This window comes from Halichoeres trimaculatus, unplaced genomic scaffold (assembly GCF_033239565.1).
Source record: "Halichoeres trimaculatus isolate MK-OKI-2021-1 unplaced genomic scaffold, fHalTri1.1 fHalTri1_scaffold_19, whole genome shotgun sequence".
Taxonomy (NCBI): Eukaryota; Metazoa; Chordata; class Actinopteri; order Labriformes; family Labridae; genus Halichoeres; species Halichoeres trimaculatus.
The window spans coordinates 24,468,844-24,540,932 of record NW_027437197.1 but is presented as its reverse complement, the minus strand read 5'-3'; the positions used below and the strand labels follow the sequence as shown (position 1 = coordinate 24,540,932).

The window sequence follows — 72,089 nt, the reverse complement described above, 5'->3', positions numbered from 1 at the left end:
GTTTTACAACATTTTACAAAAATAGTCTCCCAACTCTTATTTTTTTTTTTTAGCTATTGACATTTGACTAGCTGTAGTACTCCTTATTGTAAGTTGACACTCTACTACTATGAATTAATCTGTCAGTTGATCTCAACATATCTCCGAGGTTTTTCACTCATCAAATGATTGAGTCTGTTGATGCTCTGTTGGTTGTCAACTACTGATTAGATTAATAGACTATCAATAGATTATGTATCAATTAGCAGTTGACTATCTGTTGATTGTCAACATACATACAGACAACAATCAGCATAATATCACTTGGCATTCTGGTTAGGGATGAGTACTGAATTAGGTACTTTTATAGGTACCGACTGAATTCTGTCAAAAGTACTGGGTACAGATTCTCGTAAAATCAAAAGGTGCCATGTTTAGGTACCTAAATGCATCCTTGTGACTATGAGGGAGTGGAAGAGAAGGTGATTTTCCCTGCCAGACATGAACACAGCATTACAAGGACATATATTGAAGAATAGATATGTTAAATTGAAAATAATTAATTTTTCATTATTAAATAAATTGATATTTTATACTAAATAAACACACAAAAGTACCAAAAATTGGTACCGTTGAGTACCGGCACTAATTGCCAAGCACAAGGAATCTGTACCGCATTGTTTCAAATGTGAAAGGTACCCATCCCTAATTATGGACTAAGCATTTGAAGACCTGGGTTAAGACTATCCAATTGATGTAAAAAAAAAAAAAAACAGTTGACAACAGTTCAAACTCTATAAACTATCAACAGAGCCAAACACAGACAAGTTTTCATAATTACATAGCAGAGAAGGAAAGCTCATTCATTTGAATTACAAAACATACTCAGTAAGTACACAAAATTATGGTTACCTTTCAATATACTTTTACTTTTTTTTTTTTTTTTGTTGTTGTTTTTTGCCACAGTGTCAACAGGTTGATGAGATGTGATGGGATTCCTTGCTGACCAATGTTTTGTTTTACTGAAATCTGAAGTTACTTATCAATAGAGAATCACTTGCTGTTTTTGTTGTTGTTGTTGTTGCTGTTATTACTAATCACATATAAGAGATTAGAGGTAGGGTCTGCAGGAATTTCTGTTACATTCAAACTGGGCTCCTCCTTCTTAGATCAGTGCCAGCGGCAGCCCACACCCGCTGCCTTCGACCAAAGCTACGTGAAAAATACTCAAGAGCTGTGCATCAGACTTGGCATGTTAGCGCAAGCTGATCACAGGTATTTGACTCGTTTGGCATGTTTGACTTTGGTCTTATAATTCATCTTCCGTATTAGCTTTCACTCGGGATCATCAACACGCAAAGTCACTTGCGCACTGGGTGCTCTGTGACTGGCTGATGCAGCCATGCTTACACTCTGCCCAGAAAGGTCCTGATACAACCAAAACATCAACATACAGGCAAGGGAGGGGGTTGAGGCGGACACAGACACTGACACATGTACAGAGGCCTGGAAGTGGCGATTGAGCAGGATTATACCTGTAGTGTGTGCTGTTTTCTGCTTTTATGTAATTTTTCTTTTCACAGTCTAGCTCACTGTTACCATTATGACAAACTACATTTTCTTTCAGAAAAAGACCAGATCTACCTTCTCACTAGATCAGCTCACTTCTTACTGCTACTGTCACCAAAGGGACTCCCAGCTGATCCACTATAAGTAGATCGGTGTTCTTTGGAAGAATATGACCAGACCACATATAGGGAGAAATGGCATTTAAAAATAACAAGATATAATGCTGATAGACTCATTCTGATGGACTGAAAAATATAAAAGTGAGACTACTTCAAAGTCCTCACTGTGCTGTTAACACAGCTGGACAATATTTACTCTAACTACCTGAACTGGCTCTCTAATTGAACTGACTGATCTTCATCAACACAGATTCAATTTTCATACATGAGCACTAATGTTTGATTCTGTCATGCATGATAATTATAATCTCCTCTTGTTTTATTTACATGGGGTTTGCTCTAACAACATGAGTAATTAAAGCTGTGTAAATATACTGCTCTTGACACTTGCTAACACTGTTTACAGAGTGTTAGAAACACACATAAACACACTCTGTACATGAAGTGCTGCTAAGCTACTTCTGAGCATGCAGTTGGTTTGTTCACAGCATGTGTCATAATGTTTTGTCTGCAGCAGCCTTCTGTGGCACAAAGGGTCATGACTTTGCCTTCTCACAGACAATCTCACTTATAAATGCAAATACAGCAAACACACACTCACACACATAAAGACATGTACAAAGGTGTTTGCAAATTAATTAAACCTGGGGGTTAAATCCTCTTGGAGGTGGGAAACTAATTTTCAATCAGCTTTTTTTTTTTTTTTTAACCGAGACACACGACACAGTCCACCTGGTACACTGTATGTATGGATGTGATACCTGTGAGAATGTGTCACCTTGCTCTGTTCCCACTGGATCACTGAATGGATCAGTGGTCTTTAGTGTGTGTGTGTGTGTCTGTGTCTGTGCCTCTGTCTCAGCAGATAGTGTGTGTGCATGAATGTGCTGCAGCGAAAGACAAATCTTTATCTTCTTTTTTCATGTGTGCAATGTGTTTTTAGTTGTTAGTTTGAAAATTGAGTCTATTTTTCAACACTGGAACACTGTGGCTAGATGCATGTGTGTTCATGTCTGTGTGTGTGTGTGTGTTTGTGTGTGGGTCTTTGTGTGTGAAAGGAAGGGAAGATGAGGAGGGTGATCTAGGACAGGTGCTTTCAGAGAACCCTTTGACTCATGGTCTCTTCACTAATTTTGTTAAAGCTCTTTATGTGCATATGTAAGTGTGTGCCTGTGTGTGCCTGTGTGTGCCTGTGTGTGTGTGCGTGTGTGCATGTGTGTCTATCCATGGGAAAGTGTTGGCTTTTACAGCCCCTCACTCCTTGAAAAACCATATCAGACTTATTATAGGAAAAACCATACGGTACACAAGATGAATCCCGTTTGTCTGAAACAATAAATTGTTGCTCCTCTTAAATAATTAGAACCCAATACGCTAAAAAAGCTGCTCATTACCAATCTGTGCTGGTCGAGCACACTGAGCTCTGAAAGGAAATGTATTTGTCCACAGCAAAGTGCTGTTTAACAGATCAAATATACTAACAAATAAGGATGGAGATCAAAATCCTGTTCTGGTAAAAATCAGGAACGTAGACATGATGTTGTGTCCTACTGTTTTAAAGATTCCTGTGATAACAGCTTGATTTTCATGTTGTAACATGAAACTACAACATGCAAAAGTATACAGTAGTATAAACAGTATATCATTCATCAAGGTGCAAAGGAGGCAAAATGCAACAAAAGTTGTTCAGGATAATCTATTTCTAACTTCAGCTGTGGCTGCAAGACACACACACTTTGACCAGTTTAAGGTATTAATTACAGTCTGAGTTCAAACTGGCAGGATGAAAGGTCAGCAGCTACATAGTTACAGTGAGGTAAAATAGTGATGTGTTTATGGGTGAATCAGTAAAATAACTATTAGGTGCAGTTAACTAGAACACCTTGAATAATAGCCATGCCGTTTATTTTACAGAGGTGTTATTGTTTTGTTTTTCCAACAAATAGCAGAAAAGGTATTTGTGGTGGAATCAATAAAGACTCACTGTCATAACTCTGGAGGAAGAAACAAGAGAGGTGGACCAAAAGCAGATTGAACTGAAATGATTGTATTAACCAACTCAAGAGTCCAAAAGTTCCAAAGCTCTAGAGCAAGGGTGGGCAAACTTTTTGATTCGTGGGCCACAATGGGTTTTAACATTTGACAAAGGGGGCCGGACCAGGAGCAGATGGATGGAGTGCTTTGGTAACTATCAGGGTATCATTCGTTCATACCATATCCGTTTTAGAATCCAAAATCGGAAAATGGATAAGGACTTGTTATTCAATTTTTCTGTTTCAAAACAAAAATAGAAAAAAAAAAAAAAAAAAAAAAAAGCTGACTTGTTTTTTGTTTCTCTGTTTGAAAACCAAAACAGAATAACAGAAAAACAGAAAAACACAGTTTTTCTGTCCTGGTTTTAAAAATGAAAAAACAAAAAAGTTTTAAAAGACTGTCAAAATTGTTTGTGTAATATTTTGATATTAAATGTGAACGTCTCTCTATAAAAATTAGACAAATAACTCACATTGAAGGTTTATACAGACATGTTCCTGAGCTTTTTTTTTTTTATAAGTAACAGATCGCTGACGATCCACTCCATTTTATCCGCGCACACGAGCACTTCCATTTGTTTCAATGAGTTTTGTTTTGTCAACTTTCCTTTTCTTAGGTCCGTTCATCTTTACAGAAGGGCTGATGGGTCAGAGGGTAAAGTGCAAACGTGGAGTAATAGGCCTACGCTTCACCTCAACAAAGCCAATATATCTACAGTGCACCATCTAGTGGGAAAACATCAGAATTGCAGGGAAAATAAAACATTAACAAGGTTTATTCATTTAATTTTTTCAAGTTCGACGGGCCGGATTAAAACGTTTAACGGGCCGCATGTGGCCCTCGGGCTGTAGTTTGCCCATGCCTGCTCTAGACAAACTCACAGGAAAACCGAGAAGACATGGCAACATGTGACAGCAGACAGCAAACAGTAACAGTATACAAAGAACTGACACAGGCCCTCCTCACACGTGAACGGCCCCGTATCATCTTGGTGTCGGCATCAAAACATGTATCGCTGTTTACACATCGTATTGTGCATAGGTTTGTGCATTTACATGGCAACGCAAACTGTCGTCGGGTTGCCTGTCTGGTTCTGCTCTGAGGCGGATTCCACGTCAACAAGTGCTCATGCTCTTGTTGTTGTTGCCGTAGCTGGTGTTGTTCATGCTCCCTGAGAAAATGTTGATATAATAGTGGAAACAATATTTGTAGCTGCTGGAACAATATCAGAATCAGTCCGCCTGCCCTGCCATTGTTGTTGTTCCGTGTGACAACGTGGGTTAGGGGGCGGGGAGTGAGGGGTGCTATGAGGTCTTTTCCGGACTTATCTGATTATCCCAAATACAGCATGAAGACTAATACGCAGATATCCACCTGCAGACCTGTTTTCAAAAAAGATTCAGAGTCATGGAAAAATACGTGTCTCCGTGTGTGAATATCATCGGATCGATGGTTTATTTTACTGGAGTCGTAGAAATTTGTACTTGTGTAAAGCCCACCACGGAGACTACAAAGGCAGTGGAGAAACCATGTTCAGGTGTGGAACAAGACACAGGTGAAACACAGGGGCAATAAACAGGAGGAAACACAAGGAGAACAAAGGCCATGTGCACACGTAGCCAAGTATCTGTGAAACCACATATTTTTCCATATGTTCAGTCCTGTCATCCACATGAAACTGCAGTTTTACGTCAGTGAAAACAATATTTGCTGAAAACTCTGTCCAAAGGGAAGATTTTGGGAGACTCCAGTTTCAAGTTTTCAGAGTTTTTGGTTCTCAAACATCACAGCTGAATAATGGAGGTTCATCCAAATTGGATGGCACAGGTTTTATGTCCAAAAAACACCAAATATGGGTGTGGCAAGGAATAAGGAAACTCAGGACAGAGACAAGATAAATCCAAAACACAGAAAAACAAAGAATAAACAAAACAAAAAAACAACACATGACTTGAACCAACCAGAACCATAAGGAGCAAGAACTATGGACTAACAGAGAAACACAGGGAAACACCAGACAAGGATCATAGAGACTAAACACAAAGAAACTCAAGATACACAAGAAAAACAAACAAAAAAAAAGAACTCAAAAGACAAACCAAAGACCATTTCCTGACACTCACATTATGAAGAAAGTTGGTTCACAGAATTATAATCAATCCAACTGAACTATCATATCTCATACCTATCCCCCTGGTCTGAGATCATCTGTATTCATCCAGAAAGAATCTCTCTGCCTGGTCCTTTAATGATTAATTCCTCATGCCTCAAAAGCAAAGTTGTCTTTTCTCTATCAAAGTCTACTTTCTCTCTATTGGCATTGTGAATGTATGCTGTGGCCTTGTTACTGTTGTTCCAGCTTTGAGTCATCACTGCAGGCAGTTATATCATCCACTGCTTCCATATAAACCTGCTCCGACCGTTTGACTGTAAAAACGTTTCTCCAAAATAATGTCAGCCCAGTGTAACAACGGAGGAAAAACGTGTGAGCACAAACAGGTACAAACACGTTTCATAGCTGAGGCATTTCAACTCCTCCATTTGTTTTTGGCAATCACAGAGGCTTATTAGTCTGATCTTTTATGTAATGTCTAAATTACGGATAAATTAATTATCTGCTTTTTTATTTTGGGAGATTCACACTACAGGGTACGAACTGATTTTAAACAGAGGTGGTTCAGTCTCTTTGTGCAAAAACAAGCCTGCAATTGCCAGCAGGAAAGATGGTCTTTAGCCTGAGTGGGAGTTGTTGGCTGAAAAGGAAGGAGAGAGGGATGTATTTTAAGGATGATACTGGTGTTAGAGAGATTTCTTTGTGTTTTTTTTTTTCTTTTGTCACACACTATTGCATTCAGTTTTCTCCTTAAATGTTGGTACAAGGTTACCCTTTATTTCAAACCCTTTACGGTTTTAGCAGACTTCTCAAAGGCTGTTTGATTAGCTTGGTTGTTGAGATGAATTAATCAGAAATAAAAGATGGTTTCAAGGCTTCACATTGTGAAGGAAACAGAGAATCCATGACGTTAATGATTGGATTCAGATCTGACTTATGCTCATCACAATGAGTCATTTTAAAGATGCTGTAAGGAGGATCTATTTTAACTGGACTACCTCACCACCTTCTGGTTTGGAGTCTCACACATACTGTCGTGAATTACTTTTAGTGAGGTGTGTGTTTGTTTTGGAATTGAATGGAGACCAGATCGAAACAAAATTTCTTTGTTTAAGACTACTTTTTACTGGATACAGCGTGCAAAGGTAAGGTGTTTATCAGTACAGTTTCATAGCGCTATTTTTTGAAACGTGACAACAAGCAAATGTTGTAGTAGCCGGCTTTATGTAGTGCTATCGGCAGCCCTGTGCTCCGACGTATCTGTAGGCCGACGTGACAACAGGTAAACACTGTCAGTTTGTGTGTAGTTTAGTAGCTGTTTATATTTAGCACAGCTGACAGCCTGGTGCTCTAAGACGTGTCTGTAATGTGTAACATTGGTAAATCCTGGTTTTGTCCTGCCAGTCATCTACCAATTAGAGCTAACGTAACCTCACTCTTCATTTTATTGATAGACTCTCAAGTTTGAACCGACCACTGTGGGTTGGAATGAGTATTAGCACAAACAGTTTAGCTCCTGTGTTAGCCTTTAGCTCGTGCTCTATCTCTCTCCTGTTTATCTTTCTTCTGCTCTTCTGTCCTTTTTCTGTCTGACAGTTAGGCTCCAGTGTCCACCATCACTACAAAATTAATCACAGAAATCGTTTCCAGCAGAGAAAAACACAAATCTCTCTTCTCACAACTAAACTTCATCAGCTGGCGTGGTGTTGTCTTAGAGACCTAGACGTGCCGCAAATCAGTCGAAAGTTAATACATATGGATTTTTTGTTTGACAATACAAAAATCAGGATTCTTTGTCAAAAAAAATTTTTTTTTCAAATTCAAATTCTTCATTTCATTTCAGTTTTTTTTTTTTCTTATAAACTGGATTGTAAAAAAGTTTCCACTTTTCTCCAGCAGAGGGTGGAATGTTTCTCTCTGACTCACGTGATGAGTATTTTATTGGAAAAATATGGCTCCTGATATCATTATCATCATCGTTTACCTTTTCACATGGTCTGGTGTTAAAGAAGAAAACTAAAAAATGCAAAAATTGTAAATATCGAAGAATCGCAACTTAAAACAATTCGACACCCCAAAAATCATGATAGAATCAAATAGCGAGAATAGCATATCCCCCCAGCCCTAAGAAGTAGCATTTGAAAAAATAACCTGGAGCTTTTAATATTGGTGCTGATTATCATGTTTTTAAAGTGTGGATTACGATCAGGCATATATCTAGAAAAGAGACCTTTTCAAGATCACTTTCAAACTCTTCACAGCCCCTTCAAGATGCTTTCAAAATGGATCAAACTGGATTGTATTTTTATTTTGAACCCATGAAGATTTTCCAATGACACAGGTGCATTCCTGAGCTCAAGGATGCAACATTTTGAAGAAGAAAAAATGTGAAGAATATGTGAGCAGAGACATTGTCAAAAGCACATCCAGTCCAAATTTACACTGTATACTTGTGCAAGTCAAGTCGTGCCTGCCACCCACAAGCTATTTTCCACCTGCTGCCCACCTACATCAACAATAGTGAAGCAGAGTCCAGGATAAACACAAACACAAACAGACACAACAGAGTGCACATGGTGGCAGCCCTCCTCAGATTAACCTTTATCCTCCCTGATGAGGCCTGTTGTCTTTACCTGGAGCACTCTGCATTCAGCACAAGATGCACAGCAAACCAAAAACAAAACCAATCTTTTCTTCCACTGGCTCTGAGACAATGCTACGCAATTTTGGGGGCTTGCCACAGACGGACAGAAGTAGGGATAAAGCTGTGAAGCCTGACCTCCAGGTCAAACTGGATCTGTCTGACATGAAACATCCAATTCACCCCTGAAAGCTATTGGAAGGCAATTCAACTTTTGTGCTGAAAGAAAAAAAAAGTGTTTTCCAATTCCCCTTCAGTGTAGGCTGACGAAGCATAAAAGCAAGAAAATCAGAACATTTCACATTGTGAAAAATATGGGCAAAGCTTGGAGCTATACTTTATTACATAAGTCAATTAAGCCTTTGCTGTTTTTGTTAGCGTTCAGACGGCTTGTTTTACTTTCCCTCTGCAAGACTCTGTAATCAGAGGCACAGAGGGATAGCAAGAGAAGAGTGAGGAAAGGAGGTGGATCGAGTTTCTCGGCTGCTCTGTACCCTAATCCTGGATTTGGGAGCAGGATGAAGCGCAGGTACAGACAAACACAAGCAAAAACAGCAGCGGCGCAGGATTGGTAGGTGGAGGAGAGCGGCTTGATGGGAAATAGGGGGCCTCATAGGTCGAGAGGGCTGGTTGGTTGTAGGTGGGTGGGATATAAATATCTGCAGTAGACAAAGGCGGCAAAATGCTGAGCGTATGTCAGACTCTGGCTTACCTGCATGTGTAATAGGGAAAAGGGAGACAGGGGAATGCAATGCAGAGGCCCTAATGAGAGGGAGCTCAGGAGCTGAAGGAGACCTTTGAGCTGAACTAGGAGCATCCGCAGTAGTCTCATCTGTGGGTACAGATGTGCCTAAAACTATGAAGAGCTCCGGCTGAAGTGCTGACATTGGTTTCTCTTTGAGAAATTAGGTAACCTATGACATACTCTACCTGCATATTCCCAGATGTCTGAAGATAAAACTATGCTTGAGTGAGTCAAGGAGCTTCAGGACGAGAGACAGAGGTGGTTAGAGAAGACAGGAAGCAGCAGGAGAAATAAAAGGCCAAAGGAGACAGGAAAAAGGGAGGGGAAATAATAGATTTCAAGAATTCAACAGATTAACTCAAAGGTAAGCCATAATGGAAAACAAGACAGCGTAAGTCATAAGAGGACACAGCACAGGACACCGATCACCACAAGGATCAAACTTCACACATCATCTGGACCCTTTGGGAGCATCCAGAGAAACAATGGCATGCCAAGCCTTCAGCACTGACTCTTTCAGCCCCCTCGCAGGAGACTCACCCCTGCCCATCCTCATGCATCATTCATCAACCACTGACTGCCTCCCAGCCACCTCACACGCTCACAGCATGGCTTCTGCAGGTAAACTTTTGACTTTTTTTTTTTTTTAATCCTCGAGGTTTGTCATTTGAAGTCTTCCTATCATCCATTCCTTTTTTTTTCCTTTTGGAAGAACTTCAACTAATTAATTCAGTATGAACTGCACTTTCACGTTTCACAGACGGATGACGGTGCTTACAGATGGTGTAATGTCAATAAAACAGGCGGAAAATCCTGTAAAAATCACAGCAATTAGTGTTTTTCCATCTATGATATGAGTACTTTTTAAATCAAAAGAAAACTCATGGAGATGATTTTACTTTCTGCGTTGGCAGACAGTTTTACTTGTATAACCATTTGAGTTCTTAATTTTGGCTCGTAATATCTCCAAATTGAATTTAGATCTAGACTTGCCAGATCAGTGTGACTCATGTTAACTTGAATAAGATATTGTAATGCAAATTAGAAAATACACTCAAAAAGATTTGTGGTTTTGAGTTTGTAGATCACCAATTTTTTTTTCTTCTGATATATGATCCCAGCAGAAATAAAGTGGGTAACGGGTCCAAAACAATCACTTCACTCTTCTTCCTCTGACATTAAAGTGTGCTTTTCAAAGCAGAGTGGTGTCATATCATGCTATGCAAGAAATCATCCTGAGACACTGAAGAAAAAAAGGGTTACAGTTTTTGATTTTTCTGTATTTAACAATTGTCTTGGTTAAAAGTAGCATGCTGCATTTTTTTTTTTTTTTTTTACAAAAATATTTTTATTCTTTTCTAAATTGAATGTCCTTTGCAGGAGACTTCCTTGTCCTGAAAATGGTCTTTCTTCTGTCATCTTTTCTATAGTTTTGAAGGGGTAACCAGGAGTTCTTTTGTGATTAAAACAAAGAAAATAAACCATTTACTATCTACAAGTTAGCTTGTAACAGATGCAGCTTGTTTACCTTTCCTTTTCCAGGTGTATAAATATCAAATCTGAAAAAAAAAAAACCAAAAAAAAAAACATTCAAAACTTAAAACTAAATGTCCATAAAGCTGTGTGTGTTCATGTGTGTGTATTCTGGTGGTCTATTGAAGGTCAGTTTGTAAGTATGTCACTCCTGCATTTCACGTGAGAAAAAAGACCTAGCAAGTCCCAATGTTCACCATGGAAGACACTGAGAAAATTGTTGTTTTCAGTAAGAAAAAAAAAAAAGTACGACATCCAAACTTCTCATAACACAGCTTAAACACTTGTGTTTTAAGAACCATCCAATATTTACCTTTAAAAGCACAGCTTTTGCATCAGCCTAATAATTTTCTTTTCTTACGCTCATAAAACACAGTGGCTGGTTAGGTGGCCATAGGGAAAAACAGATCTCTGGTTTCTTTGGATAAACTTTAACAAAATATCACTGAGAAGCCCAGGATGTCCTCTTAAGAGCACAACAGGTTTTATCCTTGTAGACTAGTTTGTTTTTTAAATAAAGCTCTAAAATTGACGTATCCTACAGAGAACAAAAAGGCATTGCTGGGTCTCAGGAGGTGTGATATTAAGAGACCTTTTTTCCTGGATTTTCTCATCCTATAAGAGATCCATACGCGCTGCAGAAGAGCCATGTCCATGTTGCACTTACTGACCTAGAACTGACGCAACTGCCTTCTCCTCGCCTCTTTTGCAAGGTGCACAATGATAAGGATGAATTGAATTGGAGAAATGCATTTATTCACAGCCAATCAAAATGTATCCAATCATCAGCTTTGCATGGCCCAGCTGTCTTTTCTCTGAGGGTAATTCCTCTGAGGATGTGTTATCAGTGTGACGAACTCCCCACAGGACTGGTTCTTGTGGAACACTGTGTAGGGAGACTTCCTGGAAGTTTCCTGCCAGCTGATTGTTAGAGCTTGGACTATGCTGTTTTAGTCATACATTGTATTAATACAAATAATACAGTTTTCTTTCATTCTTTCTTTCATTCTTTCTTTCTTTCTTTCTTTCTTTCTTTCTTTCTTTCTTTCTTTCTTTCTTTCTTTCTTTCTTTCTTTCTTTGGGTTAAGTTTGGTATTGAAACAAGCGAGTGCCTTAATTTAAGGATTTACTTTAAATGCTTAATGCCTTCAAAAAGTTACTGAATGAATGGTTAATGTGCCCATTTAAAAGCAGTGAGAAAAAACTTAATGCCAAACTAAATTGAAATTAAAACTCCAGTTAACACAACACTTTGTATATATTTATAATCAGTATTTTTGATTGAATCTCTAGAGAAATCAGACCCAACACCAGAGAACACGAATTGTCTGCACGTGTCAGTGCCCATCCAGCAACTCAGAGAGCTTTTTAACAATATGCATTTGCATGCATTTATTCTTAAAGTGAACCTTAAAGTGCATAAAAAAGATGAATTCATGAATAAGTATGTGATTAGCAGACCAGAGCAGGGCGCAACTATGCTGAAATACACTTAAAAAAGAAGAGCTTCTGCAGAAAGGTGGTGGATTAGGTCTGGCTAGGTACGTGACGTAACTATCAAAACATCTCTTTGTTAGCATCTACAGGTCAATTAAAATATTAAGGTCATAAACATTATTTTTACTGGCAGCTTCGTCCTCATATGGTATAGTTAATGGTAATCTTAAAGAGGGGTAAAATTTTCAACCTTGATGTAAAGTAAACGTTGGGTGTCAGTGCTAAACTTGTGCAAGTTATAAAACCATCACATATTTACATGTTGTAGAAATCCCTGAATCTGTTTGTCAACTCCTCAAATCGGTTAGCTCTATCTCTGACAGGTCTCTGAAGGGATTGGCCAATCAGAGGGAAGGGGGTTTGTGGAGTGGGGGGGGCTTTGAAATAAAACATTTCAGACAGAGGTTGAATGGTTTTCCTAAAACCCTGGTGTGAGGCATGGAACATGTAAAGCTACAACAGGGGTACCAGAGAGACTGTAAAAAAAAAACAATAGAAAGCTCAATACCCCCTCTTTAAGTTGGTACCCAGGCACTAACCTGACTAGTATATGATTAGTGGTTGCAACATTTCAACCTCTAGATTGACATACAAGATTTGCCATTACCCCATTTGAACTTTGAACATTCGTGCCTCCGAGTCAGTCAGTTACAAAACTGCACAGAGCTGCAGAACTTTGTGGTTTTTGACCTTGAGTGTCATCCAAGCACTTTGCTTTGTGCACCAGACCTTCAAATGGAGCAGATAGCAGGGTTAAATGATGTGCAAATCTCTATTAGCAGCTGCAATTAATTCCTGGGAAACTCCCTCCTTGGAGTATCATGCATTTGTCTCTCAGCACTCCACTGTTCAAGCTCCCAGCTGACACATCTCTCCAGTCATACATTTTACTCTGCAGTCATACAACGTTTGTCTCCATCAGTATCCTCCGGGCTGTCCCTGGGTCAGTCATCCAAGCGCTCCCACATGCACCTGTCCACTTCCTCCCTCGGCAACGTTCTTGGAAATGGCCCACCGAGCCTGCATTACCCAGTCACCCCCTGTCACTACAGCAACCAGCAGGCCACCTATGGCATGATGGCAGGTGGGTGGTGGTGTTGGTTTTTGTGTCAACTGTTGCAAGGCTTTTTTTAATCTGCTGCTATTACATAATGAACAGACACTTCATCACTGGCCATTCTGATGCAATTACTGCTGTTCTTTTCTTTTTGATCATTATCTAAAGAGGCTTTGAGGAGTCTCTAAGTGATTAAAAGTCTCCCTTCAAGATATTTGCCTGATTGTAATCCACACTTAAAAATGAGATGACCAGCACCAATATTACAGGTTACAGCTTATTTTGAAATGCTACTTCTTAGCCTCCTGATCAGGTCAACCAGGAGTGGATTGGTTTATGGAACATCTAGGTCTCCATGACAACACTACGCTAACTGACAGAGTTTATAAGTAAGAAGATACAAATTCTGTGATTAATTTTGTAGTGATGGTGGACACTGGAGTCTAACTGTCAGACAGAAAAAGGACAGAAGAGCAGAAAAAAAGCTAAACAGGAGAGAGATAGAGCACGAGCTAAAGGCTAAAACACGAGCTACAGGCTAAAAGGGCTAAACTGTTTGCGCTAACGTTCATTCCACATGTAGCAGTTATTCTGCAGTGGTCTGTTCAAACCTGAGAGTCTATCAATAAAATGAAGAGTGAGGTTATGTTAGCTCTGTTACACATTACAGACATGTCTTAGAGCACCAGGCTGCTAGCTGCGCTAAATATCGGCTGCTACTAATTTCCTTACAAACTGAAAGTGTTTACTTGTTGACACGTTAGCCTACAGATACGTTGGAGCACCAGGCTGCCGATAGCACTACATATAGTCTGCTACTACAACATTTGCTTGATGTCACATTTCAAACCATAGCGCTATGTAACTGTACTGATAAATACTTTACCTGTGTGCGTTGTATCCAGTAAAAAGTTGTCTTGAACAAAGAAAATTTGTTTCCATCAGATCTCCATTTAATTTCAAAACAAACACTTACCTGGTTCTAAGTCATTACGACAGTGTCCATGAGATTCCAGGCCAGAAGGTGGCGACATAGCCCAATTGAAACAGATCCTCCTCGTAGCATCTTTAAGACAGTTTTTAAAAACTAGCTTTCTTCAGCTGTGAGGAATTTCTACTTCATAATGTCTTTGGGTCAGGTAACAAAGCAAAAGCAGACATTCAGTGGTATTATACATTACATTGTGAATAAATAATGTTCTATATTTAATATGCATTTCTCAATAACATAATTTTAATGACAATGGCAGGAGAAAGTGCATTCAAAGAAGTGGAGAAATGCTCAAGTGTCATAGGAGGAGCAAATTGTATCAGATGCAAATTAGCATTAAGAACCTTGATTAAGACTGAGGGCTTAATTAGGATTGTTTGAGGAGAACAGTAATTATAATATGCAGTACACGATGAGGGTGATTATAACTTTGATTGTCTGTTTCTCTCTGCAGCTCAGGAGATGCTCTCTGCCAGTATTTCTCAGACTCGCATCCTGCAGACATGTGGCGTCCCTCACCCTAACATGGTGAGCGCTTCAAACCCATTGCAAGGTAATGATCTAACCATCAGTTTCACCATCTGATGCACACACACACACACACACACACTCTCTCTCTCACACACACACACACCAGATCATTCCAATTCCTGGCCTGCAGTTACACCCAATAAATTGAGCAGACAACTTGTTTATTTCCATTTAATTTGAAATCTGCTACCAGTTAAAATCAATTTCAGACTTGATTAGCTCTCCTCACGCATGAGCTCTTCCGCACACTTGTTAAACATAACTGTCAAAGCCGACTTGCCACTTCCCCCTCCTGTGGAGCGAGCAGAGAAATGAAGGTAGGAGTACGTGGTTCTGTGAAATCTGTCAGAAACTGGTGTTGGTGTTAAAGCATTTTCTATTTATTGATAGCAGAGGAGCCTCTCCAGCCCAACGCAAGTCAATCATCGATCCACTTTCCAACATTTAGCTCCAAACAGATGGAAACAGATTCTAACTTGAGCTGTCTAATCACAGCAAATGGGACTCTTTCATTTGTTATTTGTATCATTTACCTTTAATGCATTATTATTAAAAAAGTTAAAAGGGCTGTGAGGAGTTTCTAAGTGTTCTTGAAAAAGTCTCCCTTCTGCCTAATCATAAACCACACTTTAAAATGAGATTATCAGCGCCACTATACTGGAATCATACTTCTTAGCTTCCCAATCAGCGCCACCTAGGACTGGATTGATTTCCAGCATGTCTAGATATTTATGACAGCATCACACCAGCTGGTGAAGTTGAGTAGTGAGAAGACAGATCTGGTTTATTCTGCAGTGGTCTGTTCAAACTTGAGAGTCTATCAATAAAATGAAGAGTGAGGTTACGTTAGCTCTACTTGGTAGATGACTGGCAGGACATAACCAGGATTCATTAACGTTACACATTACATACATTTCTTTATAGCACCGGGCTGTCAGTGCTAGGTATGGACGGCTACTGAAGTACAATAAGAAGTTTCAAACAACAGCGCTACGTAACTGTGCTGATAAGATACCTTACCTTGCTGCATTGTATCTGGTAAAGAGTTGCCTTGAAGAAAAAAATTGTTCCAAAACAAACACAAATCTCGTTACAAGTCAAAGCTTTAAGACACTGTGCGTAAGACTCCGAGCCAGAAGGTGGCGTGGCATGGCGTGGCAAATGATTTTGAGGAAGCCAAGTGAGACAAACCCTCTAATCTGTTTTTTAAGGAGTGGGTACATAGAAGACTACGTTGCAGCTTGTATATCACTATTTCATGTAACGGAATGAGCGTTCATTTTACTTACACACGCTTGTTATGTAACTGACACTTTGAACACCGACACACGCTCTTTCACGCTCCCACCCTCACTCACTCATTCACACACATACAGCATACATTGTCCTCTTGACTTAGCTTAAACACCGTATTGATGTACTCAACCGCCCACTCAAATGCACAACTGGACGCTTCATGCACACAGCTAATGTGCTAACCTCTCTGATTTCATTCAGTGGCTTGATGATGATGATGACGATACTGTGATTTAATTGGTTTGAGGCCAAAGACAGGGTGGCTTCCCTTGACACAGTCTTGGCCAATCACAGGTGAGCAGTGTCATGACAGCAGCCTTATCTGATTGGTTAATCATTCTTGTTTTTGTTTTTTTTTCACCATGGGACGCCAACTTGGCTTGGCCTCCTTGCAGACAACAGTGTGCAGTATCATATTTACACCACTCATTTGCCACAGAACATATAGGAGGGCGCTGTTTTACACATCGTAAAATGCTCAATAAGTAGAGGAGAGAAATAAGGAAGTGATGACAGTGACGAAACACAGAAGAATTATCGAAACTGTTAAAAGGAGCATTTTCATTAAATCACAGCTACTGTCTGAAAGAAGAGAGGAAGCATGGCTTCCCTTGGCCTCTGGGAGAAAACGCCACTGCAAGGCAGTACAATTAAAACCTCCTCACTGCATCTTTAAGGTTCTTTAAGGTTCCAAATCAAACACAGTTGTTTTGTATGCCAAGCCAAATTTTTGGGCTTACAAAACTCATCAGTTATTTGTGATTGGATGAGTTAAGACTTTTACGAGATCTTTTTAAATTTATTTGGGTAGTTTTGGCCTCTATTTCATCCATGTAGCAAGCCTGACTGAACTCAAAAAAAAGTTAGTTTGTCTTGATGCTTTAGTCAAGACTTAAGACAAGATGAGATAAGATAAGATAAGATAAGATAAGATAAGATAAGATAAGATAAGATAAGATAAGATAAGATAAGAACAGAAAAAAAAGAAAAGACAAAAAAAAAGAAAAGAAAAGAAAAGATAAAACTTAAAATAAGATACAATTTGATTGATCCCAGGGGGGAAATTATTAAAGAATAACAGATAAATAATAGATAGAAAAGATTTAGTCTATATAGTGAGAAAATAATGCAAAACTGTCTTTCTGGAAGAAGTTTTGGTGAGGTCAAAATAAGAGATGACATCTTAGCATCAAACCCTTTAAAATAGTATGAATGTACCTTGAGCATTTTTGACTTGAACACAGACTTTGTCAAACACCCAGACGAATCCAACAAGTCATCTCTCGAGCAGGATGTCAGCGCTACAGTGTCCTGCATACCAATTCCTCTGAGTAACACAAAAATAATTAAAGGGGGAAAAAAGAAAGAAGGCACTGAGAGCCATCCTCAGTCTGAAGTAGAAATTAATAATCCAATATTGCACACATTTTGATGAGAGGAATTATCGAACTAAAACAATTTTGTAAGATATTACAAAGTGGGGGCACATACAGTCAAAGGAAAATGACCTTAAATGTAACCCTGGTGGCCTGGAAAATAAACATTTGTAGAGGAAATAAGATTGCATCTTTTAAAAGATGAGGAAAAAAAAGCTTTGACCACTGGGGTGTAGACCTGAAGACAAGGAGCTGCTCCTGTGTGTGCTTTAATGAAATTATTTGACACTGTGTGGTCCACTGTGTCAGAGGCTGGGCTGAAATATATTAGGATTTGAATTACACGCCTGCTCACATTATTACTATCTGGAGTTCATTAGTCACTTTAATGAACACAGTGTCTATGCTGTCAAGTGATGGGTATCAGAAATCTGAGAGCCAGTTTGTTTGAGATCAGCTGTTTGCTTCAGCAACAAAGGCGCTGTATGTGAGGAGATGATTACAATGAAAATGTTCAGCATATTTAATCACAGAGAGAAGTCTGACGAACTGACACTACGTTACAAACTTCAGTTAGCAACAGACCATTGTCTGGAGGGTAAAATCCAAAGTGAGAAAAACTTCTGATAAATCACAAAATTTAATTTTTCCAAAGTGACCAAAAACTCCGAAGACGAATATTTTAAAGCAAAGGGCAGAACAGAAATTAATAGATTAAACTGAACTTCGTAATTGTGTGAAACCCGTGAGACAAGGTCAGAGAAGAAATTGGCTCTTTCTGTGGAAAAAAAAAAAGTTTTAATCTGTTTTATTTTTTCAACAATGGGTAAAAAGAGTAAGTGAAATAGGAAAGGTTTTAATTTATGAACCCAGAGAGAGTTATCAACTCTGCATTCTCCCTCAGCTTTATGGAGCTTTATAGCTTCCTTGACCTTATCAGCCTTGTTTTCAGTCACAGGAAAAAAGCACAGAATAGCACACAGAGGACATTTAATAGTCCAGATTTTTCAGTCAGTATTTGGTGGAGGCCAAGTAAGGGATAAGATAAAGTGAGTGGGTTGTTATAGAAGATTGGAACCTTGACTGTGTGAGCAGGACCCCAACACAAAGCAGAGAGGTCTTATATCACCCTGAAGAAGCTCTTCTGCTAATAAAACCCAACCAAAGTACATTTTGATGCTTTTCACTGGATACTTTCACATAAATCAAACATTTAAGACCAAACAGTGATTCTGGCGTTGATTCACTGTTTGAAAAATTGTTGCATTTCTGCCTTATGAAATAGGCCACTACATCCAATTAATAATAATAATAATAATAATAATAATAATAATAATAATAATAATAATAATAAAAATAATAATAATAATAATAATTTTAAGCTTCAAAGGGCCTTGACATATGAAGCCTATGCTGGCTGCATAAAGACAAGAAACCACATACACACCAAGCCAAAGAAATTGGGTCTGAAACACTAATTTCAGCCAACCGCACACACTGAACAGGAGGTGACTTTTTTTCTATCTCAGCGGTTTAGGATGTCATATCCAATATGGCCCCCTACCATCAGCGTCAGTAGTCTGCATCAGGAACAGACCGGTAGGGATCAGTACCAAATTAGGTACTTTGATAGGTACCAACCAAATTCCGTCAGAAATACCCATAGACTGTAAAAAAATGGATGTCATCTTGCTCAGCTTGAAGTGCAGTCGCCATAAAAACTGCTCCCCGTAGGTGGCTGGCTGCAGTAAAGGACAAGAAATCTGGCTCTCCAGTCATCCCAGATGGGCTGTAGTCAAACTTTAAAAAATTAATACAACTCATAGAAATGTTTCTCACGTCTGTTTGTTGTGGTGATTTGAAGATATCATTTGGCTGACTTATATTCAAGTCCTCTCTTTTTCTGAAAAGCTTCATTTTAAAAAGTTATAAGAGGTTAAAAACAAGGTATTACGTTGTGTTTAACGATGATTGACAGCTGCCGTTCTTGTGTATTTTTTGGGGGGATTGTACAATATGTAGAGAGGGAGAGCCAAGAAGCAATTAGACTCTCAAAAGAAAAAAAATAATTACTATTTTTGTCACCTTGCTACAACTGTTAACAGTCTATGGTAGTACAAGGGATTTTGCGTCAAATCAAACAGTACCATGTTTCGGCACCGAAACACATTCTTGTGACTGTGGAATGTGGAAGAGTAGAGTTGATTATACATGCTGGACATGAAGACAGCATATATATATATATATATATATATATATATATATATATATATATATATATATATATATATATATATATATATATATATTACCACATAAACACACACACATAAGTACCGAAACCATTGAGAACCACTACTGATTGCCAGGTACTGGGCATTAGTACTGTATGTGAAAGGTACCCATCCCTGCAGACAGGGGACTACATCTTTATTTTATACAGTCTATGGTAGAGACTATACCATTTTTTCTACCAGGCTATGGATATGTTTTATTCTGAAGAAAGAAAATGAAAGGACCTGCAGTTTTTTCACTTCTGAATTGGCATCAGTCTGAAGTACTGAAGGCCTCTGACTGAGCTGCATTCAATAAGACCCCAGACAAATCCTCATTTGGATCCTTACTTAATTGACGTCTAACATGTCACTATCTGTTAAGACATCTGAAATGAGAACTACAAAGGCTGAGACAAAGCCAGGGCTTTGATTTCAGTTAGCTCAACTGACAAAAAGTAAAAACATAAAGCCCTACAGAATGAAGTTCTGCATCTAAGATGCTGATACCATCACACTCTTTTGATACAATGTACAATAAATGTCAATCAATGTCCATGTAGGTTTGTATCGTGCTCTTCAAAAGACAACACTTTTTATGTAAGGAATTTTTGCCCATCGCTGTCTGTGTTGCAAACAAACAGCTGAAGCAGAGGAACTGCACATGTCGTTCCCTGGGAACATCAGTGCAGGTATCAGATGAGACAGACTTCCTCTGAGGAGCTCAGGATACCTTCCACTGGTCCATCAGAGCCTCATGTTCTAAGGGGTATGGAGCGTTGATTGTTAAGTTGCACACGCTACAAATAACACAATCTCTCCAATTTCAGCAATAAAACATCACTTTTTATGATTTAGAAAAATATTTGTGAAATACATCAGTCAAATACTTTATATAAATGTTGAATGTTATATCTAGAGGTAAATGTATATAAACATAGCCGTGGGAACACATTTTCAGCAGGGGGTGCTGATGTGGGGGGGGCACAGGCGGGTATGCATACATAAACACACGCGCGGTGCCAGGCCTAAAGTTACGGTAAGCGTTTGGGTGCTCTTGCACTGATCGTGGTACTGACTATCAACATTTATGTATGCATGATGCATACATAAATACGAACTGCTCGGCAGCAGCGTAAAAAAATAACACAGAATGACAACGTCTCCCTGCACATGGTTCAGGGTCAGGTTTGCCTGTCTCTTTTGGGACATGCATCTCAAGGTTGAAAAACTTCTTTCTGAAGAAGCAACAAAGATGGTTAGGCACATGCAAAGTTTTATCACCCTTGGCAAAAATTCGGCTAAATTCAGTTTAAGTTATTTCCTAGTTCTGAGCATATTGAATTTCATTTTATGAATATACTAGTGGAAAAAAAATAGTTTATCAAAATATATTAATTTAAACAACTTCATTCTAAATAATAAGAGTTTTAGCTTCATTTCGCACCCCTAGTTCCCACGGCCCTGTATATAAATAAATATCCTGATTCTAAATATTTAGCTACATTTCTAAACATTTAGTTTACATTCTGAATATTTAGCTAAGACTAAATATTAAGCTAAAAGTTCTAAATATTTGCTAAGATTTTCAAATATGAAGAACAAGTTTCTTAAATCTTGAAGTATGATTTCTAAATATTTAGCTTATATACAAATTCACACTACTGCCTGCCAGAAGCTGCCAAATAAAAGTTTGAGGAAGCGATTTTGAGAATGTCAAGCTCAACTTCTTCGATATCGGCCAAAGGATCTTCAACAGCACCATCACAGCACTTTTCCAACAGCTAATTTAGCCTCCTGTGTTTGACATTCTCAAAATCCATGATTCAACATTCATATATAATATTTGACAAATATATCACAATCATTTCTCTAAATCTGCATTAAAGGTGATGTTTCAGAGCTATATGTGGAGAAATGTTATTTATACACTCTAAAGAATTGCTGTAAATTTACAAGGAAATTTCAACAGTAAGATCCTGTTATGTGTATATACAGGACAAACCTGTATAATGACGGTTTATAACATTATTTTACTGTATTTATACTGCACGGAAAGAAAACGGTAAGTTATTGTATTTTTTGCATTGCATTCTGGGAGAAAGAAGGTTTGAGCACATGGAAGAAGGACTGGTAAAAGTCACATCAAATCGTTATCCAACTTCATCCTTTTGAAAAACAGGTGAGTGCCTCTCTGCTTTGTTCATTAGAGTAGTTAAAAACCATCACTTACTAAGTTTGAAGTCATTTGTAAAATTAGTAGTTGCTAGAATTTTATATGAAACCCAAAGTGAGTAAATTCTTTGCCCGCTAACAATACCTTCATCTTAACAGCTAAATGGGAAACCTCCACAAAACATTTTTTTGCACTTTCAAATTTTGGTAGTTGTTATATGGGTTCTTTTAATTAATTAATGTTTGAAGTGATTTAAGAAGTAGCCTGCAATTTGCAGGAAATATAGTTTAATATCGATTATAGAAATAAACATGATTACCATTCACTGAAGTGAGAGACAGGCGAGAGTGTACAGGTGATGGTTTCTTTGAGAGTCAGGGACATTACAACTGAACAGAGTAAAGCGGTTAACTTCTTTGTTTCTGTTGTTAGAATAATTAATGAGATAGAATAAACACATTGTGCTAAAGATTATTAATAATAACTACTTGAATCTTTCTTGAATGTGAAAATTGAATTAACATAATTCATTTAATGTAGCATTGCTTTTGTTCTAATGTTGTCTTTTCCTTTTACAGAATCCTTGCAGCTCCTCTTTGGCAAGGAAATTCAGAAGGAGGTACAGTAAAAATTTCTCTAGTCCATGATAGCTTACAGAACCTTTTATTATGTTTCCATGCCAGATCAGTGGACATCACTGTAATACTGTCGTGGCCTATGGGAAACACATGCGTATTGATAGCAATGTCCCTAACATAGTTCTTAAGTGTTGCATCTCTAACTGCACAAGAAGGTTCCTCAGATTTTTTACTTTGAAATCACATCTTTTCAGACATCACAAGAAGGCTCAAAGATCACATCCATGCTCTGAACTAGACCTTAAATGCTATGTTGATCTGTGTAGTGCAAAATGTGATCCAGTGTGTCAGTTTTATTCTCATCTCAGCGTCTATCTATCTATCTATCTATCTATCTATCTATCTATCTATCTATCTATCTATCTATCTATCTATCTATCTATCTATCTATCTATCTATCTATCTGTCTTTCTGTCCATCTGTCTGTCAGTCAGTCAGTCAGTCTGTCTGTCTATCTATCCATCTATCTATCTATCTATCTATCTATCTATCTATCTATCTATCTATCTATCTATCTATCTATCTATCTATCTATCTATCTATCTATCTATCTATCTATCTATCTATCTGTCTTTCTGTCTTTCTGTCTGTCTGTCTGTCTGTCAGTCAGTCAGTCTGTCTGTCTGTCTGTCTGTCCGTCTTTCTACCTATCTATCTAGCTATCTAACTATCTATATTTGATGAAGGACTAATATACTCTTTGGATGCCATCCCAAATAAGCTCTAGGGGAAACAATGAAATTTCAATTACACTAATTAATATATTAGCTAGATGTTCAATAAAACGTAAATATATATACGGTATAATATTTTTTGGGCACAAACTCTGACAACACTCCCTTGTTTTTCAGGCGGTTCGTAGGGATCAACCCTGAGCGGGCCACAAAGGCGGCAGGCAGCAAAGGGGAGGTGAAAAAAAGAGCATTGGTCAGCCCTCCGGTCTCAAGTCGCCTAAGAAGACTCATGGACTTCGAGTGGGACTTTGTGAAGTCAGTGACACACATTTACAGACACAGACACAATAATATGTACACACACACACTAGTTAATGTTCTCTGGAAGCAGTTGATGTTCTCTTTACTTTCAAGTCAGAGTTAAAGTGCTTTCTAAACTTTTGATGTTAAGAGATGATGTTAATTTGACTAATATAATTGTTGAAATATTTCTTAGGTTTTAATAAAACTTGAAAATGCATGTCTTTCAACTCTCTTGAACTTTTTTAAGGGAAATACATTTTGTCATATCAGTTTATCTGTTGTTTTATAAGATTAAAGTGAAGTATTTTTTTCCTTATTGTTTGTGTTGTTTTTTGACAGCAACTCTTGCAGCAGACTGCTGTTGTGAGGCCTAAACCATTTTTTTTGTTTTGTAATTTTTGTGTTTTTAGTGAAATTTAAATTTCAAGTTATTTTCTATGGTTTGTTCGATGATCATAAGAACCATCAACATATTGAAAACCCAATATCTGAGCAAACTGAACATTTTTGTTTAACCTTGAAGAGTTTACTTTTTGTGAAGGTTTTTGCACGACAGCAGTGACATTTCATACATAGCTGTATGTTTGTTGAATGTCAATAAAGAGACTTGGTTTGAGAAGACACTTTGAAGTTTTATTATTTGTCTTAACATTTTAAGTTGCAGTTTCAAAGGCTATGTTTATTTATGACATTAAAACATGGTGTTTATAACATGAAATGCAAGTAAGTCATTTATCAAATCACTTGAGTTGGAAAAATAAATATATTTTCAATTTTACTAGAAGGAATTTAATTAACAGCCAGGTCTTGTATTATGCTACAAATCTCAGTAAAAAACTGTAAATATACCTCGTTAGAAAAACTGTATATAAACGGTAATTAACTGCTAATCTTATCAACAGTAATTTACTGTTAAGGTTTAAAATAACAGCTCCTTGCTGTATTTATAAAAACAATAGCATACTGTAAATTTCAGCAACAGCAATATACTGTTAATTTTACAGTAAATTCCTGGCAACCCTACTGCCAGTTGTTTACTGTTTTTTAACAGGGGGAATTTCTAAGAGTGTAGTGTGTGCAACTTTACAATCAGAGCTGCATACAGGGGTGATGAGATGCTGCTGCTTCTTCACCTGGTGACGGATGATTTTTAAAGGTTGCGGATCATCAGAGAAAGAACGAAGGAAGGAGCTTTGCAAATGAATGTAGAGCAGATAAGAGCAGACATGTTTTTTTTTTATCCAGATATAACCTCCTGGTCATAAGAAGAGATTCTGAGGGAGTTAGTTCAACGTCTCTCTGGAGAAAATCACTGATGCATAAAGTCATATTGTAGAAACTGCCACACCGTTCCCCAGCTGCTGTACGGATCCCTCTGAACGATTTAACAGGTCACTGATAGCACTTTTTTCCTCTGCTCTGAACTCATTGTGTATCTGGTGGCTCTATCTGCATTCCTGCCTCAACAGGGAGACATAAGGAAAAGCTTGATATAACCATCAAATGAATGCCATGTGTTAAATCTGCTCGTTCTTAATCAGAAGGTGGAGCACACAGACATTAGCATCCCTTCCCTCAGGCAGACGATTCGGTCTTTTTATCCAATCGAATCTGTTTCTTTGAGGAAGGATACAATCTAATGTTTTCTTTTCTATTGTGTAATTATGTCTCTTTCTAGTTGCAAAGTAGTTTGCACTGCATTACAATTACACCAACACAAGAGGGGAGTGTTGCATTTGGCATCATAAAAAGAATATTAGCAATGTTTGTATTAACAAATCACAGCAGGAGAATTCAGAGTGAACAGAATCCAACATCTGGACGCTGTCAGACATTAATCGAAAGCAAACCTGTGCCAGTCGTCTGCTCCGACGCGATGATGAGTAATATCTTATTTCATTCATCGTACTTTTGAAAAATAATCAAGTCTTTTTTTTTTCCTCTGCAGCTGTACAGAGTGTTGATGTGATGAGCGGCACCGTATTCAGGAAAGATATCAGTCACCCAACCATCTGGTACTCTGGCAATAATTTGACATTAATACAAAATAATTACAGCCACCGTCTCCTCTGCGTCTTACATTTCACATTAACAGCCAGAGATCTTATTGAAAAAAATAACCCCTGTGGTGTGTTATACAAGTGCTGAAACTTGTTGTGCAGTGCTGTTTGCAGTTTATTTCTATAGAACTCTGTGCTTTGAGCAGACTCTGCAGCCATATATGAAAGATTCTTCAACTAAAATGATGGATTATGTGTAGGGTGCAGATATTGGTACCTGGAGAGAATGAGTGAAGAATAACTTTTTATTTGAAGATATTTAAAAATTGATCAGTGTGGCAGGAGCATGAAATGCAAACTTAAAGAGGGGGTATTGTGCTTTTCCAGTCTTTATATTTACCCCTTGGTACTCCCATGGTAGCTTTAAATACTTTATAGCTCAAAATAATCTTTATTTTTCTCAGAGTGGTGTGTTTGAAAACCCTTATTTGGGTCTATCTGAAATATTTTTATTTTTAACTGCTCACTGTTTACCCCATCCCTCTGATTGGCCAGTCCTCTGATTCCTGTCAGGGACGGACCTTTGTGCTTGAGGCCTACCCCTCCACCATGCCATTAACTAGCAAGGCAACCCTATTGGATCATTCATTCATTCATTCATTCATTCAGTCATTCATTTTATTAATTTGTCCCATGAAGGGCGATTTTGGTTTGCAGCAGTTTCACATTTAGACGTAAAAACATAAAAAACATAGATGATAATATGAGCAGTATAGAAATTGGTGCAGTTAGTTTGAGTACAGGAAAGTAAATTAAGAGGTGGACTTATCAAACCAAGCTGTGCTCCTGATCAAGGAGAAGGACGGGAAATGACAGACTACTGGTCAGTGAATATTTGAAGTCCAGTGAATTTTATCATCTTGCGGTCCCCTGGTGGGTCGTGGGTGTCCCACTGGAGGAGCAGCTCCCTTCCATACTGGACTGGAGGAGTGACGCGGTCAGGGAGTGAGTGCCCAAATGTCTGGGCAATGTAGCCAACCAAGTTAGAATTTTGACATATAAGTCGACATCGCCAAGAGCTTGAGGAGCTGAGACAGAGGAGACCACAGGAGTATATCCAAACACCGACGCTAGGAGTTAGCTGGCAAAAAGTTTGTCGCTAAGGTGGTAGCACAGTCGCGCCGCTTCACACGGCGTCAAAGGACGGCTCGGGGCTTGTGCCAGAGTATGAGTGTTTGCAGAAGTTCACATTACACACTCACATTAACATTAACATTTGAAACTCACAGACAGTATATAAACCAAGTGATCTCCACATCTGCTGCTGGTCGCTGCGTGTGCATGCGTCCTTGACCAGTGGGATGACCTCACCATTTTAGCAAGTCTTGAAAAGATCTTGCCTTTTTTTTTTTTTTTTTTTTTTTTTTAGAACGGACCATTCTGAGCAAATTAAGCTCTGTTTCCACCAAATGGTTCAGTTTGTTTAGTCTTGGCACAGCACACATTTAACAACGTTTCCACAGACTAATCCAGGGACAGATCTCTAAATAACCGAGACAAGCCGTCCCACTTTTTGGGACCCTTCTATAGGGGGTTTAGCTTGATCCCGCTTTGTAGCAAAGAGCCACATACCAATCACGAAGAAGACAAATTGCTGGATGTCTTCCATCATTGCTCTTCAGTTGGATTAGCGCTGCTATGGTGTCACGCTATTATTTAACTGATGTGGCGATCTGCATCAGGCTAACACCCGCCCACCACCAGGGGGCATTTTCTGAGGAAACAGGACCAGGCTTAACCAAGCCAACCTGTACCAAACCGTACTGATCTGAACTGGACTGCTTAGTGGAAACAGGGCTTTAAAGACAGATTTGGGGGTTTCTACATCACAGGAACATGTAGCAGTTTGAGAATTCGCTCCCTTTTAAAATGAACACCCAGCATTGTGACTTTAAATCTATTCTCAAAGATGGGAAAGCGTGATACCCCCTTCTTCAAATACCTTAAAGGAGCTTGCAGGCCCCAGCAGCTTTCTTTCCTGGCAGTTCAATGTGTCCAACAGAGGAACGTCAAAATTCCCCTCGGTGTCCAAATAAAGGCTGTCGGCATACACGAGGGGATCGTGGCCGTGCTGCTTTCAGCACCTTCCTGACAGCCTGAGGGTCTTACCTTCGACTCCCACCGGCCAATTTTCCTCTCTCAAGTTTTCCCTCTGTCTTTGGCCCCATCCCTCTTTTCTATTTTTCTCCCCAGGGTCTCTTACCCCTTGCTTGTACAAGTTTCCAGATCATGGTCTAGGTAGTGGTTCCTGCGCATTAAGCCACGGTTTCTCCTCGCTGCCCTCTGCCTTCCTCTCAACTGATGAGGCCCCTGGGGGCCCCGCTGTCGTAGAGATGAAAACTGACACTCAAAGGAAAAGCGTGCGGGAGCCTGAAGATGCTCCGGCTATGGACTCTCCACAGATCAGAGAGCTGGAGATGTTTGCCAATGACTTCAAGATACGGAGGATCAAACTTGGTGAGTTGATAAAAGATGACATCCTGGTTGTAAATAACATTTCACATCCTCTAGCCTTGGATTCACACTCACCATTTTTGTTGCTACCCTGCTCATAACGTTTGAAATAAAGCCTTTTCTATCTGCCTCATTTTGACCCACAGGCTACACACAAACTAATGTGGGTGAAGCACTCGCAGCAGTTCATGGGTCAGAGTTCAGCCAGACCACAATCTGTCGATTTGAAAACCTGCAGTTGAGCTTCAAGAACGCCTGCAAACTGAAGGCTATTCTGGCTAAATGGCTTGATGAAGCGGAACTGGCTGGAGGTGAGTCACACACTTCCACTCGACTCCATCAACCCCCATTTACAGCATTTATTCAAACCTGCTCTTTAGCAGGGAACAGCATTTGGATTATCTATAACGCTGCGAACTCACTTTTCGTTTTGTGTGACAGAATGACTGTGTAAGTGTCCTCCTTTATGACCAAAAAGTGGCTTTTGCGAAGTAAAAAATGTGCAATTTTCATCCTTTATGACTCCTGAAAACTCACCTCACATCTTTCCACCTTTTTATCACATAATGCACACATTAATGAGCAGATAGCAGGTATGTGGGCACAGAGATCAGATGTATTTTGTGGTAATAACATCTCTTTCACCCTTCCTGCAGCTTTGTACAGTGATAAAATAGGAATGAATGAGCGCAAAAGGAAAAGAAGAACAACTATCAGGTATTATCTATAAAGAGCAAAGATATAATCCATACCCTGAAATGATGACTAGTTTCATGCACTTCATCCTCTTTCCTATGTCCTCTGTTGTGCACTGCAGCCTGGGAGCTAAGGAAGCTCTGGAGCGCAGTTTTGTGGAAAAAAACAAGCCGTCCTCCCAGGAAATAGCACGGATAGCCAAAGGTCTCCATCTGGAGAAGGAGGTGGTCAGAGTCTGGTTCTGCAACAGACGGCAAAGAGAGAAACGGGTCAAAACCAGCCTCGACCTCAGCTCCTGCTTGAGCAAAATCAGCCCGAACTGCCTCACACAGATGAGTAAAACACAAAGAGTAATGATGTGATTTAAAGGTCAGATGGAGAGTGTCTGTTCACGGCGCTCTGATGGAAGCACCCACCGTGACCTCAGCTGGTTAAAATGTTGTTTTATTTCTTTCAAATCAAATGTCTGGCTGTAAAAGCTTTCCTCACCTTGTATTTAAAGCAAGTTTCGAGAACGGTTTATTGAACATCCAGCTCATCATGATGGACAAACCTGAATAAACACTGAACCTCAGATGTGTTCTGGAAATGAGATGACAACTTGCGCATCAAACAGGCATATTTATGTATTTATTTATTTATTCTTCATATGAGCATCCTCCCTTACAAAATGTTTGCTGCTTTCCATTGACGGTATTTCTGTCACTCAATGCTCCATCATGGTATAAAAAAGCTTAAAAACAACACATCAACTCAGCAGTTTTTTTCTCATTTGAAGCAGCAATAAATGATTCAAGATAACAAGATAACTCTTGTAAACATTTCAGTTTATCATTTGTTCATTCCATATCTGTTTTAGAATCTAAAATTGGAAAAAGGATAACGACTTGTTATTTCATTTCTTGTTTTCAAATCAAAAATTGAAAAACAAATAACGGCCTATTTCTCGCTGTTTTGATTTTGTTTTGAAATTGAAAATAGAATATGAGAGAATGGAATTATGGAAATTTTGTTCTATTTGTTTTTGGTTTGTAACATTTTCAATATGTTGTGACCTGGAAGTTTTTGACTTTTTTCTCAGGGAGGCCAGTCTTTAACTGCGTGGATCTTGAAACCCGTTCACAGAGATAGAGAAGATACAGTAAGTGACATATGAATCGACCCCTATGGCGGCTTTAGAACATTACGACAATGTTATTAAGCAGTTGTTCAAAGCTGGTAAGACCCACACCCACATTTCAGTGATGTTGCAGGACATGGGTATGTGGAGATGCTCTGCAATGAGTGTCAGACGTTTCAGCATCCAACACAACCTCAAGTGGAAACGTCATGTTACTGATGCCTCCTAAGTGTGACATGCTTCCCCTCTTTAAAAAGCACGTACACATCCGGCATCCTTGACGTTAGCTATCGTGCTGCTCAATTCACCCATTAATGGAATCACCTGGTAGAGACTAACTGACCTTCCTGAGAAAAAAAAAAGTCAACAACTCCTTGAACACCTTTCAACACATTGAAATTGATACAAACCAAAAACAAATAGAACAAAAATCTAATGATAATACCATTCTCTTATATTCTAATTTTTAATTTCAAAACAAAATCAAAACAGTGAAAAAAATGCTGTTATTTTTTTCCAATTTTTGATTTGAAAACAAGAAATGAAATAACAAGTCGTTAACCGTTTTCCAATTTTGGATTCTAAAATGGATATGGAATGAACGAATGATACACTGATATAAACATCTTGAATCCAAGCTGTGCCGTGTTTTCTTTGTGTATGCTGGATAACATTAAAGGGACAGTTCAGTTTTTTTTTAATCAGGGCTGTATGAAGTTTCTGTTAGTAGCCAGTGTGCAGTTCATAGGGACATCCCTGTCAGCTCAGCCTTCTGTGTGATTTAGTTTTGTAAGGTGCATTAGTGTAAACATCAAGCCAAAACGGCTTATTTTTACAGCAAAAAATAAATGTTTACAGTTTGGTTCAAAAATTGGGTTGGATTTTTAAAAATCTGTTTTTTGTTTTTTGTTTTTTTTATTTATTAAACTAATGAGGTCTGCCTCGTTGCTTCATCAAAACTCAGACAAAGTTTTACTGAGTTCTGCCTTTCCAACATGGTGACCACCAATGATAGGCTTCAGGACTCTGCATACGAAACAACTGGGTGATGTCACTGACGTCTGCTGAGTAGACCCAGCTTCCTTATGGGTAATACACCCACCACTGACAAGAACCTCATAAAGCTCCACTCCAGACTTTAACTCATCCAACTCTGTAAAACTGAAATTCAATTCATAGAAGTGGCCTTTATATTGTACTTGTTTGTTTTTTTTGCTGCTTATTTGTTCTACATATGAAATGTAACTTATATTGCAATATTTGTATTATATCTGTGTTTCTTTGTGTATTACCATTGTGCCCATTGTGTTATACACGGTGTCTTGAATATTTCGGTTTTATTTAAGTTTGTCTGGCCATTATCACAAAAATAATGTAGCTAAAGTTTTCAAATAACGTTTTTATTTCAGATCTGGGCTATGTTTATTTACTTCACTAAGTACACAGTGAAAACTGAAATCCAAGCCTGTGTTTACATCTTATTGTCAGTTAAGCTTTTTTATTTCCCTTTTTATGTTTTAAGGTGGGGTCTGCAGGAATTTCCATTACTTGTTTGTTAACACAACATCCAAACTGGGCTCCTCCTCCTTGGCTCAGTGCCAGCAGCAGCACACACCCACAGCCTCCAACCGTGACTACATGAACACACTCACTGGCCCAGCAACCACCAGTAGCATCACATTTCTACCTGGGAGAGACTCAAGGGCCATGCACCTGATTTGGCATGTTAGCACAAGCTAATCACAAGTATTTGGCATGTGGTTAGCCGAAAGCTAATTTGCGTCGGTCTTCATCCCGTGCTGCTCTCCAAGTTCCTGAAAGACAGTGAAAGTTGAGCCAAGCTTTACCCTTGCTTAGGAAAAAGTTTTATCTGGTTGGCATTTCTTTTCACTTTGGTTGTATTTTTCTACCTTAATGTTGCGTCCGTTGTCGTAGCTGCTCTGATTAGCTCCTCCCACTCGCTATCAACTCGCAACATTCACTTGTGCACTGGGTGCTCTGTGATCGGTTGCTGTAACCACTCTTACTCTCTGCCCAGACACATCCTGATAAAAAACAAAACATCAACGTCCAGGCAGAGGAGGGGGTTGAGGCAGACACAGACACTGACACAGATGTATAGAGGCCCATAGGAGATGATTGAGCAGAATTATTTCTGTAAAAGCTGAAATTTAATTTTTAGTAAAATCCTGCAGACTCTACCTTAAATTATGTAAAAGTGAATCAGGTGTCATTCATCTGAAAGACTCATATTAAATTTAACTAGAAATAAGACATAGACACTAGCTTAGGTTTCAGTTTTTGTAGTGTTCCACCTGATTTATAGTTTAAAGTTAGGGATATGTGAAACTTTCTGACATTTTTGTCAACTCATAGATCTCAGCGATGCTCGTTCCCTGTTGCAAGATCAATTTTTCATATCTCTTGATGTTTTCTGTTGTTGCTGCTACCATGAAAAAGTGTCTTGTAAAGAAGAACATCGGCCTGTCACGGCTCTGACCCGGTTGGGATGACTGATGTGACACCTCTGAGGTGGAGAAGCGAGCTGATATTTCACAAGTTTCCTAGCAGATAAAAAGAGCAGCTTTGTTCACCTTACAAAAAAGTAGCATACGTTTGTGATTGTGGGGCCGAAAAATAAAAAAATTAAGTTTGCGCTGTAAAGAAAATGAAAGGACATGAGTTAGTGTATTTTAGATGTAATGATATGAAGTGCCTTTATTCAGCCTAATGTGAAATATCCAGTAGATATGCCAAAGACTTGGCTGCTTTGTCAAGAAAAACTGCACTTGAACTGAGCGATTGTCCTACAGTCCCCAGACACTGAATGGTAAATCAGCTGAATTCATTCTGACAATAAAAGACAACTGTGTTTGACGAGGAGCTACATGTGCAATCTGTCATTTTAACTGTTGTATTAGCATATGAATACATAAATTAGGAGAGAATGCAGTCATATGTTGAGCCTGAACTTTACAATTAATGGGTAAGTAACCGGGGATACATAAATTAAGCTGGGGCATCTTACATCAGGAATAAGCAGTTTCTACTTTGATTCATGCACAGCTGTCTGACTGAAGTGCTGTCAGGGGAAATAAACGCAGCAGGGCCGTCAAGTGCTGACACACTTTGGGGCTGAACAGAGAAAAGTTAAAGACAAAGCATGCAGACCCACAGTGATCTAAGGAGTTTTTCAGTGCTCAGAGGTTATTAGAGTTTCATTACGTATGCTCCTGGAGATGCATCTCTTTAATGCAAACAGGCTGTTTATTGTTACCCTTTACTTTTTATGTATTCAGAGCATCCAAACTGGCTATTGACTTCGATTTTCAACGCCGTATGAAAATCAATGAGCAGACTGGTGAGGATGGGGTTTGCAAATTGATTTTTAAAAGTTTGCACTGCTCTGCTACTTTGACAAAGTAACAACAGACACGCTTAATGTGTAGGGATTGGACAGAGATTAAAGAATCAGCCACCTGTAGGAACAAATAGGACAAGGCTTTTCAATTACAACTTTGGTCAGGCCAGATTTTCAGACTAAATACATGAGCTGGGCCATGCACTTTTAGAGAAAGCAAAGTTAAGCTGCTGTGGTCCTCTCCTGAGCTCTGCAAGTCTGCTTTACTGTAGTACAGCTCTGGTTGTAAGATGCAGTCAAACTCTGAATCTTAGCCCCCCCTCATGAGATCACTCAGGAAAGTTTGTCCAAAACATGACATATTTTTCAGTGTGGTGTCGTTGGGCCATTGTCTGTATATAGAGTGGACAGCGTGGCTTCGCCATTTACCACTGTACCGTTTTGAAGCAAAAAAAAAACCCATCACAGGCGCTGACATTGGCAGCCAGAGTCTGTGCAGTAGAATAATAGTATAGTACTTTAATAACAGTTTTTCGTAACAGTTTTTTAATGACGCTTTTACGGTCCAATATTGTTTTTTTTTTCCATTAAATTGAATGGGATTAATTGTACATTAAGCAAAAACTGCACTTAATTTTAATGAGTTATTTTGTTTTAAAAGCAGCATTTTAATGCTAATTTAGCAAAAAAAAAAAATGTTGGATTTACTGGTTAAAAATGTATCGTTATACAGATTTTAACTGGAAAATATACAGGTTGTTTTTTAATTGTATTAACATATGTACTGTATTTTTACGGAATTTCTCTGGCGACCAGAGCCACAATTTCTTTTTCTGTAAAAACTACAGGTTTTTTTTTTTTTTTTACAGTGTATGAGGGACTCAGAGACAATCTGAATTGAGCTGGGTGACAAAAATATGGTTTTTGTTCTTTTTCTCAAGAGAGTCTAATCTCTTCTTGGCTCTCCCCCTGACATATTTTACAATCCCCAAAGAAATACACAGGAACCTTGTTTTAACCTCTTAAAATAAGTGAAAACTAAACTATTCAGAATAAAAAGGACTTCAATACAAGGCAGTCAAATAATATCTTCAAATCACAACAACAATCAGACATAAGAAACATTTCTACAAGGTTTATTAATCTTTTAATGTTTGACCACAGCCCATGTAGAATGACTGGGGAGACAGATTTTTTAACCTATACTGCAGCCAGCCACCAGGGGGAGCAGTTTTTGTGGCAACCTCAATTCGAGCCGAGCACACTTTTATTCCCTCTTTATATTAATTTTTTACAGTGTATGTTTTTGACATCATAATCTTTCAGCACTGCTACACACTCATTACAGAGTGCTCATTGGTTTGATTTTTGGATTTTGTTGTAAAATAAATAAATATATACTTCTCAGTCCATGCAGGATTAAAGTGATGATTATCCTTGCCTTTTTTTTTTTTTTTTAGGTTAGAAAGAGACATACTTTTTTCACATGTGTAGGACTGCTAGTGTAAACTTTTCAAACGGACCTGCTCAATGACACAGTGCATTGTGGGTTAGTTGTTAGGTTACAAAAGATGTTGCAGTTAATATTTGGAATAATTTTAGAATTTTTGCAAGAACTTGTCAGTTGTTAAAATATGTTTTTCTCATCAGTCCCAATTATTTGGGCCATGCAAAAACCTTTGAATATACAGCGTAAATTGGAGAATACTGACTTATAACTCTGATGAAGATTAAGATGCTGAGAGTACAAGAAGAAAGAGCTGACCAAAGTGTACCTGAAGAAACTTTATTCCTTATAAAAGCCATTCACCCTTTACAGTCACTTTACGCTGACTAATGAAACAGAGGAGTATACACACACCTTTTAAAAAGTCTGGACATTGCTTTACCATTAAACTGCATTTGAACAATGTTAAAATCTTTAAAACATTGTTTCTGCTCACACTCACAAGTCATTCCTGAACAGCAGAGGGAAGAATGATGAACAACAACTGCATGAATTATGTTTGGTTTGTGTCATGCAAGAATTAAAACATTTCTACGCATTCTGACGATGAGGATGGACATGAGGATGAAAAGCCAGAGGCAGAGGAAGGCAAAGACTAAACAATATGCCTCTGTCAGTCAAAGCCTGCTGACATGAACAAATAGCTGTACACAACAGTCAGCTTGAGTTATGAGGAGAGGAAACTTCTCCAGGATCACAGTGTCATTTAGTCAACACTTCCATCAGACTGAATCCTTAGTGTGTGTGTGTGTGTGAGGCAGCTTCAGAATGACAAACGACAGTAACTGCACAGCAGCTGAAAGAGGAAAGGGACTGCAGGACCAGAGCTGTCCTACAATCTCTGTAAATCCCATGTCCAGTCAAAGATATAATCAACCAAAAACTCCAAAAGAAAACTCATCTGATTACTCAGTAGTACCAAATGATCGATGCAAAACTCTTTGAAAACTTTTTTTAGTCCTAATTTGGGTTTGATGAGGTTTTCTCGCACAAGCTGTACAGCATCGCAACTTCAGAGGTGCAAATTAAACGCCTGGGATCAATCCATTCTAGCATCTCATGCATTACTTTGAAGTAAATTGAAGGCCTCGTCTGAGCCTGAAGGCAGAAAAATCAGGTGTGTGCTTCGCATGCATGTGTTAATCTGAGTTAAATCACCTGCAGTTCTAAATTCTAAACACTTCAGTGTTAAAAACAGGATTATCAGTTGGTTTGATGCTTCCCTTGTACTGTCACAAATCAGCTGTGTATTTCTGCATATTCTTCCCTTTTTGTTTACCCATTGCCACATCTCACCAAAAATAAATTTCACCTGCAAAATAAAGCAAAACATGACGTGAGTAAGATTAGTTCAAAATGAATCTGCAGGTAAAAGTGTGAGAGGAAGATTCTGAGGATTCATCTGGTGTGTCTGAAATTAACATTTTTAGCTCATTAAAACTTTCTGGTGAAACACCATCCATCCTCAGATGAGTGACAGCTGATTGATTATGTGTCTAACTCCAGATCAGAGCGAAGCATCAGATAGAAAAAGCCAGTTTTGAGGTCACACATCACTGTAGCCCTTGAAGAGATAGATGAGGGTAAACAACAGTACAGGTGGTCAAAGCCTTTCGAGTTAGCCTTCAGATGAAAAATAAATATTACTTTCCTATAAATAGATCAGATGTTCTGCTCATATGATATGCAAATCCACCTGTTGAAGAAGTATGAGTATGACTGTTAATATACATCTGTCTCCTGCATGCCTTCAAAAGTTTTTATATGTTTGGAGTTACTTTGCACCCTTTGTTACTCCTGTAGCGTTTGAGCGATGATGTTGTGTCTCAAAGAGTTTGTATCAATCAGTATTAATGTCGCACAGTCGATTACAATGTGAACATTAATGTCAGGAAGTCTTCTAGTCCACTCCCAGAGCGCGGAGCTGTCTCTCGATCTCATCGTCTGAGATGGTGGCTTTAGAGGAGGCGGCGCTGGGGAGCCCCTTTCCTGCAGCTGGAGCTCTCACCATCTGGAAACACACACAGGGGCAGAATAAAAAGCCATTAGCAGGCAAAGTCAATCCAAACTTACCACACACAGACACACTCACACACACATTATCACAAAGTCTGGCACAGAGTGTGAGACGAGCTGCCATGTTCAGCTGTCTGGTGTCACTCCAAAGCCAAAAGTTAGAGATCTATTTGAGTTCAAAGCGATTACTGTCAGTTAAGCTGGGAGACAATCCCTAATGTAGAAATGCTGCTTTTATACCTTCACAGATATCACACAGGTGTCAGCAAAGCCCTGTTCAAAAGGGATTGGTTTAACCCAGGGACCTCTGATTATTTCTAATAATTGCAGGACGTGCGTTTTTAATCTGTGAGTAGGCCTGTGACGATAATAAATCAATTAACCGAACGATAAATAAAAACGTCCTTGGTAAGTTTGCCAGCCTCAAGAAACTCATACGTGCATGCATGTTTGTTTTCCTCCTCTCTTTCAACCAAAGAGGCTGAATGAGAAGATGGCTCACTACGTCTATCTTTCCTAACATCAGGGTGCATAGGTTCTATAGCGGATTTAGCGGATTTATAGCAGAGTGAGGACCTGTCAAAAATGCGATCTTTGGCAGGCTGCTAGCGCGTACACACAGAGAGAGCTGCAGCGAGCGTCCTGGGGGGTAAGGAGGAAACACACGCTAATATGAGTGATGGCACCAAAGATACGGTTCTTAAGCTGCCTGCCACAGTCCCAGTGTGGAAATATTTTGTTTTTTATCAGAATGAACAAAGTGTGAGCTCATGAACACCAACGAGCTGATATGTGGCATTTGTTTGAAAATAGTGGCGACGAAGAAGAAGAAGGGGAGGTGCAGCGGAGCCTTGTTCTTTGACAATCCGCTCTTACTGAGGCTTTTGGTCTGCAAATTAAACAGAAATAAAAGCTCCAAATGGTGGGTGCTCAAAGACAGCTACATTGCCAAAGAAATGCAGCCCTTCAATACGGTTGAAAGCCAGAAATGTTAAAAATGTTTGACAGACAGTACGGATTGACTGGGAAAAAGTACATGTTACAAACAATTCAGGAACTGTATAAACTCCCTTTTATTTAGGCTATAGTTTTTATTGTTTTTTTTTTTTTTGGAGTTTTGTTTTTTCTTTAGAGAGACAGGGTCTATGTTTTATTGTTTTTGATTAGTATTAATTATTTTCATTGACATTAATTTTTTTTCTAAAAGAGAGTCCATTTTATTTTTATTGTATTTTTTTCTCTTTCTTGTTTGTTAATTTTTTTTTATTTTTTGTTTAATTTATTTTATTTAAAAGATCCTGACCTTTTAATTACAGTTAAATACTCTTAAGAAATTAAAGTTTCTTGCTTTTGATATGGTGTACTCACTTAATTATCCCATTTATCATAATTACTTTAATGAAAAAATGAAAAAATATATATATATATTGACAATAATATTGTTTATTGGCAATACTATTTTGGAAAATTATCATCTAGCAAAATTTGTTATTGTGACAGGCCCATCTGTGAGAATCGACTTTGCCCATAGTTTGTAAAGTATAACTTCCAGGGCAAATCACCGACCATATTTCATATTTCACACACAGATCCTCTGATGATACTAATTCAGTCTGAATTAGCATCTCTGTAATTTTAGGTGGTAATATTTTTTTTAGTCAGTCTCTGCGGCTTTTTCTGATTATTTCAAATGAAGGACAGTTTTGGGCCTTCTAAATGAAGTTTTTTACAGCACTTTGAACATGAGATTGAAGGAGACTTTCTATGTCATCGATAAACAGGCTTTAAATTGTATAAACTTAAATATAGCAACGAATAAAACACACATCCCTGGTTTAATGCCACTCATGGGATATTAGGCTGACACAATCGTGATAACAACAAATATAACTGACTACAAATATAAATATAAATTTTAGAAATGCATCGGCCAGCTGACCAATCGGTGCTAATTTCCTTAATTTTGGGTGATCGGTGATCAGGGATCAGTGGTCGGCCCATCCTTACATATGAAACCAATCTTATAAACCTCTGGGAAGGTCTGATAGTCAGCCCTTGTTGCTTTTTGCTCTGAGACCTAAAATTCAGGAAACTTTATTGGTTGTTTAAGTTACAACATAAAGATTTTATTGTTTCACAGGTATTGTTCAACGATTTTCAATAAAGTAAGATTGGAACATTGAAGGTATATGCTGTCAGTTTTAAAAAATAAAGGTATCGGTATCAGCAGGTCAGGCTTTTTAAAGATTGGTGATAGTTGATCAGTCAGAAAATTGTGATCTGTGCACCCCTAATAAATATTCAATATTCAAATATTTAGACAGCTTCAAAAGAGGTCTAAAAACACAGAGCCTAAAATATGATATTGAATCTCTCTCTTTGCACAACAGGCACTGACACACTGTCCCAGAGCGTATGATGAAATTATTGAAAAAAATCTATCAGGGTTAGGAATCAAATAGAACAAATGTTTTTTGTTGTACATTTTAAGTTTTGAGATAATTTAATTTATTCAGCATGTTCGTAAGTTTCAGTGCACGTTGTTTAACTGAATGTGGACGTTTTCTTCTTAAATCAGAATGTACAGCTGTCTGTGAGCTGCACAGTGAGGTGATGCTGCTCAATGGGTCTGTGGCGTTGTCAGTCAGAAACATGAGAAACCCAAAGTTATTTACAGGCTTCGCTTATCCCGTGTGAATGGGCCACACTGAAACAATGACGTCAGGGGGTCATCCTGAAATTACCAAAGGTCCCTAATAACCCCTAGTTTATAGTACTTAAGACAGCGATATATATCTTAACGAATCGGTGGTATAGGAAAAGAGAAGATAACATCAGGACAAATCTTTTTTAGTACCCCTTGCAAAGTGCTGCTTCTTAGATCTCTTAGCTGTAGCTAGGAAACCTCCAGCTATAAACAGAGTCAAGGGTATTAACCGGGAAGAGTTACAACAATCTGGTGAGCGTGAACAAAGGGCACTATCAAACTGAGCTGCTCTCAAATTTTTATAAAACAGAGGTTTAATCACCCCTCCTTAAAAAAAAAAGTAAAGCCATTTTGCACTTCCATACTTAAAAACACAATATCCATCAAATCTGACAATAACATATGGCTGTTTATCTCCGGGTTAAACTTACTCCCAAACTACCGTAGTTTACGAGCCGTGTAACTTCCTTTTGGCTTAGGGGTTATTAATAAAAGAGCTTTTATTGTTTTGCTTTCCAGGAAAGAATGTGACTTTTAGGTGTTTGAAGAGTTATCTGCTCACTCTTTAATTGTTAATGAGCAGGAAGTAATCACATCTCCCCGCAGTCAGAACTGCTTTCCCAGCTTTGCATAAAACTTGTCAGTTTGTGTTCTCCAGCAGTGAGCTGGTGTATGGGAGTGTTTGTGCATCGTGTTATGAGAGGCTATAACTCATGAAGCCCCCCAGGGGGAGCCAGACTCACACAGCAGATGGGCTGTCTGGCAGTTTAACCACCACAGTCCAAAGAGTGGGAAGAGCTGAAGGCTAGCCCCACCGTGTGGCAGATGGAAAACATTAAAGAGTGGTGTAAAAACCATCAGATCATTCTGGTGGGGGATGAAGACCAGAGACATGAGTAAAACATAAGAGAGCTAAATATTTGAACTGATATGATAGTGAATAAAATAAGATGTAAAAATGTTTAGCTCAGGCCCAAGAGTGTGGCTCTGGGGCCTCATGTGGCTCTTTGACTCCTTTGTAGTGGCTCCTTGTTGCTTTAAAAAAACATTATTGAAAGAGAGTACTTCTATTTTTCTTACAGTGTGTTGATAAATAAAGACATAGACACTAGATAATATCACATGTGGACATTTTTTTAAACTCAATAAACATCACCTATTGCAAAAAAAACCTTCAAATTTTTTGAGATGTTTGCAATTTTTTTAACTTTCCACAATTTTTTTTATTTTAATTTTTTGTCACTTTTTCAAAATTAGGAAAAAAAAAATCTAATTTTGAGGAATTTTTCCAATTTTTTAATTTTTGATTTAATTTTATCTTTTCTAAAGAATTCTGCATATATTTGCAGATAATTGAAATTACATATTTTTGAAAAAAAAAAAAAGCTGTCTTTTTAAATTCAGTTATTTGAAAATGTAGCAAATTTTGGGTAAATACATTTTATATGTTTTTTTATTATTTATGATAATAATTTTGAAATTTCAAATTTTGGGGAATTTATATAACTAATTGAAATGTCTTGAAATTTGCCGACATATGACATTGGTGACATTAAAAATTTTTCAAAGTTTTTTTTTTTTTTTAAAAGACATTACATTTATTTTAGAAACACAAAAAACTTCTTATTTAGATATTTTTTTACTGTGTTTAGTATTTTATACACTATTTCATCTCTACAGAGAATTAATTTTTTTGTTTTTGTGGCTCCAAAATGACTAATACGGGTGAGCTGAGGTAAAATGGCTCTCATGAAGGTTAAGGTTGCAGACCCCTGCTCATGCCAAATCAAGTGTTTTCTATTCATGCCTCACAAATGTCTTACCTTTCCTGTGATCTCGATTCCAATCTCATCCAAAACCTGGTCAACAATTCCCTGAGATTCTTCCTCATCCCCAGACTCGTCGAAGATGTCATCCAACGTGTCGTTGACTGGACGGAGAGAGTGACAAGAAGAGAAAAGATAAAGTCAGACAGATCAGTGCAGCTCCAGTCAGTCACATTGGTTTCCAATCACTGCTTGGACTTCAGAGCAAGACAGATGGTAATCGTGTGTTTTAAAGAAAAATGAATGAATGAATGTTTGCATCTTTGTGTGTTGGCATTGAAACATTTAACTGAATAGCCATTCTTTAAGACACATTCAGGCTACAACACTCTTAACTAGAGGCAAACATATCCAGACAATCAGGTTTTGCCAAGCCTGCACATACCAGAGCTCTTTGTGTGTGTGTTTGTTTATATAGTCCTTACTCATTTCTTCAGTCATGCTCATCTTCATGTTCTCCTTCTGGAAGTCTTGCATGGTCTTCATGGTCTTCTGTGGGTCCATCTTTTTATTCACCGCCTGCATCGTCTGGAAACAACAAAAAGCTCATTACATCAATCTCCTGGTTACTTAGGGTCATTTCCCTGCACTCCAGACATTTAAAGAGACACTTCACTGTTTCTTCCTGTAGGTTATTCCTTGTTCCAACAATCTTTGGCTTGTTTCAGCGTTCACTCACAAACTACTTTGTTCTGCTCACTTTTCTTCTCTTCTCTCTCTTTCCCCCTACACACACACTCCTACATCTCTGGTATAAGTGTTCAAACACCAACTTGCCTGCTTTACCACTTTCCAGTTTCTCGTGTAAGTGTCTCATCTGTTGATTTATTTATTTTTTGGATGGTGGTATTTTTCTGGGATGGAAAATAAAACTAAAATAAAGTTAACTAACAAACTTTAAAACAATTCTTCTTGTGAGACATCAACAGAAACTAGGGATGCACAATACTCCAGCAGTCTGTAAGGTACAAGTAGCCGACTAATTTAGGCTCATTTAACAAAATGAAACATTTTATTCAGTTTGGGTTTAAATGCTGTACAGTTGCACTCCTCACTAGTGGTGCACGGATATGAAAATTTTGGCCACTACCAATATCCAAGGTTGTGTTTCCTGACTATCAATTGTGAAATTGTCATCAATTTTCCCTGGCTGTGGGTAATGTCATGTTTTTCTCTGGAACAACATCATCCAGTTTTCATAAACCTGAGTGATTTATTCAACTGGAACTAAAGATTTGTAACTACATAAAGTTTGGTGTAAAATAAAAGTTTTGCCAAACTTTTATCTCAAGATTTTCCCCTTTTTTCTTGCAAAATTTAAAAATAAAACTGAGAGGTCTGGTTGAATCATTAAACTAATGTCATCTTATGCATCAAAGGGTTGGATTCAACATTTATATCGTGATTTAGAGGATAAATCAGAATATTGAGATATATATTGTGTATCTTATATAGCCTAAAAATATTGAGATATTGTTTTTTGGCCATATCATCCAGCCCCAGTGATAAAAGTATGCACCATAATATAATACGCTACTTCCAATACACAAGGAGTTGATAATCAGAAAAAAAAAATCGGTATCAGCATCTGCTAAATGAGTTGTTAAATATTGGTATATCTGCAAAAAATCCAATATCACGCATGGCCTATTTTAAAGACTGAGCCCAAACAGGAAGTAAGGCCAAACCCTAAATTTAACCGTCTTCTTTTACATACACTGATATCTTGTCAATACATCGCCTGTGTTACTTTGAGAGTATGGCCCCCTTATTTGAATAATCGAATGATCTGAAAATTTCCAATGGAAAATCAGAGTCAGCGTGCACATGTCAGGATGAACTTTGTACATCTGACATAAAACAATTAAGACACTCTCAGTGTGTCTGCCACGCGCCCACATAACCGCACTCCATTAATTTAAAGCTTAATTGTGTTTGACCTGTCTATGTTTACCCAGCGTGACTCTGTACAGTACAACGCTCCAGGCCAATTACTGCCTCTCACACTTCATTAACGCAGATGATACCACATTACAAGGCTTTAAACAGGAACAGATCTTACATTAATAGTTTAATCGCAACACTTAAATATTGATGAGAGTATTTTCAAAGGGGGACCAGTTAGTCTGCTCCAATTATCATGGTTTCACACTTCTCAGCCTCCCAGAAAAGGATGCTCTAGCTAAGGGGTGTGAACCTCAGGGACTATCCAGAATCCAGACTACATAGGGGGTCGTGTCTGCAGTTGTGTTGTGAGCCATCTGATCCCTGTATGACCAGAGAAAGAGAAAGTCAGACACACAGTCCTTGTGCATTTTAGCTGCCAGGGTTGTCTCATGTCACTGACTTAGTTAGCGTTCTTCATGGACAGAATCTCAAGGTGCAGCTGAAAGGTGGAAGGTCTCCAGTTTGAGGGTCTCAGGATTTCAGCTCAACTGTTTGCAGATGATGTGGTTCTGTTTGTCTCTTTAGGCTGAGACCTCCTGAGTTGGTTTGTAGCCAAGTGCAAAGCAGCTGGGAGGAGAGTAAACGGTGGATTGCTCTTTGGGAGGGGAAAGAGTCTTTGCACGAAGTAAAGCAGTGTTTCTCAAATTGTGGTCCGCCAGTACCCCCTAGTGGTCCACAAAGACCGTAAGACAAATTGTGTTTTTTAATGGATCATTCACGAAAAAAGAGGGGGTGGGGGTGTGAGTTGTTCGGCTACTACGCAAATTGATAAAATCTACAAAAATTGGTTCATAAAAGCATTGAGTAATTTAATTTAATCTAAGTACTTGAGTATCTAAATACTTGAAATTTTAAGTATTTTGGAATAATTTATCAGTAATGTAGTTATACTCAGATTTTGAGGTCCATTCTCTACCTCATTCTAAAAGAAAACAAACAAAACGCCAAATTATGAGGAAATGAGAGCACTTTTTACTCTAGTCTCTGTGGTTTTGAAAAAAAACTTGTTCTGAATAAAGGGAATTAAAGAAATAAAATGTATAATTTTGATCGTAAAAATAATTGGCATATAATCCATTTTCAAAGTAATCTTTAGTTGCAGCCCTAGCAAGTTGTAACATGTATGATTCAAGTTTATAGCATATGGGTTTGTTCTCTGGGTGTTGTTCTGGGGCTTTTTTTAAGCTTGTGGTTTTCTGAGGGGAATAAGTGGTCTTTGGTCTGAAAAAAATTGAGAAACACTGAAGTAAAGGATCCAGGTATCTCAAGGTCTTGAGCAATGAGGCTGTGTTGTACCGGGCCATCACTGTGAAGAGTGAGTTGAGCTGTAAGGCAAAGCTAACAATTTACTTGTCCATCAAAATTCCAACCCTAACTTTCAAGCACAAGCTTTAGGTTCCGGCCAAATGGACGAGACACCCAGAGCAGAGCTGCTTCTTGCACCAAAAGAGGTCAGGTGAGGTGGCTGGGGCACTTGGTGAGGTAAGGATACGTCCTAGCCCCCTCCCTTTAGAAGTGCTCCAGGCACATCCAACTGAAGCAAGGACCAGTCAGAGTCCTCTGGAGGAACATGTAAGCTTTGCTGGGTAGAGGGATGTCTGGGTCGATTTACTCTGACTGCTGCCCCGTAACCCGATCCCGGATAAGCGGAAGATAAAGGATGGATGGGCGAACACTGAAACTATGCAAAACAGAAGCTTTGGCATGTCTTACAGTTTAAAGCTGCTGAGAGGAACTTGTGGTTTGTGCTGAATCCAACACCTCTTGTCTTGCGAGAAAGATTTGAATCTCATCATTTCACCGTCATTTTCTACACGCTAAATTTGTTTTCTAACAAAACATCTCATCCTGACTTATTTATTGTGGATATATGCTGTTAAAGATGTTGATAAGGACGGGCTGTTTCTTCAGTGTGCTGTCAGTCATCTGCTAGAAAATTGAGTCACAACTTGTAATAACCAGTGTTGGAAAAATTACATGAAAAAAGTAATTAGTTAAAGTTACTTGTTACTTTCACAAAAAAGTAACTGAATTAGTAACCGAATACTCCTTCATAAATTTATTTAGTTACTGGGGAAAGTAATTATTGTGTTACTTTGATTATTATTATTATAATTTAATTTTTTTTTTTTTTTTTTTGCAAAAGAAGTCCATTTTTTAACAGGTTTTGCTCTGGGACATAATGTTCACATAGGGCTGGGGAATATATCGAGTATTCTCAATGTATCGCAGATTTTTGCACATGAGATGTATAAAACGTCTATATTGCAATCATCGAGTATAAACAGAAAACTTAATTTTTTCAGTAGTCAGAACGTAAATCTCTTCGGTGATTCGCTCGTTTCACTTTCTGCTGCTCAGCCGGTGCTCCTCTCACAGCGAGCACCATGCTCCCCCGCCCACCCAGAGAAATTCACCAGCGCATGTGTGTTATGATATGAGAAGAGGAGAGAAGAAAAGTTGCTTGCACGTCTTATCAGCCTCAGGTTGTGGGTTCCCGGGGCTGGGTTTCTAGAGTGTAGTTGCTCATTTAGGTTTGCTTTGCTGCCTGTATGATCCCTGATTCTCTTCCAGCTCCCCACAACGAGAAACAAACACGGAATATTTTTAACTTTCACTTTTGTTTTTCAGCGCACTTTGCCCCCCTCTCTGAGTGCCATTCAGTCACAGCAATCAGCTGCGCACTGCTCCAAACATGACAACGGATGAGTTTGATGCTATTTTACAGCTGAATACCAAAATACTGCAAGCTGGGATGTGATCAGAAGACAAACCCAAATTCAAAACAATTCAACCAGACCCCAGGCTCAGAGACTGAAGTCACTAGAGTCCTTTCAGCATGACCAACATTATCCAGGTAGCTGATTTATGGAAATAAAAGTAATGTTATTTTCAACTTTCATTCATGATATTTTCACAATATAGTATAATATGATATGAAATAATATAATATAACATGATATCAGCCAGTTGAATTAATCTGAATGAATTATTTTACTGGAGCTAAAAATATGTAACTACATAAAGTTTGGTTTGAAATAAAAGGTTTACTCAACTTTACCTGATTGAGATTTTTTCTTTTTTGCATTACAATTTCAAATATCCAACTAAAAGGTCTGCTTAAATCAGTAAACTCATGTCATTTTATGCATCAAAAGGGTTGGATTTAACATTAATAGAGTGATTGAGTGGAGAAATCAGAATATCGAGATATATATTGTGTATCGAGATATAGCCTACAAATATGGAGATATTGGATTTTGGCCATATCGTGCAGCCCTATGTTCACATGCAAGTTTTTGCCTTTTACATCTGATGTTGTAGTGGTGACTGTTTACTTCTATCCTGAAAACACCATTTTCAGCCCCACAGACCGCTCAGCACTCGCACATGTTAAATCTGTAGCTCCTGTCCTGCGTCAGCTAGACCTGCCACCTCTCCTGATTTAGGAGGGATTCTACCGCTCTTTAGCCCTTTTTCTTGCTCCACTCCCGACTTGTAATTTCCCCTGATTAACCCCTCAACCCCTCATTTTTAAGTATAATCCTGCCATCTCTGATATTTTTTAACTCAAAATAAGTCAGCTGCTTGTGCCTTACATTCAAACCTCAAAAAGCACCCCCCCCCCCTCCCTGGAGTTGGTTTGATCCAAATACGCTGCAGGAGATCCTCTCGGACTGCAGGTTACACAGACACACACAGGTAGCTGTGTGATATGTGTTGATGAAAAGTTTACTTGGTACTTAAAACTCCTCAAAGGGTATTGATAATGGCACATAAAAACAGTCTTTGTGAAATAAGTCAATTCCTTTGTCTGATCAGCTTCAACCAGGTCTGGGATCTTACCTTAGTGGTGGTTGCCATGGCGCCTGCCATCTTCATTTGGGATTTCATGAGCTTTGACTGTGAGCTCATGGATGTGACTTTGGAGCTGACGGCGTATGTGCGAGCCTTTTGCTTCCTCAGCTGAACCAACTGTTTGGCGAGGATCTTACACGCCTCCTTGTTTCCACTCCTGGCCATTTTCTTGATTTCTGCCGTCTTAAAAAAGAGAGAGAAAAAATAATGGGTATAAGGACTGACAGGCCAGAGGAATGGAGACTAGGAGATCAATATCAGCCACACATCAAAAAATGAGTAATATATGAGATAATGTCCTGTTTACCATAAATTATGCAAAAAAAAACAAGGTTTTATGGTTACTCTTTTAACATCTCTAAATAACTTATTGTTCTGTTACTGATCCTCTGACCAGTCAAGTGCTGCATAACTTCCCTTAATTGAATCCTAACAGATGTATGTACATTATGCATGTGCTCATGTTTGTGTATAGAGTCAGTGCAGTGATAAATAAACAGAAAAGCTTCCCTTGAGACCAGTCTGTTTGCAAATATAGACACAGTAAGAGAATCATCAGGATCATGCCACACACACTGGTGAGCAAATACCAGCTTTAAGCTTTAGTAAACATCAGAAAACACACTGATGCCCACAGGGATAAGTGTGTGTGGGCATCACTGTGTGTGTGTGTGTGTGTGTGTGTGTGTGAGCATCCCATGAGATACAAGTGAAGCTGCAGGTTACAGTGAGCCAGCCAGGCCTCCTGGCGCTGCTGCTGCTGCACACGACAGCTCCAGAAAGTCTGTTTATCAGTGGTGTGTGCACTAAAAGCATCTTCAGAAACACAATCAATTATTAATGACTGAAGCCATACACACTCTCCACCCAGCGCTGTGTGTTTCTGGTTGAACACACATGTGCAGAGCAGGTACATCGGGTTCATGTGTGTTTACTTGCTTGTGAGTGGAAGAAATATTCTAATCAGGAGGAAAACTTCGAGCTGAGTGGGGGAGGAAGGCACACAGTGACAATAATAATGTCAACTGAGCTGTCACCTGAGAAACTATCAGCGCTTTAATGGGGGAAATATGGGAATGAGAGCAGCAGGCTGCTGCTGATCTGAAGCTTATGAGGTCTTATTTACTGTCCTGGAAGAAAAGGAGGCGTAGTACAGGGGTGTGATGGATGTATGAGGCTTTTTACAGAAACACAGCTCAGAAATGATAGGCTGTTACGCTCTAACTGGTCTGAACTGGTCATAGATTGCTCAGTAGAACAGATGGTGATGATGCTGCAAAGTGGGAGTTAGATTCTGCTATGAACACATGTTTAGTTTCACTCAGGCCTTGTCCACACGTAGCCGGGTATTTTCATTTGTTTTTTAAAAATACTTTTGTCCACACAGACCGAGAAAATCTGCAGAGAAGTGTGGCTCAAAGCATGCCAAACCCATATTTGGCAACGTTTTTCAGATGTGAAACTTGTGCCAGCCAATCAGAATGAGCCCTTGTCATTCAGCTGTCACATTTAGGAACCCCAAACTCGCTTTCCCTGCGTACAAGAAACATGAAACCAGAGATTTCCAGAAACACTGTTTTAAGTGACGTAAAACTGAAGTTTCATGTGGATGACAGGTCTCAAGGTATAAAAATATATGCAGGTGGTTGAGACGATAAGCTTTTCTCCTGATTCGATTTGATGATAATTGGGGTGCCGATTCGGTTTGAATTGCAATTCTTCGATGTTTCCGATTTTTGCGAGAAAAAAAAATCCACTACTCCAGGGTTACAAACAAGCACTTGTGGCTTTGATTTAAAATACCACACACACACGCACACGCACACACAGCTTTTGTTAGACCTATGTGCTATTTAAAATGATACTCCGGGATGGAACAAGTTGGGTCCTATCACAAGGTTTAGGGCAGAAATTACCCCTACAGCAGTGTTTTTGTGCAGCAGAAGCCCAGAGCGCTCACACCAAACACCCCCTCCCTGCTCCTCTGCTGGTTTCCTCTGCACTCAGACGAGGCCATTTTTTACTTGACCAAAAACACAAATAAACAGACTCCCATCGAAAAACTCTGATATGGGTCTGCATTCACGCTTTATTTAGAGAATTTTCAGCGCGTTACTTTCACACAAAAACACAGCCAATTAAGGCTCTAGTTCTCGTGCCTAAGCACGCTTCAGCCCTAAAGCAACTTTAGAATGGCCAGTGTGACCGCAACCATGCCATACTCAGGCGCGATTCTCTTCCTTGCTTTGGCACGCTTCAGAAAGGTTGGCTTCGGCACGGTTTACTTCATGCACGAGCACAAGCACGTGGACAGCGCGTGCGATCCATTACGTACGTATGATCAGTCACAGAGAGAGTCATTGTTCTGGATTGTTCTATTTCAATAAACCTCTTTTTGAGGGGCGTGATCTCTATTTTCGTGTTTTTTTCTGACTGTCACAACTTACCCCTGTATGCATTACAACCCACACTGGTAGTGGGGATGATTGTAACAAAGGACCACCATGAGTTTGACATCACCTGGTGAGGTCTGTGATATTCTTGCAGAGGTTTGAATTGGTGCCATTTGTAGTAAAAAAATAAAAAATAAAAATAAAAAAAAAGGGAACTTTGCATTAAAGTTTGAAAACTCTGGCTTAAAATTTCAGTGAGTTGGAGGTGCTGAGGCAAAAAGTGTTACAACCATACCCGGTCTCCCCTACAGCAATTTGTCCCCCACCCCTCATATGCAGTTTCCCAATTACCCAGCTACATGTGGACATGGCCTTAGATTTTTTTTGGAAGCTAAATTTGAATAAATGTGCGATAAGCTTTCAGCCTGATCTAACTTAGATCAGTTTGAAGGAAAAGGTTGAGTTAAGATAAAACAGAAATTTTGCACAAGTCAAGTAAAATCTAGACTTGGAAAACGTTTTTTTGTTGTTTCTTTTCTCTTTTTGATTTACTGAATCAAAGAAATTCATATGAGCTCATTTACAATGTGATAATATCTCTAAATTTCATGCAGTAAGTTCATATTAATTTTAGTCCCGCTCATTTGAAACGTGCACGGTGGGGGGCAACAGAAAGTCATGATGGTGCTGAACTACCAATATAGGTCATTCCCATTTTTTTGTTCAAGTATCTTTTATTCAGAATGTAGAACAAAGCTTTTGAGAGAAAAAATGGATTAATTAGCGGGAAGCATTAATGGGGAATAAAACTCTGCTTCCCGGGGGAGATAATTATGTCCTGTATGATATTTACTTAATACAAGAGAGGGGAGAGGACCCAGACACTTTCTTTTATCTTTCAGAGAGAGAAAATATTACGCCTGTCTGTGAGTGCGGGCTTAATGTGGCAGCTGTGAAAGTGTGTGTGTGTGTGTGAGAGGCAGAGAGAGCCTGAAGCAAAGCCACCACACCAAATCTCTCCTCTCTTTTTTTTTTTAGCCCTATTAGCCCATCAGGCTAAATCTCACATCGGAGGAAGAGGATGGAATCTGCGTCCCTTGCTGTTTTTGAGAGTTGGAAGAAAGAAAGAGGGGGTTCCTGATAAAGAATTGATGCAATAAGCTGAAATCAGTGTTTAATGGGTGTTGTTTGGGCTTTTTATGGAGTATTTGTGACATCACATGTGTGTGTTTGTGTGTGTGTGATCCTACTATTTGCTTCTCTTGTCTCTCCAGCGCTGTTCTGTCCCTGGTGATCTCTCTCTGAGTGCCACGCAGCTCCTTCGTCTGTTCTCTGATAGCATCTGGAAGAGACAAGAAGTGATGTAGATCAGTTAGCATCCTTATTAAGTCAACTACACTTGAGCAACCTTTCACACAGGTACCTCTATTACATAACAGAATGCAAATATGGCCTCACAAGAGTCATGTTAAAACAGATGATTTAGTAAACATTTCCCAGCCTGTAGTTTCTGTCCCAGCAAGAAATACCTCAGGAAAATAAAATATGACTATGCGGTTTAATAAATGTTTGAATTTCAATCAGAGAGCGCAGACCTCTGCCAACCATATTGTGATTGTCATGCAACACTTAAGTCCTACTTTAATGTTATACTCCTTTTCAGCAGACTGTCTGCTTCAATGTGGTGTCAGTTGCAAGTTTGTACGGTAATTTGTTTCCTGACAGTGTTGAAAATTATGATGATCCAGTACATATTTTATATTCTGGATCCTAGTATCTAAAATATTGCCAGGATCTGGATTGTACTTTAACACCTTTCAGAAATTATGGTAACCTTGTCTTGTATTGTTTTGCAAAGCAATCCAACCATTCATCATGGAGTTATATACACATATGGTGAAGAATCCTTAAAAAAAATCCTGGATCCAGACGGTGATCCAGAATTTTTAAAATTTAATCACTTCTTCCTTATCCCATTTTTGAACATTTCCTGGAGATTTCATCAGAATATGTTCGTTACTTTTTCAGTTATGTTCTTCACAAACAGACAGACAAACACTCCCAAAAACATAACCTCCTCAGTTGAGCTAATCAGGCTCTCCTGATTTAACGACATAACCAGATGATCACAGCTGAACAGAGAGAGCACTAAAGGTTGTTTTTGACCTCTGATGGTTTCAGTTAGGTATATTAGCAGGGCTCGAGACTACGAGTAAAAATTTCATCTGGTCGCGCTAGTGCGAGTGCATGTGTTTTAGTACTCCATCCATCACAGGCACTGAACAAGACATTGCTGTTTAAATTCTCCCTCTCTTTCACTGGCTCAGTCAGTCTCCTCCACCTGAACGCTCTCCTGTTCTGAAGAGAGAGCGCTGTCGCCTGCACACACAGCGCGTATGCGCATCACACACCAAAGATAGACAGAACTTCATAACAACACACGTTTCACTATTTTAGAGTCAGCCTTCTCACTATGAAATTCACGCTGCTCAAAACTCTCCTGATTGAAGAGGATGCTATGTTAGAGCAGAGCTACGTTAGTTAAACTCACGACATGTCAACACAAAGAAAGAAAGGAAACATCTAAGGCTCCGATAAACTCCTCATCAACAAGTGCAGCACAGTTATCTGTCTCCATCTCTGAGGTCTCCTGCAGCGTCTTTGGATCAAACCAACTAAGAGAGAGGGGTGGATGGTTTTTGTGTTTTTGATATAACACCCAAGTAGGGGACTTGATTTGACTATGAAAAATATAGGAGCTCACAGAAGCAAACTTAAAGTTGGGGGATAATCAGGAGAAATCACAAACCAGGAGACCAGCGGGAGAAAGGGTTAAAAAATGAGACTCCCTCCTTATTCAGGAGTGTTAGCAGCCTGCCAGTACTCTCGATTGGTAAAAGTAACGAGTTTATGTATGACACAGATTGACAAAGATAAAAACTAAAGACATTTTCTCAATCATTTTAGGTTTTTTTTTTTAACCCACTTAGGAAGCTTAGTCATTGTTTAATGTAAAGCCTCGTTTTTATTTCATATTTTATTTTTTCAAGGAAAATGTTTTTGTCAACTATAATAACCCTGATATGTACACACATGCATGTCTGTTGTTATTATTTGCTTTTATTTAAGAAGCATTTTCATTGTCTTCTTTTAAAGTTACATAAAAGAAATAACCTGCTTTGTCAGCTAGAGCTTGTTGCAGACAAACTTCAAATTTACAGTAAAATATTTAGCAACATCATAGCTAGAGTTACTACACACAAATAAATAAATTAATCAATTAATTACTTCATTAATTAATTAATGGTGCGGCCAAATCATGTGCTGGTGCGACCAACTGAGAAAGTTGGTCGCACCAGTGCTACCAGTGAAAAAGTTGGTGTACAGCCCTGATTACCCTTACGAAAGAAAAATATATTGCAGCATATTGAAAAATATATTATCAATATATTATTTCATGTATATCATAATATATCAATAATATATTTCATACATTTAAAAAAATATATATTAGTTCATATATTTTTCTTTCGTAAGTCAAGGCAGGGTCTGGGTCAGCCACACACCCTTAGAAGAAATGGTAAGCATCTACTCACCGGCTTAATAATGGGCATGTGCTGGTCTGCGCCCACAAGCACGAGAAATACCAGAGAGTAATGGGCAGCTCATTCAGAATGCTTACTGACTCCACCAGCTGTGGAAGTGCTTGGACAGCTCGCACCAACTGTGAGTCAGATCTAAACCGCCCACACAAACACCGAGTGGCATCATGTGAGATAATGTGTGGCCTGAGGTTTCACAGTCATCCCTGACTTCTGAGTGAGGGAGAGCACGAGCCACAAGTATGATAGATGGAGAAATACACAGAAACGTGCTTCAGCAATCTCCAGGAGGAAAACAAAATTAAGAGAGAAGTGGTGTTAAAAAAAAAAAATGTATTTTTGAAGTGCTTCAGGTATTGTATTATACCACAAAATGAACGCACAAGCAACCTTTAATTCGTACAAACACACTTATGGAGCACAGTTGATATTTAAAAAAAAAAAGAAAGGACAAAAAACTAATAAGGGAAAATGTATGAAACTAAAAAAAAGACTTAAGCCATGGAAACAAAGAATTAAAGTAAAAGCTACAGCTTATGTATTCCTCTCTTTAATGGAGTGTATCTCTTTTAAAAAAAGGGGAAAAAGCTGCTTTAAAATGCTGATTTCATCTCAAAAGTCCGCTCATAGACTTGGTCTTAGACGCCACCGCATTGGACCACTTGTTCGAGATACGTAGAAAGTATACGTAGAAGGTGACGTGCAGCAAACGTATCAAAGTGGGTGGGATATCGTCCTGCAAATATAAGTGATCAGCCCCCCCCTCGCTCATCCATTCGCCAAATCACCAAAAAACCTAACAACTTATCCGACCAAGATGACAGCAAGGATGAAAGTAAAAAAAAAAAAAGAAGAAAAATAGTGACCAGCAGCATCTGGATGAGTAACTAAAGAAGAAGAGATGGAGACTCTGGAATGCCACAGCTGAGAGGATCTGACATGGGCTTGGCACTGAGCGGCAGTGAGACAGCACAGTAAGTACAGTATACTGATGATCGGGATGGGCGAAACTGGAATGACAACCATGGGAGGAGTACAAGGCTGTGAAAAGATTTACCTCGGACAACTGAGCCTATTTTTAAACCTGTAGATGAGTAGATGATATCCTCTTATATATAATTTTAGAGTCTTTAAAAAAAACTTCCAGGTAAAAAAAAACACCTTTAATTTGCCCTTCCCTCTGGAAACTTAACCTATATAAGTCAAGAAAAATCTGTCTCTGTGATGAAATATTTAATTGATTGATCACATTTGATTAAATAGAGGCTGGTTTTCATGTTTGACCTTGTGATGCTGATTGGCTTGCCTGAAGAAATATTTTAAAAGAAAAAAAAAAAAGATTGAAAGGCTTGTCAAAATTTTAGACATCTCTATAATCTGCATTAAATGGCACATTTTTACTGTTAGAGCACCTGTCATAATACAACAATTCAGCTTGTTTGACGTCACTGACAGCCACCAGACTTCTTTATTATATACTATTTTATCAATCCAGTGCGATAAAGTTTGTGTTAGTGTCAAATTCAGTCAACAACAGTAAACAAAGTACAGCTGATAATGTTACGTTTACATTTTATAATAATTCATCTGAGATGTTTTTGTTCAGTTTCTGCTGTCATATGGAAAAACAACTTAGCCTTAGCCTAAATGTAGCAACACCCCCACCTTCTTTCTATGTAAAGCAGTGGGTGATCAAGGAGAGAGTTTCATAATCATCTAGGAAATCACCTTTGCGATACCTATGACTAGAAATAGCACTCGGAGTCACATTTAAGCTACAGAATTAGCATTTCAACCACAACTACATGTAGTTTCTGAACACTACAGACTCCACTGAGTAACGTAACTGGTGACTCAACCAGAGGCAGAACAAGTTAAACAGGTTAGCGTCAAAAGGGAAGAGCTAATTTGAGATGGGAACAACAGCAGTCTCGACACCCATAGCTAAAAACAACTTAGCTAGCTTTTTACACAGAGCACACTTACCGTCGACAGTCTTCTTCTTAAAAATGGACGCCATGTCGCTGCTTTGTTTGTATCGAGTTATTTACAAATACAAATCCTCTATTGATAAAGCTATTGAGTTCCTATAGTTTACACCGGGAAGGCAGAGCAGCTTAGCAGCCTCTGTTTCCTGGTTGACTTTCTGTTGTCGGACTTCTTTCCCTCAGCTGACTGACTCGACGCCTCCACGTGACGTCACGTCGCTCATTATTTGCTGCATTCAAGTGTAACTTGAGAAACTCGGCATCATTATCGGACTCTGCGTCGAACCGTCGGGAAACTATTTTAAAAAATGTAAACAGGTCGCCATTACCCGTCCATTTTCGATTGGACCGTAAGTCCTAAAAGTGACCGATAGAAAAATGTCTCCTGGCGCATATTTGTTTTGTTTGTACCACAAGAGTACTTCTCTGCTGGAGTACAAAAGGCCAGTTGACTCTATTTTATTTCTATAATTGAGTTTTGTTGTTCATATTCGTTTCAGTGATGTAACGCACGATACAAGAAAGCTGATAAAGTAGTACAAATTGTGAACCATTCATATTATTTGGATTCATGCACAGAGAACGTGGATTAACAACGTTCGTGTGGTACTTAAAGGCAGCACAAGGGACAGAGAACCCTGTAACAATTTGTCTATTTGCAACAAAGAAATTTTTTGTTTGCTTTTTTAAAAGCCTAAGCTAGCAAGTAAAGTCAATGTGACAATGTTTTTTTTTTTTACCTTGCCTTTTGTTTAAAGTTAGAAATTTAATATATTTTGAGAGCCTGTTGCCATTAGTCATTAAAGCATGTATACTCCTCCATTATAAAACAGTGATCTGCATTAAGGACCCTTTCTCCAAATGCCTCCAGACTGCTTGTTTAAAAAGCTCTGAAGGAAATGTAAATTTCTGATCCCATTAATAGAGCTGCCTTAATCTAGTATGTTATCTGTTCAAGTCATATGACACAAACATGTATCTTGTGTACAGAGACTATCCACAGTGGGAGTTACTGTCTATAAAATGTTTCCTGCAGCTTCTCAAGGCATCATAAATTCTGTTATTCTCAATTTCCTTCCTCATCTCTTTATCCCAAGGGGAGAGGACTATCATACACTCCAGAGTGTATTCATATATTCCAATTGTCTTTTTTCATACGGATGCTGAGAGCAACTTTATGTGTGGCGCTGGGACTCTTGAACCATAACCAACTCAATTTGGTACAAGTGTGTGTCTGAATTGGCGATGGGAGGCTGCATTGAAGATCCAAAGGCGGGGGGGGCTCCAGCCCAGACATAGAGAGAGGTGCCAAGTTATTGAGCAGAGGAGAGAGAAGGGTGACTTTGAGGGGAGTGTGGGGAGGATGGGTAGCCCTGAGCTCTTTTTTCTCTATCTCTCAGGATGTGTGGGCTGCGGTGTGCATCAGCATGTCGTCCTGAGGCGTTGTTCTTGTTAAGGTTATTAGGGAAGATGTTTGGCACTAATCAGTGGAGGACTACAGGGACCCTCACTAAACGGTCTCATCATAAGGGGGCCCAGTGGTGATAAATCTAGCCCCAAGCACCCATGGGGCCTGCAGGTAATAAGCCCGCACCTCACTTTTCATGCGACGACTCGGGAGGAACATCTAATTCAAAATCTAGGTCTTAATTTTTCATGGATAAAGACCGTGTGCTTTTCAATTCTAAAGCCTGTTAGTATTGATCAGTACATGAAGAGAATATAATCTGAGTTTTATGGGACACTTAATAGATATGCTGCCTTGTAAATGTGAATTTTCCTCATTTTTTCTAACTGTAGCAACAACTTTTACTTTTATTTTCATGGTAATGAAATGGAGAAGAAAATATGAAATGTATCTTTCATATGCCAAGCTAGGCTAATGTATATTATGTTTGTAACAGCACACAAAGAAAGGTCTGTATATAAATATAATTATTTTGGTTATTTTTATATTACATATTCACATTTTTTTGAGGTCTTTTTTTATTTTTATCAATTTTTTCAGGATAACTTCCTCCTGTTTCCTTTACTATCTTTTCCACTCTGTCTCTTCCACCCCTCTGTGGTCCAGCCTCAGGGCAAGCAGTTATGTTAAGACACTAACTCTACAGCGTATGGACACACACACAGCTAAGAGAGACGATCATGTGTGAAATGAGATCTCTGCACAATCAGTGGGAGTCGCAGCTATAAAGCACATCAAGCTTTTCAGCTTTAAGGTATCATCAAACAAATCACACAAATCCCTTTTATCTGTTTGTATGGACTTGTTTTTCTGACAACTTTTTTTTTTCTTTTTTCTTTTTTTTTTTTTTTTTTAACAGATAAACCTTTCCATGGACATCTGATGAAGAAACCAAGTGTGGACTGTCAGTAAAGGAGTCCTCTCAACAAACATGGGCTGATGGATATCTAACACCTTAATTCAATTTGGCCATTTTCATCCAAAACAACGTAAAATCCTGATCTGTGGTTCCAACTTGCAACTTGTAATAAGATCGGATGTTTTTTGTCTTACTAAAACTTTTTAAAAAGGGGGGAAACATCTCATTATCAGATAGAACACATTTGATCCACCATATCAAATTCTACCAATGCCACATGATAAAGTCTCCCTCATACAGTCACATAAATACGTCAGCATTTCTCTCCATCCTTTTCCATCCTCTACAAACTGAGTGTGAACAAGGCTCCAGATGCGCTGTAAATCTCACTCCCCATGTTTATTAAGCATAACTCCTGAATCACAAACAGATATAAGAAATCATTATGTGCTGCGTTCTCCCCCGTGCTGCTGACATGTAAGGAGGCTGAAATATGTTCATATGTAAACACAGAGAGAGGCAGACAGGGCTGTGATGGGAGACATGGGGATTTGAAAAACACTTCTTCTCTTTGATGGATGGATACTTCAGCGCTACCCAGATGGAGGAGGGTGGATGGCAGGAGGAAGGACTCAAGGTGCACCAGGAGGATTAAAGAGAGGAAGAGGAGAAACTAATGGATGTTTTCCATGAGCTTGAAGAAACAAGCTGCTCTTTTTTCTGTTATTTAAAGGAATAGTTTGACATTTGATTAAATATATTTAGTTGTCCTTTTGCTAAAATTAGATAACGGGGTATGTACAACTCTTGAACATATCTGCTTAGTATGAAGCAACAGCCGCAGGGTTAGCTTAACCGAATCCACGCCAAAGCAGTTTTAGTCTTACTTGTGGGTAATGTGCAGAGCCAAACTTGGCAATACTGGCCTTAAAAACATGCCACCGCTGTCTGTCAGCTTTGGATAACTTCCTTCTGTTTTAATACTGTTGATGCTAAGCTAGCAGGGTGCTACAGCTCATACTTAATCAATGTGCTATAATCTTCTTTCCAGATTCACTCAGTAGCTTCAGTCTTCAAATGCTAAGCTTAATTCTTCAACTGCTAGTGCTAATATCGTAGCACTGCTCAGGGTTTTCAGCCATGTTAATCCAGGTTATGGTTAGTTAGCTTTTCATGTCTAGCATCGGTCAGATGCTAGAGATGAAATACATGTACAGTAAATGTGGAGTGACAATGCTGAAGGTAATGGGGACACTCAAGCTAAAACATTTGCTGACCATCTAGCCATCATCAGACAACAACTGAGCAATTTAGCATTAAGCCACTGACAAGATAGTCTTACTGTTAGTGAAGAAGGCCCAAAATCTACAATTTTGTTTGGTTCCAGAAGATAGAATAGTTAAGGTAGAGATGTATGTGCAAGCTTACAAAGTAGCTAGAAAGTGGATAAATGCTAGCACTAGCTACTGTGTAAAGGCAGTGGTAGGTTATCACATATGCATAATCAAAAATGCTATGAAGGGGATCTGTTTTAATTGGACTGCCTTGCCACCTTCTGGCCAAGAGTCTCACACACACTGTAGTAAAAACTTGACTTTAAACCAGGCGTGTGTTTGTTTTAGAACAAATTTTCTTTGTTAAAGACAACTTTTTACAGGATACAACGCAACAAGGTAAGGTTTTTATCAGTACAGTTGTGTAGCGCTGTGATTTGAAACGTGACGACAACCAAACGTAAGTTTGTACAGTATGTCAGTAGCCGGCTATATGTAGCACTAATAGCAGCCTGGTGCTGTGACGTATCTATAAGCTAACATGTCAACAAGCAAGTTTTCCATTCATATAGTAGCCGTCCATATGTAGCTCTGACAGCCTGGTGCTGTGAGACATGTCTGTAATTAGTGAATCCTGGTTATTTCCTGCCAGTCATCTGCCAATCAGAGCTAACGTAACCTCACTCTTCATTTTATTGATAGACTCTCAAGTTTGAACAGACCACTGCAGAATAACTGCTGACTGTGGGTTGGAATGAACATTAGCACAAAGAGTTTAGCCCTCTTAGCCTTTCGCTAGTCCTTTTTCTGTCTTACAGTGTCTGGAAGTAATGATAGTGTTTAAATTTCACACACTTCAAAGCAATAAATATATCTCCAATATAGATATGGTGAATTTAGCTTTCATTTCACTCGATTCAGCAGTTCAGAATTTTTTTAAGCTTTGTTTTGAAGAGTTGAAAGCTGAGATGAACAACAGTTTACCAGTACTGTATGAAAAAGAAAGAAAAAGTACAACATTTTTAGAAAACATTTCTTTTGATAGTCTTCAAACTAAGTATTTTAAGAAGTGTATAAGATTTGGAACATATGGGAGACAGCAGGTGGCTGAGAGAGTGGGAAGAAACGGCATGATGGTAGGACTGAGTGAAAGCAGCGGGGGAGGCAGGGGGTTTGGGATGGACTAATAAATCGAGTGAGTGGCTCCGCACATTTCTGCCCGTGGGACAACTCAAGTCGCGCTCACCGGCACAGTGCAACATCAGGGAATTGTGTGTAATGAGAGATTATTCTCCCCTGTAGTGTTGGCTCATCATCATTGCCCCTCACAACCTCCCCAGCCTCCCACGAGGCACACATCCCCTGTAACACAAGCACGCAGACGCAGCATTTGGATGCAGGTGTGGGGTTATTTATTTGAACATGTGCAGACACACTTACACAGTGACACACATCTGGTGGACATGCTGTTGGTTTTGTGAGTAAGGTCAAACAGTGAGGTGTTATTGTTTAAATCTGCTGCTGGCGCCAATTTTGGGTGTCACACTCAGTAAGGCACACACTCATACTCACACACACGGTTCAATGACACTCTGTTATCCACAGGTCCTTTTTAGCCTGAGGAGGACAATCTGTCTGAGGGTAGATCCAACATGCATCAAACCAGAACCCTCACTTGCCTTTTCTCTCTGTTTTTCTCTCTGCTCTGTCTCTCCAGCCAGTGGTCTTCCTCGCCCTGGAGCCAGGCAGCGACCACTAGAATTAGGCTGGTGGTCCCAACAGGGGCGGAGACTCAGACACACCATTAGCATGAGGGAATTAGAGTCATTATGAGTGGAAGGGCAATAGAGGACGAGTCCTTCAGTCTGCAGAGGAGGAAGAAGTCGTGTGAAAGGGGAAAACAGGGAAAAGTGTTGATTATCTTGGAATTATGTTTCCAATGCCTTAAACACCAAACTACTTATGAGACAGATTTCTTGTTCAGTCACAATTCTGGATGCATCTTAAAAGGGGAAAATATGTAACTTTGCATGAATACACTCTTTATGAGGTATCACATCCAAGATGACAGGTTTGAATCTGTAAACTCTACATTAATTTCCCTCCATTAACTTAGCTTGGGGTCAGATTGACCCCAGAGGAACACCAATGTGTGCAATGTGTGTTCAGTACATCGAAAAAAATACTACCATGATAATTTTATGCTTAAAGGATCTGTAAGGAGTTTGAAAGTGATCTTGTAATATATGCCTGATTGTTATCCACACCTTAAAATGATTATCAGCACCAGTATTACTGGTTACAGGTTTCTAAATGCTACGTCTTAGCTCCCCGACTGGGTCAAGCAAGACCAGTTTTTCTCTGCTGAAAACGATTTCTGTGATTAATTTTGTAGTGATGGTGGACACTGGAGCCTAACTGTCAGACAGAAAAAGAACAGAAGAGCAGAAGAGATATTAACAGGAGAGTGATAGAGCACGAGCTAAAGGCTAACACAGGAGCTAAACTGTTAATGCTAATGTTCATTCCAACCCACAGTCAGCAGTTATTCTGCAGTGGTCTGTTCAAACTTGAGAGTCTATCAATAAAATGAAGAGTGAGGTTACGTTAGCTCTGATTGGTAGATGACTGGCAGGACATGAGCAGGATTGACTAACGTTACATGTTACAGACATGTCTTAGAGCACCGGGCTGTCAACTGCGCTTAATATAGACAGCTACATAACTACTTACAAACCGACAGTGTTTACTTGTTGCCTACGTCTACAGATACGTCAGAGCATTGGGCTGCCGATAGCACTACATATGGCCAGCTACTACAACATTCGTTGGTCGACACGTTTCAAACCATATCCATACATAAACCAAACTGATAAATACCTTGCCCCGTAGCATTGTATCCAGTAAAAAGTTGTCTTGAACAAAGATAACTTATTCTCATCCGATCTCCTTTTTTACAAATGCAGCTCGCTAAAAGTCATTACAACAGTGTGTGTAAGACTCCAGGCCAGAAGGTGGCAGGCAGTCCAATTAAAACAGATTCTCCTAATAGCAGCTTTAATCACTTGTCCCCATAAAAGTAATGAAAGTAATGAAATGCATTAAATAAAGTAAACTATTACTTTTTAGAATGAAAAACATTAAATGATGTCAAATTGACACCTAGGATAATAGGAGGGTTTAAGACGTTACAAAGTATGAAAATGTCCTTATAACAACAGCAGAAAAGACTGAGTCAAAAACAATTTCCAAGGCAGGTTGGTTGGGCAGGAGGCATAAGAAGGGAAGGAGGTGGCGTTCAGAACAGCTTTATGCTTTATCTGAGTGTGAGTCGTGTGTGTAAAGGCCCAATGATGGTGGAAGCACTGACTGCAGTGTAAGAGGTTAAAGATTAATAGTGTAGTTAAAATGGATAGCACAGAGTGGTATAAGTCCATAATTATTGTCCAGGAGTGATGTCAGTAGTCCAGAAACTTTGGAAGATTACACAATTTGTATGCTTTATTTTATCTCACTATGCATGCTTGGTAAGATTGATGACTACAACAACATTAGCTTGGGGGGTTTCATTCACATGGGCTGCAAAATGCAGAGACTGGTTCTGTCCCTCATTTCTGCTGCAAGTAGCACTGCAAAAGAAGTCTCCTACGTATCAAATCATTCCATTGTATTTCATGTTTTTAAAAGTTAATCAAATAATCTTTATTTTTATAGCACCAAACCACAACAAATACCATCTCAGGACGTTTTCCAAAAACATTACTCAGTCTGGAAACATTGTTATCCACAGTGTGGCTGAGCAGCACAGATAACATGAATTAAATCTACATTTTCCCTGAATGAGTACTTTAAGAACGCATCAAATTTTGCTCCAAAAACTAATACAGTGTGGTTATGCATTGTTTCACACAAATGTCCTTCATGAATAGTTTGTGTTTCCAATATGTTTCAGATTTTCAGGATTAACTTTAAAATCCATGCCCAGCTTTTGTTCAAAAGGAAAATTTTCTTCCAGTTTAGCCATGGCATTGGGGTTTGGGAGGACAGATCATCATCCCCTCCATGAACATGACCCTGTCTTTGAGTCTCCATCATCTCATTAACTTCTGCCAGGCAGCCCGGGCAGCGTCCTTTATCTTTACACATGCAGAATGTGAGTCAAAACTGCAGCCAGACAGAGCAATTATCTGCTCTTTAAGCAGGGTCAGGAAAGGAAAACTCAATACCCACTGGTCACTTTGTTACTGACAGAACCCTCGCACAGAATCTCTGAAGCTATTGCTTTTCTTTGTCAGGCCTTTGCAATTAAAACTCACATTTCCATCTGCAAAATGTGCAATAATGGCTCCAACAATTAGGACCGAATATGCGCGATCATTGAGATAATGAAAAAGCAAAAGCGTGGCGTCTTTTGTGTGACAAAAAAAAGCCCTTGAAACAGTTTGTTTTAACAAGGAAATTCCATTTCCATTAACTTACAAATGAGTGTCTTTTTCTCATTAGAAAACACAGTGCTGCTCTCGTGATAATGATCCCACCATGATGTTTGTGTCGCGCTCACACTAAATTATACATCAAGACTTGTGCTCCAGTTTAAATTAGAAGCAAATCTGTGTGTGTAGAGCAGCCAGAGTTTTCTTTCTGAGAGGACGGTGAATTAAAAAAGAATCCTCACATTGCATCATTCCATGTACTTGAGGAAGCACTAATGATTCTTTAATTAGACTTTAATGTTTGCACTCCTCCCCCAACTCTCACACACGCTGAAACGCCAATTGCATTAATTTTTCCACTGAGCACTGACAGTGTGTGTGTATATATAAATGAACAGGAGTCTGGCTAACGTTTCAGTCATTTTATTGGACAGAAATTGAGTTTCTAGCTGTCAATTTGCCTAATGTGTCAAGGGTTTAGAGTAACGAAACACAAAATGAGCAAGCCACTGTAAGTCTGTTTCCTCTACATTCTAAACTTGAGCAAAATATTTTTTTTAAAGTGATATAGTTTAGATTGTTGCAGCTCTTTTTAACCGACATTTTTTTTTTTTTTTTTTTAAAGAGGGGATCATGTACGCAACCTGTCCTGTGCATCATCTTTATCATCACTGTCATCATCATCATCTTCAGGTCGTCCATGGAGTCAGCTCAGCCAGGTGTGTCTTCCTTTACAGTCCCTCCAGGGCAATGAGACAATAGCGACTGCACTATGAAACTCCTGATGCTGCATTCTGCTTAATGTGAGATATTATCATCAACAGCGCTCAGCGATATCTCACACCTGCCTCATCAAGAGCAATATGTAAGGCCAGGCAAGTTTATCTCTATAGCACATTATAGCAAGGCAATTCAAAAAGCAGATCTAAAATAATGAACTAAGACATAATAAAACTGAAAAAAAGAAGGTTAAGACAGATTTTAAGATATAAGCGTATGTTGCAGTGTGGAGTTGAGCAGTTAATAAAAGCTATCTAAATGATTTGTTAAAATGTGTCAAAATACTCTCATAAAATCAGCTGTGAAAAGGTGAGTCTTCAACCTGGATTCAAATAGAATAGAATAGAATAGAATAGAATAGAATAGAATAGAATAGAATAGAATAGAATGGTCTCTGTCTCCTGGATCCTGTCTGCTCACAGCAGGTGAAGCTCTTCCAATGTGGCGTTGGTGTCTGGTGTTAGGTCTGTAAGCCATGGCTGTGAATAGCATGATATTCCCTCTGTTGCTGGGTTAGCATGGCTAGCTTGTCCATCTTATTATAGATAGATCTTAAATAATTGATAAATACAAAGAAAAAATAATAGTAATAACATAAAATAGATAAATACACAAATAAATGAGCCAAGCGTTTCAGAAAAACCTGATATTTTCTGGCAATTTATTCCAGATATTTGGAGCATGGAAGACGAATGTTGCTTCTACATGTTTGGTTCTGGCTCTGGGGGCTGAAAACAGACTTGTTCCTGGTGACCTGAGGGGCCGTTTTTCACGACAACGGTTTTAGGGTGAAACGTAAATGTTTTGTTGTATTTCAGCCTAGTGTTTACACAGAAACAGTGTTTCAGCCGACCTAAAATGCAAACTTTTGAAAACGGCCTCCAAAGTGGGATTTTCCTGAAACACTGCAGACACCGTTGCCGTGTCAACAGTAAGCCGGCATTTTCAGTTCGGCGTCACACTCCGCTGCAAGCGCATACAACAGGACAACAGTACCATTGTTACGATCCTTGCGAACTACCATGTTGTGGTTGTGCGGCTCAATCTGCTGAATCTGCTGACTGTCTTTCAACAAAATGAGCATCAGTTGATCCACCTCTGCTCTTAGCACCAGATGATCGGCTCAACTCTACTTCAGGGAAGATCTACCAAAAGCTGCTTCTGGATTAGACAGTTATAGCGTCCACTACATGCCTGGTATGTTAACTACAGTGTTTTCAGTCCCTCTGTGTTTCCATGTAAATGCAGATTCTTTTCACTGCGTTTTAGAAACGTCGTGTAAATGAGGCCTGAGTGGTCTTAATGGTTCATACTGGATTAGAAGAACACTGATTTTGGCCCTAATCCACTCACAGCTTTTTAAAACAACAGGAGTGTTTTAAAGTTTATCCTCAAACAGGGAGCCAGTAAAAAGACCTCAGAACTGAGCTGATGTGATCTACTTTCTTGGTCTTAGTGAGGACTGAAGCAGCAGTGTTCTGAACCAGCTGCAGCTGTCTGTCTGATTTTTTAGGTTGACCTGTAAAGACGCTGTTGCAGTCATCACACCTACCGAAGATAAAAGCATGGACCAGTTTTTCCAGGTCCTGCTGACACATCAGTCCTTTAATCCTCCACACATTTTTAAAGTGATAGTAGGCTGACTTTCTAACTGTCTTAATGTGTTTGTTAAAATTCATATCTGAGTTCATGATCACACCCAGGTTCCTGCCATGGTCAGTGGTTTTTAACTTTAACGCCTGGGGCTTCTCACTGACTTTAGATCTCTCTGATCTGGCTCCAAAAACAACAACCTCAGTTTTATCTTTGTTTAGCTGGAGGAAATTTCAGCTCATTCATTCACTGATTTGTTCGATACAATTATCCACAGTGTCTATGCAGCCATGAACGCCAGGTGACATCATGACAGATAACAGTGCATCATCTGCATAATTATGGTAGCTGACTTTGTTGTTTTCTAAAGTCTGAGCCAGTGGGAGCATAAACATGTTGAACAGAAGAGGCCCCAGGATGGAGCCTTGGGGTACCCCGCATGTATTTTTGTCTGCTCAGGTGTAAATAAGGCTGGAAAACAGAACTATTCTTCCAAGACACTGCTTTTTTTTTTGCAACAAATGGCTGAAAAAGCACATTTACTGGTTGGTAAAACTGCTTTAAATTGTCAGTGTTTGTGTCTCTTAACTCAGATCTAGGACACAGCCATTGTGACCTGTATTTTGGGGGGTTTCCAGAGAGGCTTCCTTCCTCCCACTGAGAGATACTCTTCTAAAATGTGTCTGTGATCTAAAGTTGCTGAGTTCATAAGGCATGTACAGTTTCTTCAGATCCAAAGCCTCAAGTGCCCTGAATATTTTCTACAAGGGCTGTACAGCTAGAAAAGGCAAACAGTTCTCTAACTCCACTTTAATTTTGTCCCCGTACTCCTCCTCCTTCCACTCTCCCCTCTGAAACATTCACTAATAATCATCTCAGAGCCTCATTAAGGATCAGGGGAGAGGAGGCACAGGCGGCTCCAGATGTTTGGTGGAAAAGCCCTGAGGTCCGGCGTCTGCGTCTGAGGACTTGTGTGTATCTGTCTGTTGCAATAGGCGCCATCAAACGTGCATAATTGCACAAGTGTGTGTGTGCATGCATGTGTGACACTTAACAATCTGTGCTTTTGATTCTTCCTGCGTTGCTCCTGGGCATCAGTGTGAGTGTTCCACTGCCCCACTTCTGAAGAAAGTTTCCTCTGAGAGTGGGAGCAGAGTTACTGTGAGAACACTAGATGGAGATCTCTGCATGGTGCTGTCATCCGTCTCTTTGTCTGCTGCTGTTGTCACAATGAGTGATGTGATGGGTGAAGACATGCAGGTTGTAGCAGGATTTGAATGATTTATGAGGCTGATAGGGACTGCATGATAAATTATCTCTCACTATGTTTTTCAACTTTGTGTCAGCGTTTATTTATTTATTTTTTTAAATTTGTTTCCTGATACTTACAGCATTATATATACTCAACATTTCCTTTGCACACTGCCCATCATATCTGTTATTTGGCTTAAATTGCAATGTCATTGTTACATGCCTTTATAAATATAAAACCAAGGCCTTGTATAAACCTTTGATGCTGGGTAATCTGTGAAAAAAGGGACATACACCACTTCAATACCACTTCAGATCTGGATTGCCCCACAACTTGGCTAAATATATCACTATCTAGAAATCCAGACCATCCAATGATCCATTATAAATTGGTACATAGGTTTTATTTCAGCTCTCAAAAACAGTATCATATGACACTCAAAGACAACCCCCACTGTGATTTTTGTTTTTTTGATTTTTGAGATAAAACAGTCAGGACTTTCATCCGCATGATTCGGCAATGCCCTGAGATCAGTGGGGGATCAGTGGGAAACTGTTTCTAGCACCTTATATGATTTACTCGGAAGAATGGTCCCTCACTCACGTCTATTGTTGCTCACTCACACCTCATCTCCAGCACTAACCATTAATGAAAAATGACTTTTGTTGGCTGGCATTACAGCTGCTAAAAGAATGGTAGCTTGTTGCTACCTGGAAGCAGCCACACAAATTGTCAAGGTGAGGGGATTGCTCCACACTTACAGAGATATCATCCAGCTGGAACTCTCCACAGCTAGGTTGCACTTCATTCATTTGTTCATTCATTTTCCATACCACTTATCCTGTTCAGGGTCATGGGTAGCTGGAGCCTATCCCAGCTGTCTCAGGGCGAGACGTGAGGTACACCCAGGACTGGTCACCGGTCATTCACAGGGCTGACACACAAAGACAGACAATCTCTCACACACACTTACACCTACGGACAATTTAAAGTGAACAATTAACCTGATGAGCATGTTTTGGGACTGTGGGAGGAAGCCAGAGGTCCCAGAGAGAACCCACACATGCACGGGGAGAACATGCTAACTCCACACAGAAAGGCCTACCAGATCAGCTGGGAATCAAACCACTGACCTTGTTGCTGCAGCACTAACCGTTGCACCACCACAAAGTCACAGGTTGCACTTCACTAAGAAACAAAATATTATTGTTGGACACAGCTGCTGCAAAACATTTGGGCCTTGTTGTAGTTGCTTATGACTAAGTACAATCAGTCCAGCTAGGAGCAACAGTGCTTGATTAAATATCTATTGACTCAGAACATGTTGTACACTTATATATAAATGTGATCAGGTATGTTTATGTATGCAGGGATATGTATGTAAGTGGAGGTAAAAGGTATGCAATTATGCAATAAATGTTTGAATACTGTTTGTGGGTACACGTTTAAATTTCAGGTACTTATGTAGTACCAAGATTTTATTTACTTATTTATTTGTGTGTTATTGCCTTTTGTTTTTGTTTCTTTCTCATTATTTATTTATTTAACTAATTTAAGGGGCTAGATGCCCCTGTCTGCTAATACTTTTGCTCCATGTATAGTGCCATCTGGGGTGAGTGGGACTGGGTGGTGGTTGAGGGGTGTGGTTAATAGTTGGGATGTATTATGTTGTGTTTATACTGCCAAAGCTGTTGGAAATATTACTAATAATTAATTGATCACATTTCCTCTGGACACAAAGGCACTTCCTGTTTTGATAGTATCAGTCCAAAAATTTAGAGAAATCAGACGACTCAAGATACAAGCTCCCATTTCCCATTTTTATGATTATCATTTGAGGATTTTAAATCAATATAACTGTTTATTTTTCTGATCATAGACCAGCTGGGGTCTCCACTCCACCATCAGTGCAGTCTTTTTTTTGTCCTCTTTCAAAATGCTGACCCACTTTCATGACATCTAATTGCACCCTTAGCTAGTGGCTAAAAGATTTACACCCCTCCAGTGGAATCAAAGGGAACGAAACAGGAGTAAACATGATGAGGATGGAATAATAGGATTGTCTCTGGGGTGTCATCAGCTCTGGCACCTGGATGCCAGCGTGCATTCATCCATGCAGGTGATGAATATTTAATCCTGCTGTTGTCTTTTCTAAACATTTATCTTTCTGCAGAGCTCACAGGGAGAAGAAAGGAGCACTCAGAGGAAGGTAATGGAGGGAAAATGACAAAGTATAAACAACTCATCAAACATTTAAATCACAGCAGATGCAAAAACTTGAAGTCTGATCAGAGACACGTTAGTGTGTGCATGAAGTTCACTTTCTACACAAAGACAGGCACGCTGATACAGACTCTGTCTCTGCAGCCCCCTGCTGTCTCAGTGTTATAATCTAATGGGGATAGCTTGTGCAAAAATGATATACAGGTGCAACAATGAAATAGAATAATGTGGAAAAGTTGGTATGTTTCAATAGTTCAATTCAAAATGTGAAACTTTTATATCAAATTGAGAGGGAATTTTCCAATTATTATTTTAACTGTCATGAGAATGGCTCAAATAAAAACCCAAATTCGGAATATAATAGAGAAAATCTTGATTTTCAAAATGAATGGTGTCACACACTAATCAGCTAATTAACTGAAAACACCTGCATAGGTTTTCATGAGCCTTAAATGGTCTCTTAGTCTGCTTCTGTAGGCTACACAATCATGGGGAAAACTGCTGACTTGACGGTTGCCAAGAAAACAGCCATTGATTCCCTCCACAAGCAGGATACACCACAAAAGGTTACTGCTAAAGAGGCTGGCTGTTCACAGAATGTTTTATCCAAACAAATCACCAGAACGCTGAATGGAGGGAAACATTGTAGAAGATGTGCAAGCATCAAGGAGGGCTGTCAGCAAAACCCATTTAAGAATTTTTGGGGGGACTTAACAAGGAGGAGACTGAGGCTGGTGTCAGTTCATCAAGAGGCACCATGCACAGATGTTTCAAAGAATTTGGCTACAACTATTGCAATTTGTATGTCTAAGAAGAAGCTATGGGGAAGGGGAAGATGAGAGAAACCAGACCACAGACAAGTTGAGGCCCAACCTGGGTTTCCATATCACCTCAGCAGGGCCAAATGCTCATAGCCTCCATGCCACACCGTGTAGATGCCATAATCATCCCAACAATAAGAAATGAATGTTTGAATATATCCCTCTGTGTAATGAATCTATAAAATACACAAGGTTCACTTTTTTGTTCCAATTACAACATTGAAAAAGAAACGTTGGACTAACTTAATTAATTTTTTCAGTCTGTAACACCAAAATGGATGAAGTTCAATAAAATTAAGTTGATAATTTTGATCAACTCGACTGTTTAAGTAAAAAAAAATTTGCATCATTCTAACTTAACGTTTTCAGTTGTTTCAACTCAGTAATTTGCATAACTAAAAGAAAAATCTGATGGGTTTTTTTATACTTTATTGCACTGTAAAATGTGACAAGTTGAGCTTACTTAAAAGAATCTAGGAAACCAATTTCCCTAAAAAAGGTAAGCATAATCAATAATCTTTAGTCAGGTTAACTAAACTAAAGACTAATAGTTCTTAGGTATGATTACTTGATACCCACTGGTTAAGGTTACTTTATAGCTAACTGTACTGACTTAATTTTGTAATCATGAGTGAGAAGGGAATGCAGTGGATATTGGCCTATTTTCACTATTTCTGATGTGAAGCACAGACAGCCAGCTGGTCCGTGCTGCAGAGCACAGACAACCAGTCCACAAAATTTGTATTTATCAAGATGCACCTGTATTATTTGATGGATTAAGCTAGCTTGTGAAATTAAAGCCTTTCAACAACAGTAATAAGAGTTTCATATGTTTTCTGTAGATCATCTTATTATGAGAAAAAAAAAAAAATCTTTTTGCTTGTGAGATGATCTTTACCTTCACAGGTGAAATAAATAGAATTAACAGCTAAATGGTGAATAGACAGTGTTTATAAAGCCCCTTTTTAGTCCCTTTTAGTTTATATTTCACATTTACACCACGGTTATACACTGGTGGCAGAGGCATGCACAGTGTATCAGTGTATTCACAAAAGAAATCTTTCATGAGCACACTTTTTCGTGTTTAACAGGTATTTATACAACTGTATAGAAACAGTGGTTTGTGGTAGTCTTCTTTACTTTTTTATTTATAGTTGCAGATATAATAGCTTTGATTTCATTCTGTTTTAAACCCAGCAAAAACTGCACATGGGAGCTTTAACTGTTGGAATCATTGTCCTGTTTATTTTGGGGCTATTTGGAAATAGAAATATTTTCATCTATTCATGCCAAACACAGCCAGACAAATGTGATTTCAGTCAAACCAGTGTGTATGACCGTCAGAATGTAGGACCAGTGGTTTATGATTATCTTTCTCTGGGTTTAAGAGTGGTCAGCATATATATGTCCATGTTTCCTCAGTCCTGTCCCAGACGACATGAGTCCTTGAGTTTAATCGAACCCAAAATTACTTATTAGATTAGTTCATCTTCCTGTCTCTTGAGAAATTGCCTGTCTGTTTGAGTACTCCATCCTTTCTCAGCTGTATTGCCGCTGTAGTGCAGTCTGAGGACAATTTTGCTAAAACTGAACAGTCACAAGAAATAAGCTTCAGCCCAAACTCCATCTGAAACACCACGTCACAGAGGTAAGATCTGATAGCAGTTAAGAAAGTGGAAAGAAAAGTGCAAAGGTTTAAATTGAGTTAAGGCTACAAGATGATAAACAAATAGACTTTGGAATTCAGATTCAGACAAAGGTCTTAGGGAAAAGACAAGTTGTGTGTTTAAAACTAAAACAAGAGGACCATCAAGAGTTCAACAATGCTCAAACCATGTCATATCACTCATTTTAATGTGTTGCCTTGTTAGCTCTTGTGTCCAACCATTATTACTTTTCTAACACTTACTGTTTTATAAGCTCATGTGTATTCAAATAGTTGATTTTTGTTTGAAAATATATATATAATTATCATTGGAACTAGGGGGAAACGGAGACAGTTGTAACATAGTAAGTTGTAATTCCTGCCTTTGCTCCAATTCTAACTTGTTCCTAATTGGAGCAAAGGCAGGAAGTACAACTTATTATGTCACAACTGTCTCTGTTTCCCCCTAGTTCCAATGATAAATATATATATATATATATATATATATATATATATATATATATATATATATATATATATATATAGAAGTCTTTTTTGTCTCCATTTAAAAAAAACAGCCTGCCCTGTAGGTGAATTCATCAAACATACATCATGTTGATTATGTGTCTGTTTAGCTTTCTTTCTTTCAGACTGTTTGTGG

General features: G+C 38.8%; 2 protein-coding genes and 1 long non-coding RNA gene across 4 annotated transcripts; 2 read left to right on the top strand and 1 right to left on the bottom strand.

The window, feature by feature from the left end:
• The first annotated feature begins 9,685 nt into the window (after positions 1–9,685).
• Positions 9,686–29,117, top strand: pou1f1 (POU class 1 homeobox 1). Its single transcript, XM_074695316.1, has 7 exons — positions 9,686–9,821; positions 13,153–13,314; positions 14,733–14,831; positions 27,799–28,062; positions 28,206–28,370; positions 28,716–28,776; positions 28,877–29,117. The coding sequence occupies exons 1-7, from the start codon at positions 9,686–9,688 to the stop codon at positions 29,115–29,117; spliced, it is 1,128 nt and encodes a 375-aa protein (XP_074551417.1).
• A 5,898-nt stretch (positions 29,118–35,015) lies between these two features.
• Positions 35,016–55,291, bottom strand: LOC141808892 (charged multivesicular body protein 2b-like). Its single transcript, XM_074695666.1, has 6 exons — positions 55,079–55,291; positions 50,741–50,832; positions 47,086–47,280; positions 41,718–41,820; positions 41,290–41,396; positions 35,016–36,754 (listed from the first exon to the last, which is right to left on the bottom strand). The coding sequence occupies exons 1-6, from the start codon at positions 55,110–55,112 to the stop codon at positions 36,644–36,646; spliced, it is 642 nt and encodes a 213-aa protein (XP_074551767.1). The 5' UTR covers positions 55,113–55,291; the 3' UTR covers positions 35,016–36,643.
• LOC141808893 (uncharacterized) lies at positions 53,886–58,295 on the top strand. 2 transcript variants are annotated; one of them, XR_012599936.1, is made up of 4 exons: positions 53,886–54,066; positions 56,481–56,659; positions 57,155–57,302; positions 57,408–58,295. It is a non-coding gene; the product is annotated as an uncharacterized LOC141808893 (long non-coding RNA). The 2 variants fall into 2 exon arrangements; XR_012599937.1 differs by lacking the exon at positions 56,481–56,659.
• The last annotated feature ends 13,794 nt before the right edge of the window (positions 58,296–72,089 follow it).

Bases quoted from the DNA above. Each gene is read 5' to 3' on its own strand.
- pou1f1 (XM_074695316.1), top strand. From the start codon at position 9,686: ATGGCATGCCAAGCCTTCAGCACTGACTCTTTCAGCCCCCTCGCAGGA. The intron at 14,832-27,798 runs GTAATGATCTAA...TTTTCTCCCCAG, and splicing joins CGCTTCAAACCCATTGCAAG to GGTCTCTTACCCCTTGCTTG. The intron at 28,777-28,876 runs GTATTATCTATA...TGTGCACTGCAG, and splicing joins AAAAGAAGAACAACTATCAG to CCTGGGAGCTAAGGAAGCTC.
- LOC141808892 (XM_074695666.1), bottom strand. From the start codon at position 55,112: ATGGCGTCCATTTTTAAGAAGAAGACTGTCGACG. The intron at 47,281-50,740 runs GTAGGATCACAC...CTCTTTTTTAAG, and splicing joins AGAGACAAGAGAAGCAAATA to ACGGCAGAAATCAAGAAAAT. The intron at 41,397-41,717 runs GTAAGGACTATA...CTCTCCGTCCAG, and splicing joins GAGCATGACTGAAGAAATGA to TCAACGACACGTTGGATGAC.